Source organism: Streptopelia decaocto (genome assembly GCF_964273445.1).
Source record: "Streptopelia decaocto genome assembly, chromosome: 5".
In the NCBI taxonomy this organism is placed as follows: domain Eukaryota; kingdom Metazoa; phylum Chordata; class Aves; order Columbiformes; family Columbidae; genus Streptopelia; species Streptopelia decaocto.
In genome coordinates, this window is record NC_138659.1 from 52,364,915 (window position 1) to 52,437,003 (window position 72,089).

At 38.9% G+C, this 72,089-nt stretch overlaps 2 protein-coding genes across 2 annotated transcripts; one reads left to right on the forward strand and one right to left on the reverse strand.

Moving 5' to 3' along the window:
- Nucleotides 1–2,477: 2,477 nt before the first annotated feature.
- TNKS2 (tankyrase 2) lies at nucleotides 2,478–32,673 on the reverse strand. Its single transcript, XM_082052598.1, has 27 exons — nucleotides 32,358–32,673; nucleotides 25,802–26,026; nucleotides 24,727–24,822; nucleotides 24,368–24,404; nucleotides 23,964–24,039; nucleotides 22,797–22,891; nucleotides 21,527–21,593; nucleotides 19,734–19,920; nucleotides 18,694–18,815; nucleotides 18,096–18,187; nucleotides 17,926–18,004; nucleotides 17,085–17,256; nucleotides 16,296–16,375; nucleotides 15,720–15,865; nucleotides 15,134–15,299; nucleotides 14,620–14,839; nucleotides 14,088–14,197; nucleotides 13,184–13,372; nucleotides 12,174–12,426; nucleotides 11,475–11,557; nucleotides 10,770–10,890; nucleotides 8,571–8,668; nucleotides 7,864–7,938; nucleotides 6,700–6,805; nucleotides 5,382–5,568; nucleotides 5,045–5,201; nucleotides 2,478–4,716 (listed from the first exon to the last, which is right to left on the reverse strand). The coding sequence occupies exons 1-27, from the start codon at nucleotides 32,557–32,559 to the stop codon at nucleotides 4,654–4,656; spliced, it is 3,504 nt and encodes a 1,167-aa protein (XP_081908724.1). The 5' UTR covers nucleotides 32,560–32,673; the 3' UTR covers nucleotides 2,478–4,653.
- A 24,485-nt stretch (nucleotides 32,674–57,158) lies between these two features.
- On the forward strand, nucleotides 57,159–61,606 carry PPP1R3C (protein phosphatase 1 regulatory subunit 3C). The gene is made up of 2 exons (XM_082053804.1): nucleotides 57,159–57,284; nucleotides 59,031–61,606. The coding sequence occupies exons 1-2, from the start codon at nucleotides 57,271–57,273 to the stop codon at nucleotides 59,974–59,976; spliced, it is 960 nt and encodes a 319-aa protein (XP_081909930.1). The 5' UTR covers nucleotides 57,159–57,270; the 3' UTR covers nucleotides 59,977–61,606.
- The last annotated feature ends 10,483 nt before the right edge of the window (nucleotides 61,607–72,089 follow it).

Below are 72,089 nucleotides of genomic sequence, written 5' to 3' on the forward strand. Positions count from 1 at the left end.
AAGCTCCTTTCCCAACTATAAAAAGCGTCAGTCATACATTCCTAGGCTCTAGTGCATATTCTTTTGCTCCTTAAACAATTTAAATCTATTTTAAATATTAAGCTTTGCAAATACTACTACAATCTTTTGAAAACTCTGGAATGCCTTAACTTAAAAACTTTGCATGTAAGTGTTCCCCTAGCTGTGCTGCTGCACACTCGCTGTGCAGTGGTATCGCATACCATATCTTGTACCAAGACACCACCCCAGTCCTTGTCTCTGCCACCTGTGAAGATCCCAGCTGAAACATACTTGAGTTGCAAAGGAATAAATTCAGCAGTTATCAAGATTACAGATGGAGCGATGGATCTGACCTCCACCTCCTCCTTTGAATTCCCTAGCTGCATTAAAATTCCAAACCACACACCCTCCATATATATCCTGCCACTAGACAGAATACAGGTAGATAATTTGATGTGACATACTTTACTCATATGCTATCTGCTGTCATTTTTCAGCTTGTCTCTGATAATTGATGCTTTAAAACCAATGTTTTTAAGGGCTATTGTATAGGACATTTGCCTTCAGTTTTTAAATTTTTTCTTTTTCTTGCACACATTATTTCACAGGTCTAATGTTGATGTTTTGAATTGGCTGCAAATTTCTCCTCCGAAACACCGTGTTCCTCTCAAGAGGAGATATTCTGAAATCCCTGTAATGTCTACACATCAGCACTTGTTTGCTGTTTTAACTCAAATATAATTTGGGAAGCTGATGTATGATTATTTTGGCCGCTCCTAATAATTATATTACTTATTCCTACCATAATTTCTCAGTGTCTGTAGAACTTGCCTTTATTTCTTTACAGGCTATTCTTAGTTCTATTATTATCTCTCCCTTCCTGTCTGTCTTCTCTCAGTTACCAACATTGTCCCTGTTTAGGGCAGAACATGTTAACTCCAAACCAGTGATCTACATGCTTTTTCCTTTTTCTTGCATTCTGTTCTGTCTGCCTGCAGCTTTTTCTGATCTACTGAGCCACAGGCAGAGGGAAGAAAGCCCTTGCTACTCTCAGAAGTACCATTGCTTATGCTTGCTGGAGAGGGGCAAAAAGGGGCACATGCCTCCCTCCACACCCTCATCTCTTGCTGACACCGACTCCACTTCCGACTGCACCTTCAGTGGGTGCACAAGCCCAGCTCCAAGAACCCCTGAGGGACAGACCTCAGGGGATCCGTTTTCCAGTTCACTGGAGGTGAGAAAGCAGTCTTTGCTGTGTTGTTGCACTAGATGGGTACAAATAAAGCCTTTATACTTTCTTGACTGGCAGGCAGAAGGCAAGCTGCTCACGGGATTCCATTGTTTCCAGCAAAAACTGTTCTACTATATTAAGTTCAGGAGATGGGCAGAAGAAGGGGAAATGGCTGCAGCACCCTCACTGACAGTGCTGACCTGCTGGAGAAATCACTTTTTAGACTTTTTCTCAGCTTCTTGGTGAATGAAGTGAGAGAATGAGCAAGTGTATGTGTGTACTCATATACACATGCATATGGATACACACACACAGAGCATTATGTTTATTGAGCAAATTCATGGAGAAAAGACAGTGGGAACTCCTTTTATATGGACTTATTTCTGTTCAAATTTTGTGCCAACATACTTCTTGAACATGCATTATGGGGATAATCCTAAGTGTTTCAGTTACATACAACAGAAGAGTCTGGCTAAATTATGTTTTAATTTCTAAGAAATAAGGTTTAAGTTATGAGTAAAGTTTTTAAGAAAAAATCCTAACATTTTCAATTTGCTTAGTTTCAGCACTTGTTTTTATACTAATTACTTAGTTTAAAAAACTAATGCAGAATGGAAAGTTAATTTTAATTTTTTACAGCCTAGATAGGTGGAATTTTCAGAAGCATTTTTATCAGAAGTTGTATGCCTAGGATACTTTAAAGATTTTCTTTACTCTTGATCTTAAACATTTGATTTCCTGCCCTCTAGTGCTCATTTCTATTCAAATCTTCTACACAAGGCTGGCTTTGGAAACCTCCTACCATGTAAGAGAGCCTACTGAAATAAAATTACTTACATATTGCAATACTACAAGTTATCTAGGCAGTACTTGTGCTGCTGCTCACGTATGTATCATACTGCTTGCTCTGCAGTCATCTGAAAGGTAAGACTTTCCAGGTTACTTCTCATTTTACAAAACTAATGCAAGTCAGTCTTCTTTTTCAGTTTCAGACCGTAAAACGGAGTTTTAAATGCACAAATTGAAGCTTACTTTTGGATTTATTATTAAAACATTTTCAACAGCAGCTAAAGATGTTAGTTAGCCATATACCAAACTACAAGTTTCCACATTATTTACAGATTTTTATCCACATTAAAAGCTTTGCTATTTAATGCAATTATTTTTGCCTCTAATTATGTAGTTTGTTATAGTACTGTACACACATTTAAAACAATGGGTTGACATACTATAATTACTCCCATGCTACCAAAAAAACAGTGAATGAAATTTATTTAGTGTTAAATGGATATGGAATGTTATACAGTACATGTAAAGACACTTCAAAATGAGTAAAGCAGAACTAATTGCACAAGAGATTAAAGGTACACCTCAATAGTCAGTATTATCAAATCATTACAGCTTCCATCTTCAGAGTGCAAGGTATGTCATGCAAAAAAAAGAAGTTTAAAAAATCCCCAGACAGACAAAACCAACATTGTGGTACCCCTTAAAATGCTATTATACCACAATATTTTACAAGACATTAAGTGATCATTCAAAGAGAATGAAGCATTTTAGCAGTAACAAAAAAAAGTTTTAAACATACTTAACAGATTTTGCATGAACACCAATTCCAGCATTACTATACCTAAGGAACAGGCAGCATGCTGGGAGAAAGTACCTAAAAATCAAAGCCTTTTTTATTCATAGCCAATATCACTTTCTGCAAGAATTATACAATCTTATTATTCAGATTCCCCACATACCTGGGTAATGTTCGATACATTTTTACATAGAGCATAATCACATAACCACCACATCAGCAAGACAATTTCATTATCTTGACCAGTTACTACATTTAAAAGCATGGTATGATAACATGCCCTGCAAACAAATTGTCTTCTGGGACAGTGTAGGAATATAAAACAACTAAAATACTCTCCTAACCACTTTAACCCCAAATTAACTATAATTTGTATTTACATATTTTTGAAATATGTAGGTAAAAACTGCAGATGGAAGAGAAGGAGAATACACGAGAGCTACGATAGAGCTGACTGAACTGGTTGGTGCATTCAGTAACCTCAAATGAGACTTGAACAGGGGACTGTACCTTTTGGACTCTTCCTCCACCCAAGTGGTCTTACCAGAGCTGCCAAAGGCAGCTGCTGCCATGGAAGAGTCGCTCATCCCACCTGCAGCCTACCTGCCAGCCAGCCGAGCGCAGGGAGCAGAACCTTGCACCGACCAGTACCACGTGGCCAAAAGCACTGCAGACAAACACACGGCTGTGCATCTGCTTCAACTACAGCTTGAACGTTAACATGGGAGAAACACAGGAGATGACAGGATGGTTTTTAACATTTCCACCTCGCAATAATTGTATCCCGAGGGCACCAACAGGTAGATTAATTTACCAAAAGAAGCATACAAAAAAGACCAAGATGTTTGCCCTCATGTTAGGAATAAACTATTTAATTTCCTGGCTTAAATGTAAGCAAGAGGAACTCAAGAAAGACCTCCTTGAGGTTAATTTGCCAACTACATTCAAAGAAAATAATTTACTAAAACTGTAACTTGCCTGGTCTACTAGCCTTCAAGTGAGGATACAGGTCAACTATACCTAAATAAAAAACTTCAGAAGACATTTTTCAGAAATAAAATACGCAACTCAAAGCAGGAGGTGGAAAAGCACTTCAGTATTCAGCTGGAACACTCTATTTTCATAGCCCATCGTTCTCAGGAATGTATATTTCATAAATAAAAATACAGAACAAAAATTTGCATATTCAATCTAAAGTTGGATATTTCTAAACATCTTCAGATAAAATTTGCTGTCTCCCTCACAAATAAGTGATAAACCCTGAAAAAAAATTGGCGTTTCGAATCTATTGTGCATGAGAAAACACAGATGAATAAACTAATATCTGGAAAAAACATTTTGTACAAGGTTGTAGTTCTAAAACACTTATATTACAAAGCAATGTAAATAAATACCAGGCTAGTACAAAAGCTCTTATTTACAGTTTTACAAATGAAAATGTTTTCAGTGTAAATGCAGTGTTTTAAAGAACACAATATAGTAAAATGATTTCCTGTATAGAGCATTACAGTTTCTGCTAAATTTCAATGCAGTATTGTATAAAACCATTGTTTCAAGTTATTTTTTTTTTTTTATATAATTTAGTATAGCCAAACCCCAGTTTATGCCTGGAATGGTATCTGTTAAAGTGCTGAAAAAGAGGACATCTCTGAAATTTTAGAAAAACATACTGTACATTATTAAAGCTTTATCAAGTCAAAAATGGTATATTTTGTTCACATTTGCTACCGCACCACCTGTGGATGAAAGTTTTCCAACAACTCATTGTAATTAACAGGAGAACAGCCATTGGTATCTTTGCATCCAAAGTCTGATGGTTTCCCACAAATAATCTGTCTTAAGCTTCAGTGGTGGCTTCAGGTTTCATAATCTGGTAGGTAATCAAGTATTCTGGATAAGCCTGAAAGAGTGACATGCACATTCTTTATTATTATTTCATTTTCTGGACAAATTCAGTATGTTTGCTAGAGAGGGGGAAAAAAGTATTTATGCCAAAGAACAAAAGGCAAAACGTCAAAGGTCAAACGCCTGGAGCATTCAGGAAGCACAGTTCCTTTCATCTGCAACCACATCTGGAGTTTGTTTTAAGACAAAAGCAAGTCCTAGACCTTCGAAAGTAAGAAAAAACCCCAACACATTATATGCCTTAAAAAATAAACAAAACAACAAAACAACAAAATAAAAACAAAACCCAACAGCCTGAAAAACCCAAACAAAAAGCTATTTACCTGCTCCCCTCTGTAAATGACATATTCTGCCAATGCCAATCCATTTACACTGGGTCGTCCAGTAACTGAGTGATGTCCTGGGGGAGAATGAGCCATTTTCATAGCACTGAACTGCAGAAAAGACTTGCCCAGTGTTACACGGCAAAACAGCAATTGCCTGTGTTAAAAGGGAAAAAGAACCATGAATACAAAATGTTTGTGAAACTCCAGAAAGACTCTCTTAATAATTTGAATCTTTCACTTGAGAACAGTGGAACTTTAAAGCCACTTTAGTCACTCCTTGTATGATAGTTCACAAAATTCTGAAGGCAAAACCAGATTCTTTTGAAGGACTTACCTGTGGCAAACATAACAAGACCGGTCTTTGTGTATTGGACATCCAGTGCCACCTCCGATTCCATACACATACTGATTGCTTTTGGAAGAATTTTCAGCAAAATAAATCCCAGCTCCAAACATGCCGCCTATATATGCGTGTCTCTCATCAAAGCCTTTGTGAATGATCGCGTTTACAAATGGCGAGCCTGAGAGAAAGGAAGTAAAATATTGGAAATACAGTACATAAGAGACTTTTGTCACAATTCAGTCATCTATTTCCAACTCTTTTTTGGGTACAGTTCTTCTACACATACAAGGAAATCTGTCTCCAGAAATTCTGACCTCAGATTTACACAGCCAATTTGCTAGAAGTATTATACAAAGGACAGTAGCAAATAAATGTATATTTTTAACAAAGACCTACAAAGGATAATATTTGAGACAATTGCTTTTCATCTTCTGCAAGTGGTATACATGGTTTAAGACATATATCAATGCTTAAAAAAATTATATAAACAAAAGACTTAAAAACAAAACAAAACCAAACCAACCCAGAACGCTCATAAAACATTAATTGCTTTGTTCCAGGGATAATTTTGTTATGATCTAATTTAAGACTTTCCTTTAAAGACAGGTCTTTCCATTAAGAGGCTATTTCCTCTTACAGGGTTACAGACCACAGTGAAAAGACAGGATTTAGATATCTACAAGTTTGGGCAAGCAGTTAATTACTGTGTTATTGCTGCTTCCAACAGTAATGTACTATGTTGGGAACTACGTTGCTTTCATTGTAAGGATGTACTGTGAACTTACTTAAGTTGCTTATCAGGATAAACTACATATTTGTGTACAGGAGAGCTTTCCATTGGCTTTAATTTGCCAATTACAAGCTCTCTTTTCTGGAATGATGAACAAGAACTAAATTACCAAACTATAAAGACAAGAAAACAAAAATTCCCATCCCAAACCCCAAAACAACCCATAGCAGAATAAAGTTTGACACTTAATCATTTTGGTCATACAGCTGATAAAACAGACTTAGTAACTTAACCAAGAAGAAGGCACGCTCTTCAGCCTCCACTCATAATTGCTAAAATGTTTTCACTTAGATCTTTGAAGCCTCCTTTGGGGAGAGACAAGGAGATGCTTATTTCAGAAAGATGCAGTGCATGATATGTCCCCATTGTGATACATACAAACACTTGCTCGTTTACAACTCAGGCAAAATCTAGAACCTATTTCCACTGAGAAAATTTACTTCGTATGAGCCAGTAGAAACCCTCTAACAAAAAACTGTTGACAGTAATGAATTCATAAGGTGCATTTCAATATCTCACCATGAAACAGCATCCTTTCATTAGCATGGTTATGATTCTCTTCAGAGACCTCTTTCCTTCTGTGGGTATATCTTTCCCATAGTTTTTTGTTGCACACTTTCTGAATCTGAAACAGTCAAAGTGTAAGTTCCTCCCTGAAACTGAAAAATTCTGTTTGCTTTGACAGATGTTTAATATATAGCAGCTACACCACAGTACGCAACGTGGCCACTTAAAGAAGAATATTTTCCTTAGAACTCAATGAAACACAAACTCTTTAATTTATCCTGCAGAAGTTGACGGTTGTAGTATAACTTAAGTAAATGATAATTATACATTTAATTAAGAATCAACTAATTTTAAATATCTGTTGAGCAATACTCCTTAATTTAAATTTAGCAGGCTTAATCACAAGTCCACTTGAGTATGACTCCAAACACAGCTTGATGCCAAACCACTAGGTAAAAATATCATCTAGTAACTTAAGAAGTGTCTTCCATGAAGACTTCTAAAACACTTCTAAAAGAAAGTAAATGATGCACCCTCTGCAGAGGTATGCTGGACATTGGCAAAGCCCTATGTGTGTAGATATAACATTCTACTGGGGAAACTGAAACATCAGTTCAGAGTAAAACTTAGTACTACTTACCAGCAAATCAAAATCTTTGTCATTTTAGTGAAAATGACAGTTTATTCAGAGGAAAAAACTATGAATACAAACCAGAATTCCCTTAAATTATTTAAATAAAGGTTGTCTACTGCCTGGTGTCTTAAGATTCTTTGGTGTTGAATCAAACCAGGTACTCCTTACTTCCATGCTTCAGAAGTTTTGCTTTCGCTTCTTGCTGTTTTTTCGCCTGCCATTCCCTCAACAGAAACCTTCTTTTGTTTCCTATAAAGCCTTCTGTCTCTTTCTTCAAACATTCTGCAGTTTTCTGTGAGTACCTTGTATGTCAATTTCTCACAAATCTTTTTAAAGACTATTAACCCATAAGCAGTTTTGCTGTATAATCTTACTCTTTGAATTTCCCTGGAAGACGATATTTTTCCTGTGCATGTTTTAAAACAAGACATCTTATCACATTATGGAACTCAACAAACAAATCTTACAACAGTTCATGGACATTTTATTTTCAACCAAAACTCTAAAGGTGTAATCATAGACCACAAAAATGCAACAGCTACCTTTAAGATGTTGTATCTGTTGAAGACTCCGCCAGCATGTCCTCCATCTCTGTGCTCTCGGACCGTACTCTGCATCTGAAGAATGAGAATTTTAAGGAAGATCACTTTGTTTTAGAAGACATTCAAAACACATATCCTTCAAACAGTCAATCCAAAGAACTAATTCTATCTTGCAAAAATATAAAAACCATACAGGAAATTTTTAGGCAATGATATGTTAAGTAATGCCAGATGTTGTGGATGCACATGCACAGGTTTAATGTTTCGTTTTTTTTTTTAAAACATATCTTGAATAGTCTATGGTCGAGTTTTCAAATTGAAAAAGATTGTCACTCATCTATATAGAATATCGCTTCTTCAGAATTTTGTCCTGTGTGATTATGACACTTTGGAAGGAAGTGACTTAAAACTGTGTATAACAGACAGGCAATCGGTAGTATAGAATTTTTGTGTTACATCAAAGTGCTTTTCTGTATAGTAGAGGTTTTAAAAACGCTACAAGCAGTAATAACATAAGGAAAAAGTTACAGATGTAATGAGCACAGATTATAAAGGGTGCAGTCAAAGTTGGAAATTCAAAGTATCCTTATGCAAGTTCTTCTTAGCTTAGGAATGTTTACTGCACTGTTAAAGGTATTACTAGACAACTTACCTACATCTTTAGTAAAAATAACAAAAATACCAAGAGACTACAAAGAAAGGCATACCTCTTCTTCTACTGATTGAAATTCCTTATCTTCAGTGGAAAGATCTATGAGAATAGTTCCACTACCAGAAGTATTTAGAGTCAGGTATGGATTAAGTCCTGTGAATATAACAAAACACAATAGTTTCAGAAACTGCTTTAAGACCGCCAATTTGGAATGATAACCAGCAAGAGGTTTTTCTTTTTAAAGGGACCGTTCTCTCAAAACTCAGTTTACAAGATGAAGAGCTACATACATTTTTGCGAATGTCAAAGCACAATCTCCCAAACCCTTCCATTAGTTTCAAACAAACTTCTACAGCATTTCTGTTTATAACCTCTATATACATTACCATGCATACACCACAAATGCCATGAGAAGCACAGCACTTGAAGTGTTAATTCAGTAGGAATATTCTTCCCATGGATCGTGCAGAAAGAGTTGAGGAAAGAACTAAGATACTCTGTGAACATAAAAGGCCCGAGCCTGATATTGAATGCTTAAAGGAAACTTCTCTATCATTCCAAATACAGGAAAACAAAAACAAAAAAAGGAGTTTTATGCAGAATCCAGAATCCATTGTCGATTTAAATACAGACTTCAATCATAACTGGCAAGTAGTGAGAATGCAATTACTGCGCATAAGTATGATGCTGGGTCTGTCATAACCTCTGTAGAAATAAATAACGTGGGGAAAAGGGAAATTACAGATTCATGCACAGTCAGGAGCCTCATGTTGGCAGTGTACAACTGGAATAGTGTGTTCAGGGGCAACAAACTCTGGCAAGAAAGAAATAAAAAAAAGCTCCTCCACAAAAGCCCTACCCAACTGAGAATAATGGCTATACTGTCTCCAGGAAGAGATGGCAAAACACCAGGGCAAACATACTTGAGTGCAAGAGCCCAAGGGCAAGATAAACTGATGGAACAACTGAACAAGAATAATCCTCCTCACTCTATAAAGACAGCCTAGAAAAACAAAAAAAAAATCAAGAGCTGTTGAAATATTCAGTTGAAGTACTTGTGCCTGTGGTTAATGTTACAAAGGAAAATGTCAGTCCTTTTATGGCAAGACAGCAAGACCCTAGAAAGAACAGGGGCAGGAGCGGTGAAGGATTTAGGTGTTTGACATTCTGTTTATGTACAGACAAATTAAAATATGTACAAATATATTTATGTTAAAAAATAAATCAGGCCTACTTGGAAAACAAAACCAGTATATAAGTCTTTGGTTTTGTAAATTCAGAACTCAAACAGGACATGAGGCTGAAATGACACCTTAAAAGTAACTTCTATCCAAAATACTCAATAAATCTATCAAAAACAACTGACAATTGAGAGGAAAACTATGAAGATTTCCATTACTAGGAAAAAGGATTATCTTAAGGGTTGTTTAACACTGTTTTAAGAAGTGCACAGAATGAGAATTTATAGCTGGTATCTCAACAATGGAAAAATTCCTACTAATTTCAACTAATTTATCCAATTTCTTCGAAACACAGCAAACCAACAGTAAGTGATATTTCAGTGAGACAAGCAGGGAAAAAAGGTTTGTGTGTTTTGTTGGTTTGTTTTTCTCTGTCTTATGCAGCCATAGTTAAAAGAAGCATGCTGTTCCCAAGACTGTCTTGGTATCAACAGTGCTGCACAAATAAAGAGGCTTTAGCAAAATCTTCAATACAAGCTGAAGCTGTTAAACAAAGCAATAATGTTAAATTTGGTTCACTGGATGCACACTGACTGTATTTTTAAAGAAAAGTATATATAAGAATTTCAGCTGACTTTATGAGAGAGCAAACACAATATTATTCTGCAGAACCCAATGGAACAGTATGTAACAGGCCCTAACCCATCAATAGAGAATGTGCTCTGCTGTTCAGAGTGTGCTCTGATGAAGATAAGAAGATATAGATCCTATATCTCAAAACGGTTACAATCATTTTGAACTAGGTGTAACTTTACCTAAGCAAACACAAAACAGTGATCATGAAGAAAAAAAAATAGAGAACTGAAAGGCAAGATTCACAGTAATCCACAGCACAAATAAAAGCACTCAGGTTTCAAGTCAGAACACATTCTTATAATTTGAAGTTCCATTTGCTAGGACAAGTTCTACTATCAATTCTTTGTAAGGAGATACAATTTGGAATAATCTAAAGAATTTATAAAAACGGGTTCTGTAAAGGCAGCGTTACATAGTAATTTGAAACAAGTATATACCTTGCTGTCCAGAAATGAGTCTTTCAACTCCTTTAATGATTTTATGCCTATGACCATAAGCATTAATTCCAATTTCCTTCAATTCTTTGTGTCCCATTTCCACCAATACATCCAGTGTTATCTATAATGAAAGCAACACTACTTTTTAGTACAACACAATAAACAGACTAGAACAGCTGCCAATGACAGTGAAAATGTACCTCACAATAGTAGAGATAAAAAGCAAGTGTGAAAAGAACATGAACACTGAAGACTTCAGTGTATTTGTTTTACTCAACTGTGTTCTCCAAATTTTTGTATTTAAATAAATAAGCTACAAACTCCAATTGTGTAACTCGTATTTCTAGCAAGGATCATGTGTCTGATTGAGAAATACATTTTTCTAGATGTAATCAACTTAACAGAAACAAAACCAGAAATCACTAATCAACACTGACTACTTACATCATTTACACCACATGAAAAGAAACATGCCTACACTCTCTCACTGATACAGACATTATTGCCCCAGACATTATATATACATATATTTTAATATATATATTATATAACAATTTAAAAACCCCATAGTTGCACTCCTTTCCTTCATTTCACTCATTTTGACATTCCCTCATTTTAAGTCTGTCTCATTATGTTATTCTAAACAGCTAGTATTTATTCCCTTGCTTTCTAGCTGAGTATCTGGAAATAAATACAGCTACTCACCTGTTCTCTCTCAAATATGTCAATCAGATGTTCAAGGCCAAGGTTCCGCACAAACTGATTTATGCTAAAATCTACACCCGAAACTGCGTTAAAAAGAAAAACTCACAATGAACATTCATACATGTATTGCAAAATATACACATCTCACTGTCTCTGGCAACAATGAGAGAGACAGAAATTCCCAGTCTTCTGAAGATGGGGAATAAATATCTGTATCATTAACCAGTGGCAACCATTAATCAAACCTAGTACTCTAAGATTTCCGCCCCCTCTCCCCCAAGAGCTGTGCTTCCACAAAATAAGCAACTAACCAGCTACCAGAAATGCATATTCAAACTGAACATGTTTTGAGAACCAAAACGTAATAGAAATAGAAACCTATAGAAATAGCCTCTTTGCAACTAGATAAAATTTGTAGTAAAATACTGCTTGGTATAGAGCCAAATTTCATTTGATTTCTCTTTTAGAACACAATTCTGTACAGCAAAAAGGGAACATTTTAAAGATTCTGCAGGGGGAAAGTACTAAAATCTTATACTACTAGACTAAGACTTTTGTTCCTCATTAGTGACACCCTAAGGAATAGGGATACTGCATATGTCATAGTAACTGTGTGAATGTGTAGGAAACTTTACACTTGTGTACTCTTTTTACCATACGGTAGAAAATGTTACTCATTCCTAACTGAGAAAGCCTCACCTTCTTTTTTCTCCAGCACAGTAGCTCCCTCTGCACTGTTTGTACCAACAACAGAAGGAAGTTCAGAAAAACTACCAGACAAGTTGTCAAGACTACTTGCAGCAGACAGACTGGATGGACTGGATGGAACAGATGACAGAGAATCAGCTGTAGAAGCCGTAGTCTGAGACATGCTTATAACCTGAGGTTTGTAGCAAGTCGGTAAGGCGGAAGGAGGCATTGCCGCTGTCAATAATGCACTGACATCATCTGCCTAAATAGCAGAAAACAACTTATTAAAACAGATGAACACTTCTACACAACATTGTTGCCTAGAATGCATTATCATTATTCCAGACTTCTTAAGTATACTGCAAAATAAATAAATGCATATCAGAAAAATATGCAGTTCACAATGCAGTTTACAAATGGCCTCTTGTGCCAACTGCATACATGAAACTGTAAAATGCTTATCAACAAAAACTGTAATAAAGTAAAAACTTCCATATTTTTAAAAAACTTAAAGGACAGTTAAACAGAATTCATTTGCTTGGAAAAATGAACAGAGGCTTCTACGGGCAAGCAGAATTTATGAAACAAAACACTTCTCAGTGTAGCTTTGAATTGTATTATATTACTTAGACAAAAAACCCACCCAAAAACTTAGCAGTCAGAGAGTTTCTTAAATTTCTGTTGCTACAAAGTCTGCTTACATTTTATTTCTGCAATACTAGTCAAACTATAGGTACTGAATTAAAAACATCGAATTATAAGCATGAACTCCTTTTGTTGGTGCCTTTTTTCTTTTTTTACTCCATCTTGAAATAGAAGTCTTGAGCAAGAAAGTATTTAAAGAAGGTTTATAAAGGCTCTACTACTTTCCTTACAGGCACATATAAACACCAGAGAAACCACAGTATTCTAAATTTTGCATTAGTTGCTATATTACTATTCTTTTTAAAAAGGATAGTTTTTAGATGAGCTGCCACAAATAGCAGTACAGATTTCCCAAGAAGAGCCCCATCACTTACAGTGACAAGGTCCAATGGTGTTTGTCCTTCTTGGTTTTTCAGAGTAGGATCAGCCCCATGTGCCAGTAACAAGGCACAAAGCTGTGTCCTTCCTTTCTGCGCTGCTTCATGCAGGGGTGTGAAAGCCCATTTGTCTGTAGCATTCACACATGCATTATACTTTATAAGTAAAGCTGCTACATCGACATGCTGGAAAATAAAAACACCCATTAAATTCCAAGGTACCACAGTATATTAAACTATTACTGGTACTTCTCTGTAATTATCATTCTGAATTTTCTTAGAATACATTTACTTCTACATTGTGATTTTAAAAAGGTATTAAAACATGGTGTTTTCTACCTCACCTATAACATACCAATAAAAAGTCAAGATTTCTTCTCTTGTGAAAAAGGGACAGACTACAACAGAATCCCAAATCCAGGGGTATCTAAAGGAAAAAAACCTGAATTTGAACTTTCAGTTTGTAAAGTACTCCAACTGTTTCGATTAAAGAGTTGATCTAAGCACAGAGATCCAGGAAGTCCACAAATACAATTAATGTCTCAATACCAGCGAAATAAGTGAAAAACAGATCTTGCTGATAAAATTTGCCTGGCATAAGTAAGGAAATGCATTTTAGGGAACACCATTCAGGCTGCTGGCATTCTAAGCATTCGTGTTCAGGAAAATCAATTCTGTAAACTCCAATCATGATTTTACAAATGTAAGAGTCTTCACCTATAAAATGAGCTGACAAAAATTGATCTGTGTGTGTGTGTGTGTTTCACAAATAAGATAACATTACATCTCAAAGGCAAAGGTGTTCTGGGGAGTACTGGCTCACAGTGCAGACAATGAAATGTATCAGTTTATTTACTTATTTTAAAAACAAATAAAGCCTCAGAAAGTTTGAGATATTTACCCCATAAGATGCTGCATTATGCAGAGGAATCAAACCTCCTTTATCCTGTGCATTCACATCTGCTCCATGTTGTAACAGGTATTCTGCAACCTCCAAATTGTTGTAACCAGCTGGAAGGTTGCAAAAAGACAGAATAAATAGAACTTACTAAAAAAAAAAAAAATCCTCAAACAAACTGTAGAGAAGTAATAATTCACTTCAATTACTTGAAAGTTAAGATGTTAATCCCAGTGAAGACAGTGTGTTATCTCTTAGTGAAGACAGCTTTAGCCTTTGTAAAAGGATTTTGTTTTAAAACCTCTGTTGATAAACAATAAAAGATCCTCTTTGGCTAGTGAGAATAGAAAATTAAAGTAATTAAATAGTTTAGAAGAGGAACATAAAATGAATATGTGCAAAATACTTTTTTTTTAAAAAAAGAAAAAATACGGAATCCTCTAACTTGAGGCTACACTTTACAGTTGCTTAGACATAGAAAGTTCGGCCACAGTAACTAATAACTCTGATCAAAACAGTTTATTAAAACACTGACCTGCTAAATGTAGTGGTGTTGAATGCCGTCCTTGTGTGTCCCGACAGTTGACATTGTCAGGTGAACACAGCTTTTTTACTCGGGCCAAACAACCTTTCTTTGCAGCATCTAGCAGAGCTGCATCTCCTCTCAGTAGGTCTTGAATATCAGTATCGCCATCTTTAACAAGGTCTAGAGGAGTATTTCCATCTCTGTTTTTCTTTGTAGGGTCAGCTCCGTGCTGTGCACATCAAAAACAGGTGTTAAGTACATAAGTAGAAAAAACATGTTGCACCTTTGGCATCTTATGCCTTATTGAGCAAATATTCTGACACATATTTGAACCCTTCAGACAGACAGTTCCATCTACTGTGTGAGAAAGGATAACATAGTTGCTAACAGTATCCCATGTACTGAAAACATATATTTAACTACAAGTTAGAAACCAGAAAACACAAATCAATTTCTCAGAGAGGTCTAATCATATTTCAGACTGAACAAGAAAGGAAAGAAATTTCTCTAGCACATGTGATACCTGTAACAGGAGTTTGCAAATCTCGTATTTTCCTTTCGCTGCAGCTTCATGCAAGGGAGTGAATTTCCACAAGTCAGCTACATTGACAACTGCACCGTGTTTAACCAGCAATTCTGCAACTTCATAGTGACCATATGAGCAAGCATTATGTAAAGGAACAAGACCTCTGGAAACAATTAAAAAAGAGAAAAAAATATATTTTGAAATAGGGTCTTATTTCACAAAATGATATAAACTTAAAACATAATGCACCTTCAATAATTAAACCATAACTTTTTAAATTTTTTTTTCCACAATAGTCTAATGTAGTAGGAATATCTACTGTCAAAACGGTAAAAATGCCATCAGCAGTGGCACTTAAGAGATCAAAAAATACAGGGCAAGAGAAATTCTTGATGATCTAGTCTCAAGTACTGCAAATGCTTTTGTATATACTCTGAACATCCTCATTCTAACAGAACTTGCCATGAAAACAAAAAAATGAATGTCTGAATAAAGATGGGATAGTTATCAGCTAGAAATATTCAAGAGCCTGACAGGTACCAGCAACTACAATTGCCATGAAAATGTACATTTGAGTATTTACCCCTTATCTTTCGCATGCACATCAGCTCCATGCTGGAGAAGATATTCAACAACAGACACCCTATTATATCCAGCTGCAAAATGAAGTGGTGTAGACTGACGTCCTTCAATATCTCTGCAGTTCACGCTTTGAACTGTACAAAGTTTCTGTGAAATCCCCAAAACAAAACACACATCACTATATACAGTGTTGGCACAGTTTCAGTTTAGTCATAAAATGTTGTTACACACCTAATTTTGAAAAGCTGCTTTCATTTAAAAGAGGGGTTATTTCTTCATTTATTTTTACATAAAACCTTTACTTTTCACAGATTGTGTCCTCCCAAAAAAATTAAATACTCCTTCCTCCCAAATCCACACCTTTGACTTCTTATTTACTCTTTTATAAAATACAGGTTTCTGTAGGGAGTGAACATGAATTACATTTTGTCATCTATAATATTTGTGCAAAACAAAGGTTTCAGGACACAGATCACAACTCTAAAGCAGACAGTGAAGGGCTGTTTGATTGCTTGTTTTGAGAAATTACAGTTTGGGGTATAATTCCCTCTTATTTTTAGGACAGGTTTAAGCTTACTTTTACAGTATCCACATCTCCAGCCTTTGCAGCCTCCAGCAACTGTCGATCTGCATCAGAATTACCTAATGGGATACCTTCTGCAAAATAAAGGAGATCGCATGATAGGTAAGTGTATGTAGTTGAAGGCTTTTGTTAAGACAGGAAATCATTTAGTTATTTCAAGGATTTCCCTTCAAAAAAAAAAAAAAGTTAACCAGTCACAGACAAGTTTTGTCTTTTCTTACTATCTACAGCTGTAGCTATTTGCTCTAACAGTATTTGCAAAGTTGCCTTCAGCAATGTGCTTCCTATCTATTTTGAAGTAGTGCAGTATGCACTAAACATTCTTATCTCAGTTTCAGAATTAGACTATATCAAGAAGCTTATCTATCTGTATGGTGTCCAAACCTTACTCTTGAAAATCCATGTACCCTGTTGCCGCTGCTCACAAATACAAAGCAGCCATTTTTTTTGCTTTGGAAACTAATTTTCTGCTTACAAGATTCCCCCCTCCCTACATCAGGATTTTTCCAAAATTACCCCACGTGGCTATACCATGAAATACTCTGAGGATTTCTGACAATCTATGTAGCTGAATACTAGAGAGTAAATTATATTGTTAACCACACCTGAGCAGGCACCCTCCCTGTGTACGTGGTTATGGAGTAAGAACTGCACAACCCAGTATTGTCTTTTACAGAAAGTACTTTTTTGTGTTTACTATTATTTCTTGACAGCACTTGAAATGGCAAGTAAAATGAAGCACCACATTACTTCAGAAGTGCATCCTGAATAAATCAGCTGTACCTTGTAGTAGCTGTTGCACACTTTCAGTCCCCATTTGTAAGGCTGTAAAGCCCTGCAGAGACACAATGGAAGGATCACATCCAGAACTCAACAGCAGCCTGCAGGTCTGAAGATGACCACAATATGCTGCTCTATGAAGAGAGGTCTGGCCAAGATTATCTAATGCATTAACCTAAAAGTAATACAGACAAGAAATATGACCATCAAAACTTAATATTAAAGCTGTTTTCATTACTTACTGGGAGAGTTTTACAAGTATTCTTCTTACTTTAATTAAAAGAACATATTCAGTGTATTTCCAAAGGTCATGACATTTAGAAAGATAAAACTGAAACAAAAGCAGTTCATAAAGTTATAACTATTAATACATTTACTGAGAAAGAACAGCCCCCTTTTAGAGCCATGTGAATAATCCAGTAGAAACAAACAGTTACAGCAGTTTTACCACATACAGAAGTAGGCCATTGTTTTGCTCATGACAACACAAATCCTCAGTGCTAACTTGTAGAATACCTTCTACCTGCATTGGCTTATTGAGGTCTTTCAAATTGAGGACTTCCTGTGTGTTTCAGTCAAGGTGTATTTAACAGCTTAAAACTCTGCACCCAAATGTTACTTGTATGTTCTACTGTTCCTCTGATTTTGATCACTGCTTTGGAAACTTGACAGCAGTCAGGCTGTACTGATGGACTGATGGCCTATGCCTTCAGTGTATAGATCTACAACCTTCCAAAATGAATTATTTCAGAAAAGTCTGTCTACTCAGCTGTCCATTCTCGTGCCATGAAAATCTATATAGTAAGCAAACCTCAACACAAAAAGTATGAATAATAACTCATACCTTAGCTTCATGTTTCACAACCACTTCGACAACATCATTATGAGCCTTTTCTGATGCCACATGCAGAGGAGTCAAGAAGCTTTAAAACAAACAAACAAAGAATAATTCAGAATGTATTTTGCAACATTTTCTAAACAAATACTTAGCAGTATACATTTGTAAGCACTCACTCTTTCGTTTTTTCATTGATGTTGGCTCCTTTCCTCAGCAGCAATTCGCATACTTGTTTTCTCTTAGGGTATGGAGATGCAGCAGCACAGTGCTGAGAACATTGAAAATTGTAGCATTAACAACTAGCTAGCAATATACGGGTTTTACTGCTTACTGATCAGCTGGCAGTTAAGAGCTGGTTTTGTGCAAAGATAACAGAAAAAAACCCCAAGCATGTAAAAGCTTATTAATTTGGGAGATCCACATGGGCTTTTGGATTTACTCTGGTATTTTCCAGAGCTCCGTCTCCACTAACTGCTGGAAACCTTCAAGCTTTACAAATAAAGCTAATGTACGTAGCTTGTTGTTGCTTAAAACTAGACTATTGTACAGAAAAAGAGTAATTTAGACAACCTCAAATAAACGGGAAATTTGGATCAGTCTTATCATTAAGAACAAAATATTAATCAATGTTACCTGTTTAAGCAGACACTGGATATTCCAGGTTGGTCTGAATTACACTGTTTGATGCTGAAATTTTTAGTCCTAAGCTATTACCTAGTATGTTTAGGTCAGCCACAACACATGCAAAATAATTAAGAAATCTTGTGGTATTACCAGTGCTGTCTCATGTGTTTGAGGATGTTTGAAGTTCACTGTCTCCAAAGAAAGATGTTTCTTTATACGAGCTACATCTGATTCTCTTGCAGCCTGTAGCAGTGAGTGACCTTTGAATTCATCTTTAAGAGAAACAAAAACACACCAGAAAGTTACACTCTTAACTCAAGAAGGATCAAGAGGATTGTTTCTTTCAGATAAAAATGCTCATTTTATTCAGCAGACCATGGTACAGGTATTTCCAACTCAGACTTAAGCTTTTACATGACTAGACAGAACTTGCTAGCTAATTCGAAACACTACAGGAATTTGCTTTGTTTCTAAAGCAAAGCCAGAGACATCCAAACTGGCTGAACAAGATTTGTTTCACTCACCACTGTTCTAGGTTCCACTCTTTGCACACATAAATCCCTACTCCTGACCTGTTTTTGCAAAAACGTTTCTAGATGCTCTATGAAGTCTAATGTAGTATTTACTGATAATTTTTCTACGTATCCCAGAAAATTGTTGTTTGATCGCTCAAGGACAGAATTTGAGGGCATTCTTTTCAACTCTTTAAGTTTGATGGACAAAAATCAATGCCTTCCATAAATTTCTTTGATCTTTCAGCAATTGTGGTATACTCAAACACATTCACCGTTTTGAACTGTTATGTTTTCTTTTCTTCAAACAAAAGAGAGTGGAAGAAAAAACCTAATATTTCAACAGCATTGATGCAATGACAGGAGCAAGCATGGAAAATGAAAGTGTGAAAGTGCACTGGCAAGGTTGTGAGGGAAAGTATATATTCAGGAAAGAAAAGCCACAAACCCATCACAACCACATGACTATAAAACTGACAATAAAATTATTTTAAATGCCTACATCTGTAAAATCTAGCAATCTCAATTTGTAAACAGTGAAATGTACTGTCCAGCATTGCACAACTGCTTGGAAAGTGTAAACATCTTCCAAATCTGACTTCTGGCAGGTCACTGTCTAGGGAACCTAAGTATACATTACAGTCTATAACCATAAAACTGATCTCACGTTATACTCACATGCTAATCGTTCTTTTAACTGAGGTGTTGGAGCCAAATCAATGGTGCTCTTGTTATGACAGTTCAACAGTGTTGGGTCAGCACCATAACTTAACAAAAGAGAACACACTTCCACCCTGTTCTTAGAAGCTGCTTCATGCAGAGGGGTGAACTGCCACAGATCCATCGCATTGACACATGCTCCATGCTTGAAAAGAAAAGGAGTATAAAAGACACAATATCAGCAACAGGTAATTAGAAAGACTTCTATCATTAGTTTCAATCCAGTAGACTGTTAAAATAAAAATCAATGTTTGTATGCAAACTGTATGCATTCTCCAGACATTAATTTTCAGTATAAAACAACATTTCAGCACATTGCGGTTTTTAATTCTTTATTGTCTCACAGGTTCATCCAAAGAAGCTAAAGGCAGACTAGTCTTTCCAGACTTTTTCCAGCATCTCTAAAAGGAGAGTAGCTCTGCTATAGGTCAAATCTGAGAAAGAGCCTAAAATTCATATACTCCCAATCACCTTTGAACAAGCATTTCTTACTGCTCTAGAAAAAGTCTAGAGTGAACAGCTGCACTAAAAATAAATACATGTTTTGTGAATAATCCCCAAGACATGAATGCCAAGATATCTAGGAGACAGGTAAAACTGAGTTCAATTCAAAACTTTTAAGTACAAAGTTATGCAAATAATACTCTTGGATGTTTAATATTTGTGTAATTCTTCTCCAATAACATTTTGTGTGCACCTTGAGTCCTGCCTGCAAGCAAGTCTGATAGGATATGCTCTTTCCGCGTTGCAAAAAATAAGTCAAAACTCACTGGAACAGAAATCCAACAGGGAATACAACTCTAGCTTAACAGTTAAGATATACAGTGATGTCTAGGCAAGCCGTTTTTCTTTGTCTAGTACCACAACTGTAAAGATTCACTTTGCAATTGGCCTCTGAAGTAAAAAAAAAAAAAAATCTGGACTATTTATACTTACTATAAGCTTATTTCAATATCTTTTGCATAATTTTTGCTAAGTAAATAGAAAGACACACGGAATTATTGGGGACTGAGACACATAGGACAGAGTAACAACAGCTATTCCCTGAGCATCCAAACATCTAGAGCATTCCCAGCTGTTACAATGATCACAATTTGCTGCAGCAGCTGAACATGGGCACAGTTGGGTGGACAATACTCTCAGATTTTTGCAGGCCACATATTTGAGCCACTAGTTTGACAAGAATCATACTTTATCTTCAAGACTAACATAATCCAGATAAGTCACTTCAGTTCTGAGAGAAAAAGTGACATATTTTTCTTTCTTTGGGGTGAAGGCCAGAACTGATGTAAAGTTCATTCCCTCAAGAGACTGATTACTCTCTAATGTTAAAACATTTATGATCTTTACTAGTATTCCATTCAAAAACCTCTTAATACCTTGCCTTCTGAAACAGTCTTCTATTGTCAAACTCATAATATTGCTCAGTTTTTGTGAGGTTTTTTGGTGGGTTTTTTGGGTGAGGGTGGGAAGGTTGAGATAAGAATTACTTACTTGGTGGTACAAAACCATTCAACTTTTGAGCAGAGAGAGTTAAAAGCAGAAAGCACACTTATAAGGAAAAAGCTTCCTTGCAAGCAGAAGATTCTATAGCTCCAGGTTTATAATCACTAACATGTAGAGCAAAAGCAATCTATCACTCTTTAAGTTTTGTAAATCTAAGTACAAAATAAAAAAAATACAACTTGTATGTGTCTATTATAAATAGTTCTTATTTAATAATGTGCAATTTAAGCTCTTCAAAGACCAACCTTTACTAGAAGCTCTGTTACTTCATAATGACCATAGGAACAGGCATTGTGAAGTGGCACCAAATCTCTATATAGGAGAGAAAGGGGAAGGATTATTATCTTAGTGTGCATATTTCAATTCCAAATGCATCTATAACATTACAGATTATGGTACTATATTATACCTTAATAATTTTACAAAAATAGTACATATAGTACAATAGTTCAAATGAAGTCGAGGGGAAATAAGAAACTGGAGAACAATCCAGAAAATCCCATCAGCATTTTTCAGAACAACAAACTTTTAAAACAATCAGAAGATGAGAAATTAATTGCACTGTTTTACTGCAAATGAAATTGTTCTGCTCAGAATCAGAAGCCTAAGCAGGAAGAACTATCTGCAGGGGGTTTTCAGGAGAGACAGTAATCATTTCCTCTTCCACAACAATATTGCTGTAAGATTATCTTCTCCCTTGGAAACTAAAGAAGTTTTACTGGCTAATGTTTAAGTAACTGTACATATTCTACACTAATGGTAGAGTTAGAGGTTTTAAAGCCAGCTCTCTCAAACTCAGTGGTCTTAAGAGCAAATGAGAAATTGCCCAAAGCGACTACTTGCACTGTGGGCTAGTAAGGGAGAAATGACAAAAGAGAATTCCAAGCCCCAAGGGACAGTTAAAGCTGTCTGATCAGGCAGCTCTTTATGTAGCTGTGAAGTAATCCTAGGAAAAACGAGGAATAAGAGTTTGCTTTCTATGATCTTTAATGTACATAAATACACAATTTAAAAATAGGGTTTTTGTTATATTTTATGTAACTAAATTAACTTAGCATGTCCATATTTCACTACTTTTCCTGACATAACAACCAAATGCTTGAAAATGTAGTCCAAATAAAACCTCTGGGCAACAGATCTTATATTTTATCACATTATTTGCAAAAAGAAGTGTAGAAACTTAAATAGTAGAAAGAAAATTAGGATTGATTAAGTTATTAAAATATTTGCTGACTTCACAGAGGTGTATTAATGTATTTCATTAAACAAAAGATCATCATTTGGCTAATGATACCTAAAAGGCAGAATGATGTATGGTCAGCTTAATTTGGATTCTACTGATTCACAAAACTTAACCCTATACACTTTGTGTTTTTGTCATAATATAAAGGTTAAAGATTGCATACCGGTCTCAAGCTAGAAATTCTTTATGTTTAAAATAGTATTACTGGGTTTTATATCATCTCAACTTTTAACAAATTCTGTTTATTCTGAACAAAGGAAAAATGAACCTACCCTTTATCCTTAGCATGTACATCAGCCCCATGTTGCAATAAGAGCTGTACTATTTTTACACGATTATACCCAGCCGCTAAATGTAAAGGAGTAGACTGAAATGACAGAATGTAAAAGCAATCAGTAACACAAAATCAAGGGTTCATTTTATATTTATTTTTTTCAAAACTTGTTAACAGTGCTAATTACTGAAGTCATAAAAATATCTGCAACATAGGAAAAAGGAAAAAAAGAGTGCTTGAAATCAGACATTTGATAACTGTGTTAATTGTTTACTGACTACTCTTAGAGTCACCATGAACACACATCCTGATTAAGTTTAGACATTATCAACAGAGATTCTTGTTAATGTCAGTGAGTGCAGTATGTTCATGGGGTGAGGGGAAAACTTAGTCTTCTCTTCTAAATTCTCATTCTCCACAGAGCAGTCAAATAACTGCTCTATGATCTTCCCTAGCAAACCCACTCAAGCATACCCATCAGCAGCACCAAGGTCAAAGCTACAAATTAGTGAAATCTTACCCTCTTCATTTACAAACTGGGTTTGTACAGTTCCTAGAAGAGGAGTCTTATAACTAGAAGATGTGAAAATAGAGATGCAAAGGCATTTTGGAGATCCCAACATCTTACCACAAAGCCTTAAATAGGAAAATTAATTCAAGCAAAACCTAAATGAATGAGTACACACAGTTAATGAAAATGTGGATGCCAAAAATTGATTCTCAGTGATCTGAAGCTCTGGTAGGCTAGGGGCTGAACCCAGGAGACTATAAAGATTTTTTTAAATGGAGATTTTGAACATTTTTCATGTAGTTCTTTACCAATACTTATATCTATGAACGGCGTGTTCCCGAAAGAGCAGTGACAACCTGCCTAGCGTGTATGGCAAATAAGGGGCCTGTGTGTCTCTAGGAAAGTGACAAGAATCTATGAGAAGGCTTCTCTATTACTGCAGACATGAAGGTCAAACAGAAGTTCCAATTGAAAAGATACTTGTTTATCACTTATAGATGGTAATACCTACATTGTCCTTTTAAGGCTGAACAAAGAAAAAGAATCAGCTAGCTGCTAGAGAGGTACAATCTTATTTTCCCACATATATTAAAGAAAATAACTGGGAAACACATAACAGTGAACTAATTCTACAACAGGTTTAAACAAAAATACCTTTCTGCCATCACTTGCATGACAGTTAACGTTTAACGGTGTAAGAAGAGACATCATCTTTTCTTCATTTCCAGTCCTGGAAAACAAGATATGAAATGGACAGAATCCTTTTTATTCCAGTTTTTAGTAGCTTATTATGTTTTTATATTTTTGCTTGCTATAATGTTCAGCAGATCTGTTCAGAAGTCATACATTACTTCTGTACTGTCAGCATTAAAGGAAAGGCAAAAGGCATTTACAGTATTATTTTTGTGGCTTTATTCACAGATAACAGCCCAAGTTCAGCATCTAGATGGAATGCCAGCTGAAAAGTTATATATATATACACACACATTCATTACACACAAACCCCAGACAATTCTGAAAATATAACTAAATTCCTGATATCTTCCAAACATGCATACCTGGCGCTTTCTAAGAGTTCATCTTTCTTGTATTCACCTGGAAGACAAAAGTGAGATTCTTTAGTTGTTAAATAAATTATCTGTACTTGTGAAGTTCACTACTTATCCTCCTCTTTCAAATTTTAGAGAACATAAGTGCTAAAAATCTGACAGTTGATGACTGAGCTAGCACAATAAACTGTTTATGCAGAACACATTCCATGACTGAAATGATGAAGGCCATATGGGAACTTCTATTTAGAACTACAAAACAGTGAGAAGTTAAAGTAACATCAGAAAGAAAAAAAAAACCTTAAAATACTGTATTACATTCATTTGACTGTTATTAGTCATAATGTAATCTAAAGATTATCACTTACCAGTCAGCACTGCTTTCGCAGACGGATCTGCTAAATCCAAAGCTGTTCTTCCATCTGTGTTCCGGATGGTTGGTTCAGCACCATGCTGCAGCAGTACTACAAAATGCCAAAGTTTTCCATGACAAAACAATTCTACAAGACAAGGCTTATGAGATGTATCATTACTGTAAGCAACAAGCAACAAAAGAAAGATCCAGTTACTGATTCTAACTTTCCCTTGCAAATTTTTGATGATAGAATTCCTTAACATCAGCTGTGAACAGTTTAACTAGTGAAACATGCCTGTACATATTTTATGAGAAAAGAGCAGAGCAGAAGTGGGACAATTACAGATTGGCAGGAGGCAATCTCAACTGAAAGACACTGACTGACGTACCACACAAAATGTAGCAGTAGCTACATTTTATCAGCTCCAGAGCACTCTGCCTCAAATCCACAAGTGCTTGTGCCTGCCCTACACTGTATGCAGCCATAGCAGGCCATGCATCTTGCACTGATATTGGGGACAAACAGGCAATGTTATATATGCAAGTCTCCATATGTTCTCCTTAATAAAGTAAATGGGAGCAAACCACACAATCACAAAATTAGTTTCTTGACCTCATACGTAATTTTCTACCTCTTCCTAACTCTTAAGAACTGTGTAGGAAAAACAAGTGGTCAATAATTGAAGCTTAGCTCCTACCCTTAACTAATTTAATATGGTTGCTACATACAGAGCCAGAATGAATCCACTATTAAAACAAGTTTTGTTCTTTCCACCACACTGCGAGCAGCAGCAGAAGACAGCATAAGAGTCTGGGCTGGAGTAGAAGAGAATCTAGCTCCATAATGTCACTCTAAAGCTCTTTTCCCATTATGTCAATGTGAACCTCTATACTTAGGTGATTATCAAAAACATCTAAAAACTTGTTTCTTATAAAACTAGCATATACATTTAGGTTTATACAAGATTTTTAGTTTTAATCCTTATACCAACCACAGCTTCAGAGAGTAAAAATGGTCTTTAAAAGGTTCTTGATTTTTCACAGTGAAAAGAAATGAGTCAGTCACAGAAAAAGTGGGAGAATATTACCAATGCAGACATCTGTCTTGCCCTTAATGGCAGCTTCATGAAGGGGAGTGTAATTCCAATTATCCCGAGCATTAGGATCTGCACCATGCCGCAACAGAAGATTGACAACTTCGGCATGACCAAAAGAGCAAGCATTGTGAAGAGGAATAAGGCCTCCATCATCTCGTGCATGGACATTGGCACCACTTTGAAGTAAATATTCAACTACATCCTTCCGACCAAACCCTGGAAGACATAAAGGGAAGAAAGGTATCAGTGTGGGTTAAGAGAGTTCGTTGTCCCACACGCACAGGTTAAACCAACTAACAGTAACCACTCTAACTAACAATCGCAACTGGCATTCTTTACTAAAAGAACATTTACGCACTAAGGCTATTTTTGAAAACCCTAAAAATTACATTAAAACCAGCAGAAAAGTAACATTCAAGATTATCGGAACAATTGATATCTTGATAGGGCTCTCATGAGTCATCAGCTTATTGCAAACATAACAAAAAGAACAAAAAACTGACAACAAAACCTCTTTTTAAGTAATTTTATATGGCTATTAAGCCAACTACATTTTGCATGATACTCTGCCCACTCAAAGCCAGTTTGTGGAAGGATCAATACTGAGCCCGGGGAGCAGTAAGATGAGACTGGCTACAAGCCAATGCACATACAGTTAATATTCTAAGCTTTTAAAAAAAGGTTCCTATAACATGACAAGTATTTTACAGAAACACGTTGCTTGTTGTGTTTTTTTTTTGTTTGGTTGTTTTTTTCAAGCACATAAGCAGCACTGCTTTCAGGTTAAAACTAGAAGTATGAATGGCTATTTGCTTTCTAAGGAATAATTAAGATAATGTGCACACGGCTTCCATCTTTGAAACGATCACTTAAGAAAACCCCTATGGACATATAAAGTTTATCTGAGACCATTCTCTATTGAAGAAATTTATGAGAGTATGCGTAAGCATAATTTAAAGATATTAATAATATCTATTTTCAGTGATGCCTAAAATGATTATAAATATTTGATCATGACTGAAGCACAGAAATAGTCTTACACATTCTGAGGCACTTTTTCACAATCGTGCGATTCAATTTCGTAGACAGCAAAAAAATAAGTCCACTTTCACATTTGGGGTTAGAAACATACCATAAATAAGGTAATTACTCTTATAAGCGCATTCTATAGTTACTATTGCTTAATTTCAGCTGTATCTTGCACATTAATATAACAGCAAATAAATCGGGACATCAAACTTACCAACTGCATCCATGTTTTCTCTAATATCTTCACAGGAGGACAGAATAACTTAGGACTTCTGACTGTAGTCATTATACCCATCTGGTCACATTCCAAAGGCCACTGCCTACAGAAATCCCCCAAAGGTTTCACACAGGTCTCTTTGGGTCTCAGGATTATTACGGCAGGTAAGAGCCATGTTTTCACCATGTATCAGACTTGTGCCAAGTACCTTCTGGGAAATAACCTGCATCTGCAGGACTTGGCATTCCTTGCTTTAAATGTAAGTTGCAAACTGTTTTCCTGAAGAGGTGCAGAACTGGGTGGGGACAAGTCTTGGGCTTTTCCCTCAGCCTGAATCATGACACAGTTGCCAACACCAGTGATACAAAGACCGTAGCAAATTTGAACTGTGTTACAACTCATCCATGGAACAATAGGTAGGTATTAAGTCCATGCAATCCTAACCTAGAAATTTCAGTGACATTTCAGTGACAAAGTTACAGAAATGTATGAGAAGTGCCAGCACCTTAGTTACAACTGAATGTCTTTGTTTAGTTGCAACTCAACTTTTTCATAGCGCATTAACTAAACCTGACTATTCAGTAAATCCTTCTCCCAGACTGACAGCAACCGGAATTTCAAAGCAAAAAGCACTTTTACTTTTGCTACTCAGAGTTTGAGAAACACACACTGCCATTATTAAGCAATTTCTGGATCCTGCTTTCTGAGTGATCTCGTATACAAGCTGTATAAGCAAAAACCAAAAAGGCTAGAAAAGGTATTCAGAAAAGCCTTCATTAAATTTTATTTTTCTCCCTCTTCCCTCAGAAGTCTGGTAAGAAAACCCATTTCCCACAGATTTCTGATTATTATAAAAATAATTTTATGTGAAACTTTTTAACCCCAGAATGAACTCCAAGGTATTTTCAAGTAAGAGCCACAAGACTAGACTGACGATGTGCTTCAATTTTTTAAAATACATTACTAATAATACAAATCTTGGTTTGCTAGCACCTTGACTTCAACAGAACCACATACTGCACAGCAAATTCACTTCTGAGTCTCAACATTACAGTTATCCATCTCATAACTAACAGAAGGCACCCTGCCTGTCATAACAGCAAACAGGAGCTCAGCACACTTCACATGAGAACTGGATCAGACCCATGGTCCATGCAAAAACAATTTACCTGCACAAGAAGTCATATTCAATGCACAGGCATGCATATTTCTGCTGCCAAAAAAATCAGTACCTATTAACATATACCCATGCAGCCATATTGTCTATAAATTACATGCAGCATATTTCTAATTATTAAATATATTTAGCTTTCATAACTAGATATTATAAATATTGTTGCCTTAAATGTGTCCACCTGAATTCTCATCTTCAAAATTTCAATAAATTGTTTCTAGTCTGAATGTATTTTCTAAATTTGCTAAATTCTTCAACAATCTACTCAGATGAGACTTTTTACAAGTCCTACAAACACATCAAAGCTGTTACTTGATGACAGACTGCTTGGTATCATCTTCTTCTTCCCGTACCAAAAAGGTTTTCCAGAACTGCTTTAGTTATGTTAGAAAAGCCTCTGATCAAATTCTCTGTCCAGAAGCTACACTTCTGGTAGCTAAACATTGCTCTTTATTGTGGTTTAACCTGGCAGGCAGCTAAACACCACTGACAACCATTCGCTCACTGCTTCCCCACCAGAGGGATGAGGGAGAGAATCAGAAAAAAGGTAAACCTCATGCATTAAGATAAAGACAGTTTAATAGAACAGGAAGGGAAAATACTAATAGTAATAATAATAGAATATATAAAACAAGTGATGCACAATGGAATTGCTCACAACCTGTTGACAGACACCTAGCCAGTTACCGAGCAGCAGACGCAGCCCCCTGGCCAACTCCCCAGGTTTATACACTGAGCACGATGTCATTTGTTATGGAACATCCCTTTGGTCAGCCTGGGTCAGCTGTCCTGGCTGTGTCACCTCCCTGTTTCTTGTTCACCTGCAACCTTCTGGCTGAAAACTCCTTGACTTGGTATAAAACCTGCTTAGCAACAACCAAAACATCAGCGTATTACCAACATTCTTCTCATATTAAATCAAAAACACAGCACTGTACCAGCTACTAGGAAGAATATTAACTCTATCCCAACCAAAACTAGGGCATTTGTACAGAAGAGATTCCTGACCCTCAAAGCTTTGAGGTATAGCCATGTTTTTGAATGGAAAATACCCACCTTAGCAGGAATCAATACCATAATTGAAAATCAACTGTAGTGAACCTCATGATAGGTGTAGAGAATTCCCCTGAATGTCCTCTATTTAGTATATAGGTTCAATCAGATACAGTTCACGAGCAACCCATAGCTTCTCTCAGTGCAGATCCTGCAACCATTCAAAAATAACCTAAGTAGTCTAGCAACACCCCTAAATTACTTAAAATTATTTTAAGGTTGAGACAGGCTCATTTACATCATATCAATTTTTGCAACTTGTCTTCAGCACTGACTGCACAGCAGGCATTCCTTACTTCCTTGTGGAAGCATCTGTACGAGAGGGCACCATATACGGAAAGAGAAATACTTCCTCATTATTTTCTAAAGGATGTATATGTACAGAGGAAGTGGCCAAACTCTGTATGATGGTCTCCTTCCTCTCTCTTGTTTTCACTGAGAATGGAAAGAGGGGACAAACTTTGCCGACATAGGGAAGGGAGCCACTACCTACTGTAACAGTTCCTCTTTGCTATTAGTCCACTGCTGCAAAAAACATTTCACTTTTTTTTTTTTAAATACATTGTCATTTTTAAGGGGTGGATTTTTTTTTTTCGCTCTTGAGCTTCTATCAAAAGACCAATTATATGGTATCACAGCTTGCAACTGTGCAAGATAACTGTCTCTTCATCATGATCACTTTATTTCCTATTGCAAAGTAGAAGGGCTACCCATGGCCTCCAGCTGTCAACTCTTCTACCATCTATGACAGCCAAGCAGCTCACTGCACTTATTCCTCCCTGAAAAGTTACCAACTTTTTAGCTGATAAATCCTGAATGTTAATCACAACAGAAACTCGTAACTGTATAGATATATATATAATTTACTTATTTACAGTTGCTGTCATGTCATAATTGATATTCACCTAATTTTGATGGGACAAAAAGCTAACACAAACAACTGAGTGCCAGTTCTTCTCCTCTGCCCCAGGTGTTCTACTTTTAAACGAATTTTAGTTTGCAGGAAGGGCATTTTGGTTCCTGCTGAGTCCCTGAAACCTTGTGATACTTTCAAGTTTAACATCCACTGTGATGGAAAGGATTGACTTGAAGAAGTACATGTAGCATATAGTGAGAGAGGACTGAGTCTATTATGTTGCAAAGGGTGGTGGGCTCTTGACTTAAGCTTCAGTACAACTTATCTACCACCCACACAATTGTGTACTACAAAATCCAAAAAGCAACCTTCACTAGGATCCCAATATATATTGCTTCTAATAATGATGCACACCTAGGGAAAGCTTGTAATATTTAAAAAATATATTTAAAAATCCACCTTTACAAAATAATATATGGAAAAAATAACAATTTGGTTTATTTCTTTAAATTGTTAGCTAAAATCTGCGAAAAGACTTAAAAAATGGAACGCGAGTTCAGAGTCCAGAATGCCACTGCATTAAGAAAAAAGGGCAATACAAAACCTGCCTTCATATTTCAGCTCCCCCTCTTCCATAAAATAAGTCTTGAAACTGCATGAAACTAACTATAGAGTTTTGTTATGTATTTTCTAAGAACACACATCAAGAATAAATAAAGCAAGAACACAGCAGACTTTTGCTTTACTTCCTGGAATGTAATTTCCTTTAGAGACAGAAGACAAAATAAGGTGTATTATTCCAACTGTGAATAATGGGGGAAAAGCAAAACAAAAACAATAACCCCCAAATCCAGGAGTTACTTATGTCCATCTTTCACACTGAGTCTACTACAAGTAGGCTGACAGCAGCAGAGTTCTACCTGAAGCAGTGCAAGAGTGTTAATTCAAGCAGTTACACAAGTATTTTATGTCATGTGTTAACCAGAAACTTTTGGCATCTCTTACAGTCTTGTGAGAGGAGCATTTAACTTCTGTATATCAAGTCTGAAGTGGGCATAAGCATGGCAATGGCCTCTCCCATTCACACACCAACTTGTTTAACATTAGAAGTTTAACAACTACATTAAATGATTGCTACACATTTTTTAAAGAAAAAGCTTTCTATAGATCAGGAATTCTGTTTTTTAAGTCACTTTTTCAAAATGCAGAAAATATACTAATTTGTTTAGTAGTTCACAGTTTAGTAGTGAACACGCAGGACTGTTGCATATAAAAAAAAGAGCTGCAAAAATGTTTTCCTCTGACAGGATATTTTGTCTCCTGGGCTCTCTTATCAATCCAGTTTCTTAAATCTGTGAAATGCAGCTCTTGACGAGGCTTTCAAGAACTTAGACCTCTTAAGTCTACTGAACACAAGGAAAGGACACCTTAAGTAGAAACCTTCTCCAAAACAATTCAGTGAAGAAACAAACATCTTTATTACTATCCGTGTTGTTTAGGTGAAAACAGGCTGCTGTCTTCTGCAGCTTGCCAGCCTTGGGGTCCCAAATCTAACACTGTAATCAAATCAAAACAAACATGAAAACAACAGTCACAGTCAGGTCTTTGTCTGAAAAGGTGGGATGCAATCTTCTGGCCTGTTGCCAGTGAAAGCAGTTGTTCTGTGATGTCAGCTGTTTGCATATTTAAGTCCCAAATTAACAAAGCCTATTTGGTAAAGAGAAGAATACAAAAAGCTTATGAACAGCATTATCTGACAGGCACCCTTCATGGGTGAAATTACAAAAATAAGCGGGCTTACTGAAATCAATGGGAGCAGTACCCAGGACATATGTCACCTGTCAGAGCTCACACACAACACCACGAACAGTCAGAACCTCAGTCCAGGTGTCCCCAACAGAAGAAACAAGACGCCACCTGTACCACGCAGCAAACAGTGGGTGACACCTCAGCAGCGAGGGTCGCGCCCAGGGCCGGTCACAGCCGCAGGACGGGCGCCGGATGCACACAGGGCCGCTGTGCCCACCCTCCCCCCCCTGCTGCGGGGCCTGCGCGGAGCCTTCGCACCCAGCGCTTCCCCGCGGCCCGGCCCTGCCCAGGCCCCGCGTCGAGAGGGAAGCGGAGCAGCGCGGCCCGGCAGCGGGCCTGGCACCCGGCGGGGCTGTCCCCTGGGCTCCCCTTCCCCACAGAGGCGGTACCGGCGGCCTGAGGCCCGTACCTGCGGCGAAGTGCAGCGGGCTGGACTTCCTGCCTGCCGTGTCGCGGCTGTTCACGTTCTCGGGCCGCACCAGACGCTTGACCCGCTCCACGTCCCCGTTCCGGCAGGCCTCGAAGAGCTCCCGGGCCGGCTCCCCCCCGGCGCCGCAGCCCGGCGCCTCGGCCAAGGCGGCCGCACCGCCTGCGCACCGCCGCGCCGCCATGCCGGGCCGGGCCCGCTGGAGGCGGCCGAGCAGCCCCCGCCGTCCCGCTCACAGGCCGCGGCCCTGCGCGGCGGCAGCTCCACACACGCGCCGCTGGGCGGGGCGCTCGGCCCGGCGCTGCGCGGCGGAGGGATCCGGGCGGAGCAGCGGCGGCGCAGCTGCCGGCCTCCCTGCGCAGGCGCGCTCCGACAGGCTTGGCACGCGCGGGGCGTGCACGCGTGGGCGGTCGCACTGAGCACGCGCAGTGGCGCGGCTGCCCGCGGGGACGGTGGGTGGTGCCGGGCAGTGCCGGGCGCGCTGGGACGCGGCTCCTGCGGCCTGCGGGCGGCTCGGAGCGGAGTCCGGGGGCCGCGGGTCCACGGCGCTGCTCGACCCTTACCTCGGCGGCGGGTGTTGCCCTTGCGCTCTGGAGGCGCTGCCGGGGCGGACGCCCATCGCTGCGGCCCAGAGCCGGGAATGCGCTGCGGCGGCTGCTGGGACCCAAGGGGCGCCCAGGGCTGAGGGGGTTCCCGGCCTACCAGCCGCTTCCACTGCACGGAACTCGTGTGTCAAAGTGCTGTCTCGTCTCTGCTTCCCCGCGAAGGCCCTTACTGCTGCGAAAACGATCTGAAGCTGGGATTTCTGCTAGTGCAAAACAGAAACAGTTTTTCTGTCCACTTCTTTCAAACTTAGGGAGGAAGCAAGATAAAAGACACCACTGATGCACATTGTCTTTAACCTGCTGCCTGCTTCTTTTTAAGAGAAGATTGTGGTGCAAGAAATCAAATGCAGAGCTAGTAATTTGTCCTAGAAGAACAAATGTCCTTTTGCTGCCTGCCTGCAGTAATTAAATGTAGATTTGGAGGTGACAGCTATTGAGGGATGTATTTTTTTGGTCCTAATAACTTCGTGATTTGATCAAAAGCCTTACACAGTTATTTACATAGCAAAATATGTTGCTCAAAAGGTAATTAACTATAAAATGGAATTTATACAATATAAATTACACAGGTTTTTTTCTAATCTCAGAAAGCAGCTATTAGAAAATACAGTTGCTTGGCTTTGCCAATTGAAGGCTTTAGAAAGGAAAAGAGAGCATCTTTCTCCTTCTTGTAAGCTTAATAAGCTTGGTGGGGATGCTAGGGACTAACTGGAGGATTCATTCAATAATTTTGAAAAGTCTTTTTCCACTCATGCCATAATAGAACACTTTTAAAAATGCAGTTGAATCAGGTCAGCAGTTTCCTGTTCTAAAGTCAGGAAAGATAAGTGCCTCCAAACTCAATTGAAGTTGTAGACTATTTTTGTACTTGTAAATTAAAGTGTGTAAGAACTAGGAAAGAGATCGGCTGCTAATTTGCACAGTTTAGTCACTTCCATTCTGTTACATATCCTTGTCTCTTGATCAAGGCAGTTACACCAAGTTGTCTCTCCCTGGTCCATGTAAATGCCTAAACTGTGCCCAGGAATATTTTTTTTGCGGAAATTACTAGTTGTCCCAGGCCAAACCGATGCTACAGTGACAGGTCAAGGTCCAATGCTTCTGTGTCCTGGCACTGTTTAGTTTAGTGGTTTAAACATAGTCACAGTAGAAGTGTAACAGAAAAATATAGCCAGCGCCGGGATGGAAAGCCTGTGCTTTGACAAATGTGATGCCTTTGTCAGGTGTATTTTGTCATCCCACTGGCTTTTCTCCCCATCACCACTTACCTCATAAGCTGTGTTCAGCAGGCAAGGAAAAGTCAGGCTATGACCAGGGTGCCTCTATCAGCTGCGTCATATACATAATTCTTCTGCTGCTTTGCATGTAGCCATAATGTTCTGGCATAATCTGTCTCATAGGCCTGTAGCCACCTCAGACCTTTCCATCATCTCCCAAGTACGTGTGATTAAAACTGCCCTTCTACACACAGGCTCCACAGACTGACACCAAGAGCTTCAGTGCTGCAGCTTGTGTCTTTTATTAGCCCCTCTAGCATAGCTGGAGAAAAATCCTTCTTCAGGCCTAGAGCAGGAGGAGCAAATGCATTAATTTGAAGTTGGCTGCTTTCAAAACTGAAGAAGGGGCTGTGTATCTGAAAGTGTGTGGAAGTGTAAATACCTGTGTACACAGAAACACATCCTGTTCCCAAGGTCTTCTAAAGAAGTTTAAAACTAGAATGATTTTTCACTAGTTCTGTTTAAACTCTATGTTTCTTTCCTTGGCAAAAGCTATTATCAAATGCTAATGGAAAACCATTGAAGTGAATTAGAAGAAGAGTATATTATAAAATATGTTACTGTTATATATCTTAAGTAGATAAATTCCTCACTCTTTCCACATCATTACACCAAAAAGATACTATTCTCAATTGCCTGTATCCTGACGTCCTTTTCCAGTATGGCTTCCTGATAGCTTGAGTGTAAAACTATTGCAAGTGTCTGTGAGCAGAAAATAATTTTTGAATATGTGATGCTGTAAGAGCAGGATTCAATTAGACTTGAATTTAGTGAGTCAAAGACTCAGCATATTTTAGGACTGGTGTATTAATAGCCCTTACACTGACATTTGAGATTCACATTATGTAAAATAAATTTATTTTATTTTATTTTATTTTATTTTATTTTATTTTATTTTATTTTATTTTATTTTATTTTATTTTATTTTATTTTATTTTATTTTATTTTCTCTATTTATTCTATGGGAAAATAATACATAAAATTCAGTGTTTTTTCTCCAGTCTTCTGTACAGTAGTATGGTTAGAAAACCAAAGCTGAAACATATGCCAAATCTCACCCAGTGTATGTAGTGTTTTTTTTTTTTTTTTCTAGAGAAAGTGGGGCTTGTATCTTGCCTATCATTAGCACCACCCAAAAGAACTCATTAACAGCTTGGAAACATTTAACTGCTGTTTTATTTTTCAGTATAATTTGTGATACACCGATAACCTCTACCTTTGCAGCACATTTATATTAGTGGCATGAGCTGGCCTGATAGAGACACAAAAGTATTTTTAGAGAGCATAAACAGTTTGTTTAGAAACATGGTCGCTAGAGGGCAGAAGATAAAAATTAAAAATACAAAGAAAAATAAAGAAGAAAAGGGGACTGTTTGGTATGGATAGACTAAGGCAGCCTTAAAAATAAACCCTTTTTCCTTGTGTCTGGGAGATTAAAGTTTACTTCTGGGCAGAGACATCATCCCTGCCAATCTGCAAGGCAGGCCATCAGATCATCATCTTGTGAGGATTTCTCAGCTCTTTCTAATTGGTCACTGCAGTAGTTTGCTTTGCTCTTGGAAGCAAGGTAAAATGCTAGAATTAATATCACTAGGACATTTCAAATGTTCAGAAGTTTAGCTTATTCCAAAAGAAGAATGATTTAAAATTTATTCCATTTGAAGTATTTCCAGATGAGACTTGGAAAGAAACCTCTAACCAACAATAATTAATGCTGTACACCAGGAAATAATAAAACATACCTATAAACGAAAGAGGTGAATCTGGACAGAAACAGAAACGGTGTTAGTTACTTAGTTACAAACTAAGTTAGTTAGTTAGTTAGTTAGTTAGTTACAAACAGAACAGCTTAGTTACTACCTTTTTAAAACAATAAATAGAAACTTTCTCAGTGTACGTCTTTTTTTTTTTCCTAAATGAAAAGACAGGCTGATCGATTTAAGAAATAAGAGCTCACTGCAAAATCAAAGCCAAACAGCTTGTGCAGCAGTGAATGTTTGTACAACCAGATCTTTAAAGGCACTTACTTTCTCCCTTCCCCTTCTCATCCCATCTACCAAGTATTTTGACTACTTATCTTAAACAAGCAGGAGTACGTTCCTTTTCTCTGCCAGTCACTCATCTGCAGTTAGTGACATGTTATATGTGCCGGCCCTGTTGTACCAGCAGATGGGGATAAAGTGAAAAAAATATAAAATGGAGACGTGGAGATGGGGAAGCACTGAGAGAACGAGCATTGCAGAGGAGCAAACACAGAGCCAAGCGGTCCCTCTAGGAGATGGGTTTACACTGTGAGATGTTGACAAGCTGTAACAGTAGGTGATTTAGTTATCAAAATACTGTATCCATGTATGCAGCAGCCAAGAGAACTGTTCAGCAGCTTGCTGACCAGCTGTGGAGATGGCAGTTCACATGATAGAATTAGAGAAGATTCTTTTTAGTGGTAGGGAAAAGCTTGTGATCCTCACACCAGAAGTACAGATAAGTGTATGAGAGTTCATGGAAACTACATCACACAGGAAAAAGGGCCTTTTGTCCAGGACCCTAGTGATTTCCTTAAAATGATTCCAGTTTTGCTGTCAAAGATGACTAGACAGACATGTGTCTAGAGGGCTTAAAGGGAGATTTTGTGTGTTTTTCTCTAGTGCCTGGAACATGTCTGGGAGGACAAAGAGCTTGTTTAAAAGCATAGATTCCACTCATGCAAACCAGAATTACTTGGGCTGCCAGAATGTGAAGATGGCAGAGACCTGGGAAATTGTTATTTGTTTTTCAGAAGAAAGCCACAAGTAGCAGAGGAGCAGTAGGGCCAAAGATGAGCATTGACTGGGGATGCCAGCAAAATGGACTCATATCTCAAATAGTTACAATAATAGGTAAAAGCTAAAAACAAATAAAGGCAAACTAGAAAAACTACCCAACCATGTCATTTGCAGCTATTCTGAAGCTGTACAAAAGGGAAAAAAAAATAGTGGGCTACTTAAGTTATAATCTGTCTAGAACTGACTGAGGTGGGAAGTAGTAATTGGCTCGTAAAAACCATCTTAGAGTGAGAAAATTTCAGAGGAGCAAGAACTAGTGAGAGATTATCCATGCATTTAAATTGCAGTTCAAGCATTATTTTAACAGATTTCAATATTTGTTTCCCGTCCCAACTGAAACAAACAAACAAACAAGCAAAAGGCTTTGGGAAGGTTCAGGCATCTTCACAATCTATCCTGCACACTTAACGCAAGTGTCCAAGTCTTCCGAGTAATTAACAAAGCAGGTAGGTTTCTCACTCATGTACTCTTAATTGCCCTCTGAAGCACTTCACCTCTTTCTGTTGATGGCATAAGAAACCTATACTTTTAATTTGGATACCTAAATTGCTTGTGTATAGTATGTAATTTAAATACCATGCAGAGTATGCAGCGTGAAGGAAAGCAAAGCACCAACTAAAGGTAAAAGTTTTTTTAAAAGTGGTAGTGTACTGCTCCAACTACTGGCACATAGGTTGGCAAAATGTTATTTCAGGACAAATCTTTGAGAGGCAATTTCTCAACAATTCAAATGATGGCTTCTTGGAACAGCTCGTTCCACAGTCTGGGGAAAAAAAAAAGAAAAAAGAAAAAAGAAAAAAGGCAGCTATTCTTGACTTAAGCCCAAGCAACACAGTTACTTGGTTCAAGAAGTAACCGTAATTCCACCATGAAGTAATAAAGATCAAATCCAAATAATTTCAGCATTTCTAATGGAAGGCTCCTACTGAAAAGTAGTCCACGGCACTGATTCAGAAGGAATCATGAGGAAAAGAAGGAATGTCATGACAGTGGTATTAAAATCAGATAAGAAAACATTAAAATCTTAAGATTTACTGTGAATAATGTGTAATGCACATAATTTATTAATTAATCCATTAATTAATTAATTAATGCACATTATTAATAATGCACAATAATGAATAATTGCGCAGATTTTTAACCAAGTGACAGAAAGTAGGAAACGGGTCAAAAAAGTTATTGGAATCAAACTCTAATGTTCATAAATTGTCCGTAAAAAACATTAAAAATAGTCATTTTTTTTTCTTTAAAAAAGGAGGATTCTTAAAAATGAACACAATTGTCTATATGTCCTGCTAAGCACAAGCTATCATGGAGCTAAACCAACACATGACAACTACAAACTTCTCCTTTGGGATGATTTTTCCAACATCATATCACTTATTGTAATGTGTAATAATGTCTCAAGAAGGGTAGAATACATTTGGCCAGGAGTATTCTTGCAGAAAAAAATTTTGTGATCCATTAAAACAATTCTTCTGCTCCTGCAAGTAAGGTTTAAAATCTGCGTCCAAATATATTTTTGCCTGTAACAAATAAATCTCAGAAGATTAAGACATTTACCTGGTAAATATATTGGTATTCCTACCTGAATGCATGGTAGGCAGCCACCCTGCATTGAAGGCACTAATTCCCACTTAAGAGACCTCTATTTCATTTATTTGTTCCATGAGTAAACTGAAGACTGAATCTGTTTACTAGACCTCTCAGACTGAAACAAAGTTATACAAGAGCTGGTTATACCTTAAATTCAATGTAGAATTTGGCCTAACAAAACTAAGAAAACCCTGAGTGGTCAAAAAGTTCTAAAATATTTCTATCTTTTAACTTTTCTAAGGGCCAAACAAGTTTCAAAACTAAATTAAAATTCATCAGTTTGGTTTTATTTTCAGATTCTGCCATGTAGGTCTCTATTTTTTTATGTATTGCCTGGCTAAGTGTGTGTGAGAAAAAACATCTTTGAACATTTTCACTGATGCTATACAAAAGGTTTGTTGGATTTTTACACTACAGTATACTACTACAAAGATTCAGTGAGTATTTAGCACAAGGATGGGCTCCGAAACATGGTAGTAATCTAACTCATCTGTAGCAGGTTTTCTTGTATTATGTCTACATAGGCTGCAAGAAAAGAATAATTCTTATTTTCAATTTGTTCATTGACATTATTAGTGGTATGTTGGAAGAGACCTTAGCAGCTACATATGCTGATACATTATCAAAGTATAAACTATATAATTGCAATTTTTATATTTTCACTTGGATTACCTTTTACATGCAGGTTCACAGAATTATCAAGTAGATAAGTGAATTACTTCCCTTTCAACTGTCTACTAAAAATAGGTGTTAAGACATGTTAAAAGTAAAGTATCTTGAGCGTCAGTGCCACACACACAAAACCAATGTGTAAAGCAATTTTAAAATTTATTTTTTAATTGAAAGAAAAGTTAGTATGTTGGTAGGCTTTATTTATTGCCAGTATTATACATTTAAAGGATGCGAAAATATTAGCAAATTAAGTATTGTATTCTGTCACAGTTGAGTGCTGTACATGAATGGCAACATACCATTCATTTATATACATATAAAGTCTTTTTCAGGGTTTTGTATTTTATAGCAAGAGAGGGAAAACTTTGAGGACTTTATTCAAATAGTTTATTCTAGGATTATTTCTGTTACATACTTTCTCTAATTCCTTATAAGCAGCTGAGACATTTCTTCTGCACATTCTATAGAAAGCCTTGTAACAGTAACTTATGTCTTTATTGATCCATGGAAAATAATTTTTCCATTAATACCAGAAAACTACCGTTTTTTCCTTGGATCGAACATACCTTGATTGTTGAAAGTTCGCCTTATGGTCATGCTCAAGATCATGGTTACACTTTGCCTAAAAATAGTAAACAGTAGTGCTTGTATTTCACCTGAGACTGTGATTAGTTTGCAGAACATGTACCCACTATGTACTTGGCCAGTACAGCCAGTGCCTAACACCTGATAAATTCCTCTTTAGATGGCAACATTTTTGAGTGTATAAGGTAATCCTAAATGTCATGGGTTATTTAGTTGTCTGGGAAATATATTTAAAAGTTATCCTTTTTGTGTTTTAAAGGTGAGTGAATGTATTTCTATAAAAATAAAAAATAGGCCCTTTTACTTAACAGACTTATATAAATGCAAACTATTGCTGTTAAGATGAAGTTACACAGGATGTCATTTCAACAGCAAGGTTACTTGGGGTTGAAACTAAATATATCTCAGGCTTTATCACTCTGGAATCCCTCCAGGAGAGTGAGTGGTCATCCTTCTCTCTTTCCTTTTCACTTATTTTCCCCATCTGGCCAGGGTCTTTCACCTTCAAGATGGGATCTCCAGTACGTGCCCAGTGGGAGCCTATTTTACTTTTCAGATCTAACTCATAACTCAAACAATTTCAAAACTGGAAACAGAACAACTGAATGGAAAATTAGATTGGTGGGAGGTAGTGGGCATGATTAAGATCTTAAAACCTTGAGGACATCTGAAATGCTCTCTCTGCACACAATGTATGTGACACAAACTAAATGGCACATAGGCATGTGACAGTGAAATAGCTTTCTCCCAGTAAGTTAGTAACTGTTTTTCTTCAGAAACAGTTACACTGAAGATCCTTTTTTTTTTTGTTGTCTGCACAGCTCATGCAGCAGAGCTACTGCTGTCTTTCTTGATATTGTCCATGTATGGAAACTCTTCAGTGTGGACCAGAACAGCCCTTGCAATGTAGATGAGGACATGGCACCCAGCCGTTTTTGTGGCACTTTTAGCTTGTAAACAAAAATCCTATGCAGCAGATAAGCACTGGACAGAAGTTGGCCTCATTTGTATTTGGCCCAAAATAAATTACATCTCTTGAAAAAAAATATATGGAATACAAGCTAGCTACTAGGGATATTTAATTGTAGGCAAACAAATAATTTTTATAATTTGAGTTAGTCTGAAACAACCAGCAAAGTGCCTAATGTCAGCCATGTATTCAGAGCGGTGCCAAGCACTGTAGGACCTATGAACGCACACGCAGCAGAGTACACAAATGACTCAGGGACTTTCTTCTCTGTTCAGACACTTCAGACTATAACAGTATCTAATAATTTTATTAGGAATATCAGTTTCCCATTTTATAGCTAGATTGAGTGATCTGAAAGAAGCCTACTTGCTCTAGCAAAGATTTGGGTGACGGAAGTGCAGACTGTTCTTAGAACAACTGGTACGTGCCTGGCCTCATGTTACTAACATTTTATCTGAGATACAATGATGACAGTAATGAAACGTCAGGTCTGGGGAGTCCTCCATTTTAGCCAAAATAGCTTTTAGTAAACTGAACTTGGAACCAAATAAAATAATATATTTTTCTGAGCTATTCTGACTTGGCAGCTAATCAGGTAGCACAGAGAGGGCAGCTCTGGAAAGGTGGGCTCACCTTGTGGAGAGTAGGAAGTAGAAACTGTCCCTTGCATCCAACAGCACAGCAACACCAGCTTCTGGAAGAGAACTGCTTTGCCTTTAGTAGAGATTTCATGGAGTTCTGTAGGTGTGGCCCACCTTAGCTAAGAGCTATATCAGTGTTTTTTCACCCAGATGGCTAAGCTCTGGCTAGCAAAGAATTATGGTGTTTTCAATAGTCATGTTGACTTACATAGAGATACCTGTGTATGGGAAGGTCAGAAACATACCTACATGTTTTGCTAAATAAGCCAGCCAACTGCTGGTCCCTTTAGGGCAGGAAAGGAAACCAAGGGCTTTGCTTCTGGGCCAGGTAGTTCTGCTGGGGGAGGCCTGAAATCCTGCACTGGCAGAAGAGACAGAGAAATGAATGAATCAGTCTTACTATAGATTCCCTTAGCTGAGATTCCTCCATCCTGTTTTATTTATCTATGGACAGACTTATAATGTACTTCGATGATGAGCTCATGACATTCTTGAAAGGCATACTTAATAAGCCCCCGAAGAAAAGAACCAGTTCTTCTATGAAATTGGAGACATTATGCTTCAGAAGAGTAAGAAATTAAACAAGTATTCATGCTACTTACATTGCTGACAAAAGCTGTGGGAAACCATACTGGCTACACCTCAGTTATGCATTGATGGCAGCCCTGAGACCATGCTCTAAAGTGACAATCTTGTCATTCAGATGCCAACTTGGAAGCAGTGACTAAGAGATGGTGTGAGCTGCTCCCTCACAGTGCTGAGTCCAGCACCTGGGGCCACAAAGGCTGCAGGCAACTTGTGAGGCAGCAAGATGGATTGCAGATGGACAGGCAGTATGGCACTGCTCAAAGCAGCACATATACAGCTGTTTTGTCTTTTTTATGGAGGCAATTCACCTGTAGAGATGGTAGAAGAGTTCACTGTAGAGGTGGTAAAAGAGTTAACTCAAGAACGAAAGAAGAGTTAAAGTTGATGTGCTGCAAAGTGATATTAGAACCACCCAAGTAGCTATATTGGCAGAAAGGAGTAGTCATAACATTGCTATTACTATTGGTCTGAGCATCAGAAATGCATGAACTCCAAGCTATGCTCCCACACAAGCCAACCTCATAGTGTTACTCAAGCTAGAGATCTGTATGTATGGACAGAAGTCAGCTTGGGACAGCACTGAAACTCATCCTTTAGGAAAGAGAAGCCTAAGGAACCAGATGTGACCTTTAGTTACTGAACTACTTCAGAATTATATTTATTCTTTATGAAGAAACAAGGAATCCAAGATTGTCTATGTTTGTATTTTGAAATTGCCTGGTTACAGATTTCTTTAATTTCTCAGTTATGCTTTGTCCAAATACTTTAGACAGAGGATTTATTAGCAGTTATTTTTTTCATAGGCAGAGTGCCAGTGTCCTCTTTTAAACCCCTTCTTTTGCTCCAGATGATCCCAGCACAAATGTGAAGGCTTAAGTGATTTCATACTCCCTAGACAGAGCTTCCAAACTTACATTGTGTTGAAGCTTGATATAGCACCCCTGTATCTATATTGGGAGAAGCTGTGTAAAACAGCTAGATATGTGAGTACTGGCAAATCAGCTGCTTTTTTTACTTCTGATGCCAAGCACTCTGATATATCTTGGAACACAGTCTGTGCCATTTGGAAATCCTGCCTTATGCCCACTGCTCAGGGAATAAGAAGTTGAGTGAAGAGAAACCAATACAAACATGATGTGTATGATTGGTCAAAAAGTTTCAAAACAAAAATTTTAAATCAGTGAAAGACCTTGATTTTTCATGCCGAAATGGTGCCTTCGTTTTGATATCAGCTGCCTTAGAAATATGGCTCAGAAATTACCTTGTAATACTGAATGCAGGCAATTTTTTACCTTGATCTTTTGCAAAACACTGGGGCACTTGAAATTAATGGATGGAAACATTAGCATAGTTGTTAACTAAGAACAACAAAAACCAGCAAATATATTAAAAATGTCATGTAATTTCAAGGTGGGGTAGGGGGAATATTTTCACCAGTGTGTGTTAATGATCTGCATTTTGTGTCTGCCTCGTAGGAAAATTTACATAGCTTCTCTTATAGGAAAAAGTATGTTTGTGAGAAGACAAACAGGAACACCCTTCCCTGGGTTTGATCACAAAAGATGGAAAGACCTTTCACAGTTTCTTTGTATCTTGACTAGTGCCCATTTCACACCTTGCCTTTCAATCCAGGGATCTCGAAACAGCTTACTAACTCACAGTTTTTCCATCGGCGATCAGAAAACTTTAAACCATCAAGTGATTAACAAGGAAAAATATGACAGAGATAGAGGAGCTGGTTTTTAGCTTTGCGGCTTAGCATGGGCAGGTTGTGTTGCACTGTGTTGAAACAGTGACTTGACATGCCAGGCTAAATTCAGAAAAAATTCAAAGCAAGGCCACGGTGACCTGCAGGGACTTATTAGTATGTTCTTTTCCTTTGGTATGTGCCTTTTACTGCCTTATATCACTCATACATTTATACATATGAAACCAACACCCTCCTATTTTTACATTGCTGCTGAATTTGATCTAGACCCTTTCCTTCAGAAGACATGTTCACAGTTGTGCATTTGAGCTGCTGTATTTGAGCTTACTTGCAGTAGACCCAGTGACATGCAAACCTTGTTTTTGCATCTGATGTGTTAGCATGTGATACAACTAATAGCACCCTGAGAGCAAGACACCACTTTGGAGCTGACAGGCTGCTAACTTTTTAAGCTGACACTCAGCTGTAGTGAAGAACATGACTGTTCCTAGTCATTTTTCAGGGCAAAGTAGTTCATCTGAAGTCCTGCTGTGGCTTCAGCGAACCTCAAATGAATTTAGAAACCATAATGAATTTAGAAAAGCTCACTGAGTCAGTACAGGTAACAGGAGGCGAGGATGGATTTGATCCCTTCCCTCACATCCCCAGGGCAAGAACAGCAGGTTGAGTCCCCTGTTCTGTTCCCTCCAGCACCCTGCTTTGTCACAATTCAGTGATGAGTTTTCAACTGGGGAGTGTTTGTTGTGTGGATGTGTGAGCCCAGCCCCGAGGCTGGCACACACAGCAGCTACACGTGCTCGGGACTGGCACAGCTCCTCTAACTGCAGGGACAAAAAAAGAGCAGCGGCAGGAGGAACGGGATGGCAGGAAAATGTGCCTCTTAAAATGTCACGCACCATTTTAGCTCTCACCTTCTAACACTTGTGTTACATCACTTGAGGCACAAGGCAAAGAGAACAGAGCAAAGGCCATCATCAACTCTGAGTTAGGGCCCTTGTGCTTAGCACTGCTCAAGGACCCTGAAAGTTGTTTTTAAAATAAAATCAAAGAGGAAGTTTCTGCCAGAGTTTGGATAAAATCAAATGCACCTGCAAAACAGTTAATTGCAGTGAAAATACAGGATTTATAAAGATTTAGAATTTCCCTTCATATTTAGACAATGTATCTAAATAAAAAGACTTCTGTTTAGTCCTTTCTTGGCACATATTACTTTTAAATTATGACATATGTGATGGGACAAAATGACCAACAAGAACTGGTAATGCTTTCTTCTGGTTCTCCTTTGAGGAAAGCATAGGACACCATAGCAAAGTGCTGTGCCAGTACCCATTGTGGGACACTGCTCAGAGGCAGAACAAAGCCTCTGAGAAAAGGAGCCTTCAGCTTAACTTATTTCCTAGCCTGGCATCCATTTTTTGTTATCACCATTTCCTCCTGCTCTCCACCTCCAAGTTAGACCCAATTCTAGACATTCCTACTCAACACTGTCCCCTGGCAGGAAATGAGTGCCTCATTTTTCAGATTAAAAAAAAGGCAAACTAAGCATTTTCTCAGAATGTATGCTCATTGCTCTCTTACCCACTTTGAATCCATGCATACACTTGTATCAGCTGTCCTATCACCTGCCTTCTGAGCCAGGCTACCAAAGACAAATTTAAGGTGGACGAGTAGTCAATTTATCTGCAAGAATGAAGTCTCAGTGGGTAATTGAACTCATCTACTCATAAGACTTAAAAAGGAAGAAAACTGGTTTTACATATGATGCTATGTATCAGCAATAGACTCATAATAAGTTTCAGTAGTCTTACCATGCCAAAAGTATTCTGACTAAACAGTAAAAATATTGTACGACATAACAATGGCTCAGAGAATTCTACAGTAGTTGGGCTATAGGTTGTTGGAGTGTACATAGTGTGGTATATCTGTAAGTCTCCTTTCCCTCCTGCTAGTAAGTCTTGCTCTAGGTTCCTTGTTTTAGATCTTTGACCATATGAATCTTCTAATAAGGCACAAAAACATCATCATTCAGCTGTGAAGCTTATACCAGTATTAATCTGCAGGGAAAGTAGCAGATTTTCTCAGCTGGTCTGCTGAACCACTTCTTCCTCCATAAGCGATACACATAGATAAAATAAATATTAGGCAACACTTCTTGAAACTGTCACAGGTTTTTTATGGTGTTTCTTTTTAGCATTGCAACAGATTGGTGTTGGTTATCGCCATGCAAGCTGATTGAATTGTATTGGCACTGAAGTACAGAAACCCACGTATTCAATAGAACCTCATGCTCCGTTAAATTTGTGTGAACTATTATGGCTGTGGGGATGATGCACAGTGAAAATAGAAAGTGAGCACATCCCACTGAATGGCTTTCTAAGGATCTCCTTGCCCCATCAAGAAAAGACTGGTAGTAGGAGTTTCAAGTGGGAGTTTCTACCCTTGTTATTACTTGCATTGTAAGGGTTACACACTGACTGTGGTAACATTGTTCAGGGAAAGATCTTCAGGAGTATAATTACTCTTTCAGTTTCATATGGATAAAGAAAGGAAATGATCCTAAAAATACAAGACCTCAAAGACCCATGAAAAGCAAGAGGAATATCTCAGTTAACTTAGCTGAGAACCTATCATTAGAAATGTCAGCTGGCAAATCATGGCAGGGACCTTCTATATTTATATGGTAACAAGTTATTAATCACTTCACACTAGTTCAATGTGCTTACACTGGAGTAGGTCTCATGTTTTTTTTCAGAAAACCTGCAGTTTCACTAGGCATGGTTGTTTATAATCAACATTGCATCCAACTCTAATAGGCTTACACAGTTTAAACAAAATAGAGATTCATGCCTTATTTTGTTAAAAATGTTATTAAGACGGTTTTGCTAATTTCAACAAACTGATGTAGAAAATTAAAAAAAAAAAAAAAAAAAAAAGGAAAAGCTGTCTGAGTTCAGGAAGCTCCCTGCCTTGGACAGAACAATCTTTACCTGCAAGAGAGATTCATTTGCCTTCATTTTTGTATATGGCTATCATAAAAAAACAGGGCACAAGCATGAGCCTGGAATGCAATTTACAAAAGCTATAGCATGGTATAGACTATATTATGTATTTTTAAAGTTCTACATGCCATTAAAAAAAAAGGGGGACAAAACTAATGCTATACTACCTGTAAAGCTTATAACAAGGAAGGCTAGAAGTAGGACATACTAGAACAGACCTCACCTACCTATGAGTCTAGGGCTGATCTAGACCCATTGATTTAGAACAAGATCAATGACAGAACACATGGGCACGCTCCTGTGCACAGCATCTTTTTATAGAGATTTGACAGTAGTCAAGAGTACGTTTAGACTTGTGAAGCTTTAGGATGTAGCATATGAATCAGCAATCTTGGTTTTGGATGAACAGATAATGAATCATCACTTCCTCTATCTGTACTTCCGTTGTGTTACATAAAAGGGACAGGTATAACATTTTATTTTCTGGTATTATATCTGCAGGGCACTCATAACCTGATTTTGGACCTAGCAGCCCTGATAATAAGGTGTCATTTCTAAACCAGAGACATTCCATTGACCAACACCCCATCACGCTTTCAACATTACGGTGCTATGACTAGCAGAGAAGTTTCTGCTTAAATACCTTCTTCGTGGGATGTTCAAATAAAGTCTGTATGAATTATGAGTATTGCTATTATCTAGAGAAGACAAATGTGTAATGCATGATGGCATTAATAAAATGGATACATCATTTCTATGCTACCATTTTTACACATAGCCAGAATTTATTTTCTCTCATGCTCACTGTCTTTATGACTACCCTGAGAAAAAAGCTACAAATGGAGCAACTTTCCTTTCCTTTGGGAGATGGAGAGTTTAAGAAAGTTAGCATTCTGGGTTGGATGGAAACGGATTTATTAAGCTTTGTTTTGTAAATAGTTTTCTTCCCTCCCTTTCCTCCCTTACTCCCAAAGGACAGAATCAAAACTTCCTCTACCATTACAGTGAGTTGAAATCACCAGGCAGTTGCTGGCCCAGGAGAAAGCCTGCTGCTGCCCTGTCGACAGCCTGAAAACTGCCTTGACTGGAATCCTCTCTCAGTCTCACTTGTCAGAGCTATGCAGTTTTGCATATGTAAATATACTGCAGAGAAATATATAAGCATATGAAAAAGGATCAGGAACTTTAGAAAGGGTTTCCCTACCCCAGGAAAAGGACATGAATGGCATGCCACCCATGCCTTGTGCTATTTTCTGTCTAATCTCATTCTCTGGGAAGGGATCCCTGGTAGAACTCCTTGCTAAAGGCAAAGAGAAAGGGTTTTTGTTGTTGTGTGGTACTATTATTAAGTTATGTTTCCAAGAAAAACACTGATGAACATTTATTCCTTTAAACATTCCAATTTTGTAACAAAGAAAAATTTCTAACTACTTATGGTTAAGAGAAGTTTTTTCCTTTGCACTAATCTGCGAATAAAACCATATTTCCTTTTCCTATCCGACACATTTGGTGCTTTCTCCTTCAGACATAAGTCCTCAAATAACTCCTCATACCCTTAAATAGTACCTTATGACTAGCAAATATCTGTTTGTGTCACTGTCGTGAGATCTACACTTTTGCAGTAGAGCGCAAGTTAGATGAAGTTAATGCACGAACTGTGTTTTGCTTCATGAACAAGGTCCATCCAGTTGCCTGGTTAACAACATGTGGCTAAAAAGAACTAGCCAGCAAGGGCACGTGTGCCTTAGATTAGCATTTGAGTTTAAAGCAAATTTTTGTGGGTACGGTATAGGAACAGCATGGTGAAAGAGCAGCTGTGATTTTTCTGCATTAGATGCCTTTTTAATGGGCTTCAGAAAGAAAAACTGAAAGGTTGTCAGCCTGAATACTTAAATGAAATGAGGTAAAGTAGTAAAAGAAATCTTAGTGCTTTTGCTAAGCTAACAGGGCAATAAGCCTTGGGTAAAAGATTAAGAAAGTGGAAGTGTGGTGAACCAGTTTAATAGACTTGGAGCCAGAAGAGATGAGAAGGTAAAATATAAATGGACAGTATCAGAAGTCACACAACCAAAATGAATTAAAAGAAGAGATAGGAAGATGGAAGCAGCAACATGTGTGGAAATAAAGATGTGGAAGATCTTAAGATGTAGTATTGGAGCAAAAGCCTCCAAAGAGGTTTGAAGTTGGCCTATCTGTGGCAGCAAGCAAAGCAAATGGTTTATGTATCAGCATTTTGGGGAAAACTTTTTTTTTTTAATTTTACAGATAAATGTCAACAGGTGTCATTTGGAAATGAAGGCAGATGTTAAAAGTCCTGAAGGCCTAAGAGAAAGATTGCAATAGTCTGTGTACAGAAGTGCAATATCCCTTCCATAGATGACTGTAATAAAATATGAGAGAATTATCTCCAAAACTACCAGATTTTGCACAAACAGTGATAAAAAGAGAATCCTGCAACCGACAAATAAAAAGTAACTTAATTGTATGCCAAAATACTGGTAACTGCTGTTTCCCAAACAAGCCAAGCAGTCCTGAAGAAATTGCACAAATTTCTCTATATCAACCTATAGAGAGGCTTTCTTTGCTACAGCAGTCTTGTGTTGCAGCAAAGGAATTCCAGATAGATAAATGGAAAAAATTACATGAGTGGTTAAGCACAGGCACAGGTTGCCTAGAGAAGCTGAGGACTCTCTGTCCTTGGAGGTATTAAAAGCTCAGCTGGACAAGCAACCCGAACAGCCAGATCTAACTTTGCAGCTAGTCCTGTTTTGAGGAGGAGACTGGTCCCTTGCAACCTCTGTTATTCTATGACTGTAATTCTCCATGATGCAAGATTTTTCTCATTGATTAAAACCATTTTAAAGATTGCAAAACTTATTGTAAGCATTATTACATCTATGGAGAAAGCACACTTTGACAGTAAGCTCTCTGTGTTCCAGGAAGCAGCATCCAAGAATAACCAAAGGAAATCAATTTATTGCAAATATGTTATTTAGGCCACAGATCCTTCTACACTCAGAGGCCCTAACTACTTCCCCTCCCATTGCAGGGTGAAACAAGACTGATGCTGTTACAGCACTTGGATTTAAGAGCTTAATTCTTTCCAGCAAATATAAAAATGAAATAAAACTCTGCATGAAATTTGACTTCTGTGAAACTGGGGAATCATACATATATCTGTTGTGCATTGATCCTGGGAGACTCTAATGTTATGGCTGAAGTGATTAGAAATCAGGCTAAATCTGAAAGAGAAAAGGTTCATTCATCTCTTAGACGTATGCCATAGGGGAGATTTTTCCCCCATATAGCAAATCCAAGAAAAACTTGACACAGAATTTCAGTGGACTGATTTCCAAGCCCTGTTCTTCCCTTGTGATACGTAAGAAAAAAAAAAGAACCTTCTAAGAGAACCAGAAGTACAGGAATGGATCATGTCTCTTGGGTGGCAGAAGAAGAAAATGAGCATTATTCAGACCCTTCAAAGGCTTCTAAAAACTCTGGGTGAACATACTGCAGATGTTAGCTAGGCTGCTGTCAGATATAGCAATGCTCATTCAGGACAAAGGTTTTCATTCATTCTCCCTCTCTGGAGACATTCAAAACCCACCTCGACACATTCCTGTGTAGCCTCATCTAGGTGTTCCTGCTCTGGCAGGGGGATTGGACTGGATGATCTTTCGAGGTCCCTTCCAATCCCTGACATTCCGAGATTCTGTGATTCAAGCCTTAGGGGAGTAGTAATCATATTGAAAAATCATGTGGCTCCTGCAAGGCTGTAAGGAATTGTTCACATGTGGATAAAGAAATCACATTTTTGCTTGAAAGATTGCAAAGAACTAGAATACTTCCCACGCAGCTCATGGAAGTGTCTACTCAACCAACATTCGCTTGTTCACACAGGATTAAACATAAACCCAATTGCACAAAGCAGCATTTCACTTAATATTTCCCTTAGAAAAGACTACCGATCAGCAGAGGTACTTCCTCCACCTAGGCCTAGGAAAAAGACTAAACACCCATTACATATACATAACAAAATGCTTTATATTTATGAAATATCTGGCCACAGAATCTCAAGATTCAACTTTCCTGGGTGTGTGGTTAAAAAAACCCCCACAAACAACCAAACAAGAAAAACAACCACTGAACAGAAAAATAATGCAAAAAGCAATGCAGTTGCAAAAAATACTGAAATATTGCATTTCTTTCAGACATCTAGGAGGGCCTTTGCATTATCAAAAAACTGGTCTGCATTCATAAGCCAGATTTATACTCATGCATAAAACATATGTATGTGTTTTGTTTTGGGTTTTTTTTTCCCCAGCACTTTTGTAAATCCTTCATTGATAATTCAGGTGATTCCAAGAATGAATACATAGATTCATGTTGTTCTTTCAGTTTTTCTTTCCCTTTTTACTCTAAGTAGCAGTAATTTATAAGTAACAAGGTATTGTCTTTATTTTCTTTTGCTTACTACAAACAACTGAAGAAATCACACTTTTAAAAGGCTGCATTTTGCAAAAAAAAGCTGTTTAGGGGAATCTTGTTCAAAATATCCTGAATTTAATATAATGACATTATACAAAACATTTGAACAACCTGAGACACATTTTCTTGCCTTTTCTATGTCAGTTGTTTCAGAGAGCAATGCACTTCTCTTGCACTATATATTTCCAAAGTGATGACTCATCTACCATTGACTAATCTGTCATTAATCAGTCTTAATAAGATTAGACATTTAAAATCAATTTCTATCTTCTAAATCAGTACAAAGCTTTCAGTTTCTAGGAATTTAAATGCCTTTCAATTTAAATGTCTTTGAATTTAACCTTACAAAGTTCTGAGATCCAGTTCCGGCAAGAACTTTTGTTATTGACTTTAAAAGAACCAGACCCAGACCTCCTGCCAGTGCTTAAAGAATTAGGGCTACATTGTCTCCTGGTGAGTCTGATTATCTTTATAATTGCTGCAAAAGAGCATCAACCCATCCATCTTTGCATAATCTCTCTGTGAGTTTGGCTGCATGCCTCTTGCCCCTTTCTCTAGGGGATGGGTGTATTCTGCTGGGCAGATCTGCAAAAAGGCCCAATTTCTACAAGCAAGCTGCAAGTGGGCAGGAAAGGGATTTACTGTCCTGTAAAAGTCTGAGTTTTCCAACATCGGCTAACAGTTAAGTACCTGCAAAATTAAACATTTCTGAAAACTTACTATTCTCATCTCCAACACTACGTCATTTTGCCTTTTCAAAATGTTTCATTTTACCTGCTTTCCTTCAGAGTTAAAAGTTTATTCCAAAAGCAACATATCCCAAATAAACATGGTTTAACAGCAATTTCATCCTGAATGACACCAACAAAAAGTGATCTCAGAGATTTCCGAAACAGTATCATCCGGATAAATAAGAGTTTTGGGGGCACTGGAATACTTTTTTTTTCCCCAGACCTTCTGTGATTTGTCTCTTAACAAATGGTCACATGTGACTGATGTCCTCTTGGTGAGGAGATTCCAAAGGCTGGAGCATGTTAGGCCTGGTTGAACCACAAGGAACGGCGTAATAAAAATTCTAAAAATATCAAAAACTTATTTGTTCCTCATATGGAATGTGTCAGTGCTGAAGAAACCCCTGAAACAACAATGGAGTTTCCCAGGATAAGTTTCCTCAGTATATATCCATAAACATCAGGAATTTCTAAAGTTTATCAAAGGGCTCTGAGAAGCAAGTAAATATAATAACCTTCTGCTAAGACTAAATAAGACTTCTGCTCACTGTATTTCATCAGATAAATCACTGATTTTATTTTTTCTAAGGCTCACAGGCTCAACTTGGTTTGGACTTCACTATCCTTGCTGTGTACCTGAGTAATTACTATTTGCATCATAGTCACATTTATATAAACCTGCTGTCCAACTTCATAGATAATACACACAAAGATTAGTTTTAGTAGCAGAGAATGAATATTGAACAGAAGAGCTCCATTCCAGAAAAAAAAAAAAAAAAAGGCTGGTGTAAACCTTGTGTGACAGCACTGTCCTCTGACCTAAAGGGCCACGTCTCTCTATTATCACAGATAATCTTTCACTAAAGCTCTGCTTCATTCACAGAACTTGAGTGATGCTGCAGGAACCAAAATGTGCCAGCCAAAAGGAGGAGGATGCTTTCTGTTTTCTAGTAACCCCAGCATTTTGCCTTTGGCCTAGTAATTGATTTAGTCTCAAGCCCAAAATAAAATAAAATACTTCCCTGTTAAATGGCATGCTGCAACTGCATTGAGCTATAATAGCATTGCTCTCCCACTCTGCAAACAGCACCAGTTTTTCAAGGGATGCATTACTATGCAAGTGAAATGGAGACATATTTTTTTCTCTCTGGAGAAAACCACCTGTAAATGTGGTTGTGACTTAACTTTGCTCTGAGAGCATGCTTGCTTATCTTTGCTTCAAAGGGCTTCAGTTAAATGCCAAAGGCTGTTAAATTATTTCTATATCATCAACTGCAACATATCTCCTTTCTTCCCTCCTGGAGCTGTGGAGGAGAACTGCAAAGAACGACAGCAACCTGAAAGTAATAAAGTCCAAGTAAACCACAAAAACCTTGTTTAATTACTCAATTTCAGAACACAGTCTGAAAAAAATCAGCTCTTTCATTCTACTCTGCCATAAAATGACCAGAGCCAACAAATGACCAAAGCAGTGCATTGCTGCTCGACAGCTGACAGAAAGGCACAATCACTCATTATCTGCACTCAGAGCTGCCGATTGAAAAGTGTTGGTTAATTTAGACAGGTGAAGAACAGCGAGACCTGCAGGGCTGTCCACATATAAAAGCATTCACTGTGGAGCTAATAGTATATATTTGTCTTTGAACAGAACAGTGTGAACCCAAATGCCTGCTTGTCACTGAGCAACCTCAGCGAACTCCTTGCAAAGTGAGCCTGTGCTTCACATTGCCTCTGGATCATAATCTAGGCTGCAAACTATTTTTAAAAACATACCTTTAAAGTTTGCCAAAACTATGGTGAATATACTAAAACTATATTTACTGTAGCTGACTTGTTGCAATTAGCTTCTTCCATTTCAGCTTCAATGATTTCAGAAAAGGACAAAGAATTAGTCTAGGTGGTCAGTCTGTGTTTCCCTGTTACAGAAGCAGTTAGAGGTACAACCCCCTATGATGTGGCTTGATTTTATAAACAACACTGCCTCTTCGTATATGTGTATATATCTATTACTGCCATTGCTTCTATGTGCACCTACAAATGTCAGGAAAGTTGATATGGCACAAGGTGCTATCAAATGCACAGTAAGACAATGATTTTTTTCCTCTGGTGGTCCCCTTTTAGCAGCCCTATTTGAAAGGTAAGACAGATGGATCTACATTTTTAAGCTGCCGATGACAGGAGAGCTGCTGAACCAAAATAACTGGAAACCTGAGTCCTCTATAAAAAGCGCAACTAGGGAGCCATCATTGACAGTGCAAACTGGTGTGCTACCTCAGGTAACCCCATCAGTTTGCCTCGATGCAGAGGTGTCTCCTCGGATGAGGAAAGAGTTGCCCTGGCTCTGCACAATGTGCTCTGCTTGTATTGGCAACCGGAAACTGCAACACCACTCTGCGGCCATGAACGTGCTCCAGGTTGCCAAGTAGGCATGAAGCTGCTGTATCTAGTCCATATTTACTGACTTGGGCAATGATTTGCCTGTGAAAGGCTCTGTATCTCACTACTGTTTTTTTGCTAAGTATATCACCTTAAATAATCTTTCATAATGTTTTCAGAGTTGGGCAAAACAGGTATTTTAACACAAGAGGAACAAAATGTTTTACAGCAGCAAACAGTGCAATGAGCTACTACACAGTAGCAGAAGTGTGTGTAGCAAAAGCCTTGGGGTGAGTCCTTTTGTGCAAGCTTCAGGCATGGAATAAAATAATTTCCCAGGTCTTATTTAATGCCTGCCCATAGGCAGTGTGATATAGCAGCCCCAGGTGCTGCACATGCTCCCAAATAACGCAGCAGCCCAGCTAAGTGGTGCTATGGGGAAAGCTGCATGCAGAAAGATTTGAGTAGCACAAGCTCATAAAACTTCTCTAGAGTTATTCACTCATTTTTTTATAACAGGGAAATAGAGGAGATGTGGTAAGTGCCAGCCATGTGCTCAGTCCTCCCTTATGTCCATGGGGGATGTTGGGCCATGCTTACAGCTGCCAGCCAGGCAGCTGGGGCTGGAAGTATTTGTAGCTCTTCCTAAAGAGAAATAAAGCCCTTGCAGCTAGCAAGTTTTCCAAAGCACAGGTACTGTTTTCTAGCACTTTCCCTAGGCAAACAATGAGAATATATCATCTACCTTTCAAGAGGAAGTAGCAGTCATAAGGAAGATGGAGATGGGAAAGGAGAGGAAGAGGATGTGAGAAACGGGATGCGACTGGAGAAGCAGAGGACTGAGGAAGGTCAACCTGAATAACTGGTGCCAGGTAACGGAACAGTACTTTCCAAAACCTTGTCTGCATTGCCAGTTAGTACTTCAGGCTTCATCTGTGTGACACTTAGTGACATATGCTGGCATGAAAGGCAGGAACTTCAGTCACCAAGGGTCTGAGCTAAGAAACTGAAGTCTTACTGTCCCATGAATACTCTCATTATACATACAGAGACAGTGTACTGATCCATGTGCCATGCATCAGTCAGCAGAAATCTTCCCTCTCTAGCCCTTTCATGACTGTTTTTCTCTCTGCTTCTGTGTATCTTGAGTCCAAAATGGAGGTGTCCTTGTTACCACCCTCCATGCTCACACACTATCTCCTAATAAATTCTCACACATTACAGTGGAGCTTTTCTTTTTTGCTAACAAATGAAGAACAGAAAAATAATTTGTGTGGGCCAGAAAAATCCTGTAACATCTGTTCATCACTGTAAGCCCCCTTTGCTTCACGTAGAGCACAAGACTTCCTGCTGTTCATTTGTGCATGGTCCCATCCACTGGTAAAAAATATGATGTCAGAAAAGTACAGTTCACAGACTCCATATCACATCTTATATGGTGACTGCAAGTCATCTGTTGTACTTTGGAAAGAGCAGATGGGCCAGCAAGAATGTGACAGTAAAACTGTTGACCCACAGAAGACCCACAGAGCCAGTCAGCAGTCAGAGCATAGTCTTTGAAGAGTAGTAACTGGGGGATGGACCTTCTCTGGGTGACTCACAGCCTGCAGAAGACAGCGCACTGCCATCCATGGGCTGTCCAGCTCTCCAGCATCTGCAAGGGCTTCTCAGCCTTGTGGATCCTGTGCAAGGGGCCTTCTGGGAGGCAGGACGCAGCAGTAACACAGCATTGCTATGGCTAATGCTGCAGAGGCTGCACTCTACCGATTTTTGTCCCTTCACTCTGGAAACAGGCAACAGAGTGGGAACTACAGCAGGGCCTGTCACATCTTCAGACAGTGCACAGATTACCGTGTGTGGGAGGTGAAAAGCCATCAGCACTGTTCAAATTAAATGTCCAAAAGTAGTTTTTCACTGAGGACAAGGACAGTTATATTCCAGAATGACAGATTTCTGGCCCTGACAACATGATCTCACAATGTAGGGCTCCAGCTCCTTTTCAACGAAGCTGACAGTCTAAAATTTCACCTGGGTATTACTTTTGTTCCATTAGGTAACATCCTTTAGCAGCGACTTGAAGTAGCCTTAGTTTGACAGGTGAAACAATATCCATTTCACATGGGAATCCCACGTAGCAAACCCCTGTTTGCTTTCCAGTTGCTTGAAAAGGCAGGTGTTTGAGAAAACCCACTTTGAATCTCCTGCCTGTTGAGGCCTTATCTCCTGCCTTTCCGAAGGAAGACAAGAGGGTAAAGCATAGTGTTGGCTCAAGTTCCTGCAGTGCTGTAGCTCCCTGCTCCCTCTGGCCCAGGTCAGGCAGACCAATACCTGACAGGGAAGGGTCTGCTGGGCTACCCCTTCAAAACACTTGCAAGTAAGACATGAGAACCCTGAAAACACCACGAGTAAGTTCCTTTGGCCATAAGTAGGCAACATAGTAGGGCACTGAGCCTCGGCCCGGGGTGGGGAAAGAGAGAAAAAAAGAAGGGAAAAAAAAAGGAGAAAAGAAAATAAGAAAAAATAACAAAATGGGAAAAGGAAAAGAAGGAGAAAATGGGAAAGGAGAAAAAGAGATTTAAAAGGAGGAAAAAAAAGGAAAAATAAAAAGGCGACGGCGGGTGCCGCTGGGCGGGGGGCGGCACACGGCGCTGCGCAGGCCGCCGCATGACCGAGACACCCGAAGCGGCGGCAGCGCCCCCGGCCGCGCACACCCAGCGCGCCGGGCCCGACCGCACCCCCGCGGGGCCGGGGCCGCCCCTTGGCCGCCCGCCGCGGGAAGGGCCGATAAAAGCGGCGGCGCGGAGCGGCCCCGAGAGTAGCAGCGGCGGCTCGGCCCCATGCACTGCAGCAGGTAAGCGCCGCCCGCCCCGGACAGCGCCCACGGCCGCGCGTTACCCCCTGCCCGCCTTCGCTCTGCCTTTGCAGGTGCGCTCCTGGGGGCCCGCGGAAACAGCTGCCATCGAGCGCCACCCTTAAGCGGAATAAACTCTTAGAACTGGCCGTGCTCTCCTCCTCTCCCCTCTTGCGCTTTTACAGGTCCTGCAAAAAAGCCCTTCTGCTTCTGCAGTGCCTGCTCATACTGCTGAACCGGCCTCCTCTTTTGCTGGCAATTCATGTTTTTTTTAACCTCTTCAACAGCCTGCCTTGTTCAGGTTATGGTTTCGTTGTTTGGTTTTTTTTGTTTGTTTGTTTTTTTTTGTTTTCTTTTTTTTTGTTTTTTTTTTTTTTTGTTTTTTTTTTTTTTTTTTGTGGTTGTTGTTGTTGCTTTGAGCTTTTTTTTTCCTCCCCTCCCTCATTTTTTGATACTATAAAAGCTTAGGAGCAGTTGTCCCAGGAGCTGGTCACACAGGTTGCAGAGTATTTTTGAAGCCTTAGTTCTTTTCCTATTAAAGCAAAGCACAACTTGATTAATTTGATGCTAGTACTCTCCTCATCCTACTTATTATGGCAAATACCATTACAATAAAAAAAGCAAGGAGTTACAAGGCCAGCACAGATTCTGCTTTTTTTTTGGCAGTGCTCTCAAATACCGGTAGAGAACCCTGGGAAGGAGAAAGCCATTTATTTAAGTGACAAAGCAAATGTTCTGTCTTCCCATGACTCAACAAAAATCCACATTTCCAGCAAGGACTGCATCTTTCTCAGAAGAGATGTGCTGCAGTTGAAGCCCCTTACAAATATTCAAGCTAACAGGTTTTGAAGGGGCTGCATTCTTGCATAGTAATTGTGATTTTCATCCCTGAGAGGGAGGGTTATGAAGAAACATTTACAAATAAAGCTGTAGTGTTCTTGTTTAATACTTGCTGTAGGTTTTTGGCATGGACTTGGGGGATTATAAAAAGATTGTTTAAAGACAGTTCTTAAAACACGAAGTGAAAAAAATTAAGTATCATCCCCTCCTCTTTTTTTTTCCTCCTATTCACTCAGCAGTCAATGTTAACAGTGCAAAAGAGCTCAGTTACCTACACCTGGGTTAATAGCTCCTAGAAGGTATTTCTGAAGGTACTTTAGTGTTTTTATTCCTCTGAAATAACCCAAACCAGAGTGCCTAACAAATGTGTTTATGGTTGTTCAGAGCCACACTGTGATGGTTCTGTATCAAGGTACACAGCCTCCCATTTGATGCTGTGATGAGACAGGTGACTTCCTTAATATAGTGCTGTCTCTGCTCAGAGATGAAGCAGCTGATCCAGCTTGCTGGAATTTTAAGACCTGGCTCAGAGGCTCTGAAAGGGAAACTAAAGTGGATGAGTACTTCCACTGGACCTGTTTTACTGGTTAGTTTAATGTTCTTTTCAGTGTTTTCAGGGAAATGTCCTTAATTAGCTGTCACTAAAATCTATTTTTCAGAGGTTCAGAGAAAAAGAAATGACTACATTTGAATTGAAAGAATTAAGAATTAGCAAGAAATGATGGAATGGTCTCACCCTAGTTCCTTAGCTTGAGCTGTCCATTTTAATTTAGGCTGAATTATATAAGGCCATGCAAAGATGAGGCCATTAATAATTGAGACAAGAGATGAAGCAAATATGCGTTTTTAAGAAGCTTCTTACCCAATGTAACAAATAATAACATTCTGTCTTTCTGCTCCTTTCAGAATGATACAGATCTTGGACCCGAGACCCTTGCCAAGCTCCATCATGCCTGTGGACATGGCCATGAGGATTTGCTTAGCCCACTCTCCACCACTGAAGACCTTTCTCAGCCCCCGCGAGGACTGCCAAAGAAACAACTTTGTGAACAGATTCAAACCTCTCAGACCATGTCTTCATGTGAAACGTGATTCCGAAGCTCAGAAGAGTGACTGGAATCACCCAGCAGCCCGAGCCAAGAAGCGAGTTGTGTTTGCAGACTCAAAAGGACTGTCTCTGACAGCAATACACACCTTCTCTGAGTTCCAGGAGCACCCTGGTTGGGATCTTCAGTTTGACCTCTTAGGAATTGAAAACATAACATCTGGCTTAAAGCTACATGAGGAGAAAAACTTGATTCTGGGTTTCCCTCGGCCCTCAGCTGACTACCTGGACTTCAGGAACCGCCTGCAGAAGAACTTGGTCTGCCTGGAGAACTGCACCCTGCAGGAGAAAGTGCTGTCAGGCACTGTGAAAGTAAAAAATGTCAGCTTCGAAAAAAAGGTTCAGGTTCGAATTACCTTTGATACATGGAAGACCTACACAGACATTGAGTGCGTATACATGAACAATGTTTACAGCGATTCTGAAAATGACACGTTCTCATTTAGCATTGACTTGCCTCCTGCCATTTCCTCAGAAGACAAGATAGAATTTTGTGTTTCTTACCAAAGTGGAGATCACACCTTCTGGGACAATAACAAGGGTCAGAATTATAAGATTCTCCATACAGAGTGGAAGCCTGATGGTGTTCAAATACCATCAGCCAAGAAAGACTGTGTAGATCTTCAGACTCCAAGGAGAGGGCAAGACAGAGAGCCTGACCAGCTAGGCAGTCCGAGGCTGTCCAGTGGTCTCTTTCCTCAGTGGCAGAGCTTGGGTCAGATTGAAAATTCGTCACCATATTGGTGATGAATACTAGCAAGGAAGGATCCTTCCATTTGGCAACAGAGCAGTGTTTTCTGGTTCACATACTACACACCAAAACCACCTGGCAGGTTTTGTTGGCTGTCTGAACAAATCCAGATTCACTAGTCTGTGGGCCTCATTAAACCATATTATGCTACTGAAGTTCTTAGCCAAACCTTATCCTTGGAAGGAAAGAAAACCAAGACAAAACCCATGTGTATGCCATCAACTATAGAAATAGCATGCTCGTATCTTAAGTATACGCTGCTTGCTTTCTGCTCTCGACTCTCCTGAGTCACTAGGAAAGAGACTCTTGGGAGGAAGTATGGAAGGCAGCAGTATCATAGCAAGCTGTAGTAACTGCATGTGTGAGAGTATTTATGTGCACAAAGATGTTACATGAACAAAACATCACAATTCACTTTGCATCTACTAGGAGTGCAGTAGAGATGAGGTGATGCTATCAGGACGGAGGCTTGCTATGACCCTCTACGTGCTTGTAGCAGAGGCTGATAAGAATGCATGGCTAGGATTTGCGGCTTCAATACAGGTTAAGAAATTTGGAGAGGGCAATAGAAAGTGGGGAAAGGAAAGACGTAGGATGTGCTGTATAACTTGGAGATGGACAATGTTCTAATTTCTTCCTTCCAAACTTGGACTTCTAAATCCCAGAAAAAGATCTATGGGATGCAGAAGAGAATACAGAAGACGATGCAAAGCGAGTAGTGGAAGTGATGGCTGCTTTGGGAAGACATCACTGGCCTCATTGGCTTTGTAAATAAGTGTCTTGCATTTGAGAACAAGTCTAACCTTGACTTCGTCATCCTACTCACTTAGCAGGCAGATGGTCACCTTTTAATGTTAGAAGAAATATGTGCCTTTAAAAAAATTTTAAAACCACCTTACATGCCAAAAAATAGGGTTAGAGGAGAAAACAGACAAAGTGATCTGTGAACTTCATAGTCTGTGGCAGCATTAGATTATTTGACTCATGACCTGATCTAGTCTTACAGCATCTGATGGTTGAGTATCCTGCTCTCTATTGTAAAGTTGGTGACGACTTTTCACAATGTGTAACATAGGCAAGGTCCTTCATATTGAAGACAGTGAATTCGCTGCCCTTTGTGAAGGCTAATTTCTTTAAAAGAGAAGGGTTGCTACTAGTTTTTTCTAGACTGAATACAGGCTTGCGCATAAATAGAAAACTGCTCTGTTTTATTGTACCTCATTTTCTGAAGTTTTTTTTTAGACTTCAGTAAACTAATGTATATTTTGTATCTTTATGCTTACAATTTGGCTTTCTGAGCTGTCAAACTGTAAAGATGATCTATGTTTCATGAAAGAATAGTATGGGAAATTGTCGAATACATACTCAGCAGGTGTGAATACTGGCACACCTTTTAGCTGTACAGAAATGGTGTTAACATAAAAATATAAATCACATTTTTGCCCATTGCTAAGAGGTATAATATCCCAAGTCTGAAGCTATTTGCAATGCAGTGAGACAAAAAATACTAAGGTGAAATAAGCCTCCTCCCCAATTGCACTTTTTCCCTACATAACCCTTGCTGTTATGTGTAAACTAGCCATTTTAAGAATAAACTGTGTTTTGATACACCTGGTTCTTACTGTATCAGCTCAATCTATTCAATCTCAGTCTATTTTCTCAACTTCTTTAGACAGCTTCAGTTGTGATACAAGGTACAACCAGTTTGCTCTGTGCTATGGGATATCGCTAAATCTGGCTATGGCATGGTAACTAGGTCAGCAGCTGGCATTACCCTGAAGATTAAATCCAAGCTCTTCACTAAATAAGAAGTCCTCGAAAATATTTGCCCTAAGATTTCTGTAGTTTAAAAAAACCCCTGTATCTCACCAATTTTAACTGGAATATTTTGCTTTGACAGATTCTGTTGGGGATCTTGCTGTGCCATGGGCGAGTCTGTCTGGCAGGGGTCTGTCTTAATCCAATGGCCAGACTTCCCTGCCGAGCTATAGCATATGTGATACTTGCATGAGTGCATCAAGACAGCAGCGCTTAATGTCTTCTGGCTCACTTTCATCTGGTACTTAGCTTGTTACAGTGCTGTTTGAGGGACTGGGAGCTTGGATTCTCCTCTCACACCCAGGAACCCAGCTGAACTGCCATCAGTAGCAAACAATACCCTGCAAAATAAAGTGTCTGTCTTTGAGCCAGCCATTCACCTTGATACTGCAGCACGGACCTACCCTTGCAGTTACTTAGAATGGAGAAAATGGTATGCTGTTTCCCAAGGACTCTAGTTCCTGAGGGGCAGAGCGTTTTGTACACCTCTGCTTCTCCTAGGTGGCAATTTAGATGAGCACAGAGTAAAAACAGATTAGCCAGCACCAGTTGCACACCAGATACTTTATATGGGATTTCTTAATACATCAGCTCAGTGACAAGACACAGTTCAGTTCAATCTGTTGCGCACCAAGTCAAAGGTTTCCCAGCAAGAAATCTAGTTTTAATTATGAAAAAGCAATTCCTGAAAGGCAAATGACAACGCAGCACTGACAGCACGTTTCTGATCTGTGGAATGAATTTAGAGCTTCCACAATGCAAAACCTGCACAGAGCTCTCCTTTCTCCAACACCATCTACCAATCTCAAACTCTACCAAGTACTACACTGTATCTTACTGCACAGGAGTTCTAATGATATATACTGCATCACCATCTCCCTGCTCCAGGGAGAACAAAAAAACCAAAAGTGAACTGAAGAGAGATTTGTAACTTAAGTGGACTGAAGGCTCCTCTGTCCCAAGGTGGGACTTTGCTTTGGCAAACCAGACAGAAGGCTACTGTGTAGAGCAGAAGCCTCCTAACATGAGGAAAAGTATCATCTCATATCCTCCAGCCAAGTTTTGTAACCAGCCATCACAACAGAAAATGCTTACTTGTCCACCTCTTGATCAAGGCATAAATCACTTAAAAACACAAGAAGACAAGTTCCTTTGACCAAGCTTTGGCTTTAAGCCAGTTTCTTTGCAAAGTTGCCTTACAAGATCTTATTTGCCCAGCAGAGAGATGATGCGGTGCTGCAGTGTCGCTCTGCAGCTTTAAAGCCCTTCTTCAGTCGAGAGAGAAAGGATTTGTCCTTTCTCCACTCCTTACCAAAGCTATACAGTTTCACTCTCTCCTCTTTTAAAACACAACTTGTGTTTAACACTAAACCTCACATCCATCAAAAATGTCACAGGCTCCTAGAGGAAGGTATTAGCAACACTAATATATTAACTGAAGAAAAAAAAAAATTAGCCTTACGAATGTGTTGATCAGACATTGAAAAAAGCGGTTACTCCCTTGGGAAACTGTCTTAGCCCACGGAATTCAAACATACACCCCGCTCAAAACCTGAAAGTATAAAGCAGATGCAGTCCTAGGAACAGAGCTTGCAAACCTCTAGCATAGTATCATTCCCATAGGAAGTCATTTTTCCAGCTGCATTGCGGATTTGTATTTCCACCACTAAGGTGACAGAGTGGGTGACTAGATTCACTTGTGTAGCTCTGTAGGTCTGAGGTGTCTAACTTTCATTATAGCCTATGGGTGACACAGTTCTTAAAGACTTTATTCTTCAAACATAAGTGTTTCAAGTGGGTTCCTGATAACTGTGCTCCATTTTGTAACACTAGGCCTAGCTTCACTATGCAAAATTAAATTGAAATTTGATGGTGTTTCATATTAATGAAGATCTGTCACCCTGGAAAGTCAGCATCCTATTTCCTGAGAACATAATTAGAATTTTCACAGGCAATTAGTGAATGGCTTTTTCTGTAAAAATATATATCTAAAGAAATTATCACAATTTATATGGCAAATCTGATAAATTAGTGCTAATATGGTAGATGTTATAGTATCTACATATACAAAAAACAGCAACTCCCATCCCCCTTAACACTTCAGAGCTTTAAAATGAAATGTAAACAGGAATGAAATGTTTCAGCGAGGCCAAAATAAAAGAGAGGCTTCCCTAAATCCTCTTGAGAGGTCTCTACTCTTCTTTCAAGAATCAACCATACTTCAGCCATTTGCTTAACTTGTTCTTACAGCCCTCCAGAGATGGATGCTCCACAAGCTTTCCAAGTTTTTATTTCTTCTACTTACCTTAAAAGAAGCTCCTGAGGTCTTAGCCTAATTAAAATTAAGCTCCTAATTACTTGTTTTATTCTGCATAGAAAAGAAGGCAAAACTACTGCTTTCTTTTTGCAATAGGCTGTAAGTGCTTAGGAACAAAGAACAGCTTTCCTTCCTTTCCTCACATCCCTTCTCTGTTTTCATTTCATGAGAAATGGCTATTTTGGTTTTTCAGCCTTGTTTGTGGAGGAACCTGTTAGACCTCTGGATTTTCCTTAAGGCAGAAATACCACTCTCAGCTAGATCCAGTAAAAGCTTTGTGGTGTGGTCCTCAGCTTCACCAATGCAAACTTAACACAGGTCACTACCCATCTTTCATTGCTCAACTGACTTCATCTGACTCATACAATAAGGCCTCAGGAATGTATGTATCAATTCTGCAGTGCTCAATAGACTGTCTGTGAAGCTTATGACAGCCGGGCAGATTAAATCAGTGATGCGCTTCACTGACTATTTATTCTAAGGATGGCATTTCCTCCATTAAAAACATTCATCTTTTTCCCTGCTCCTCCTCCCTATATTGCAAACTGCTTCTAACACTCCAGCCTTTGTTTATCTCCTTCCTGGACTAGTCATTAAGTTGGTCAGCTTTCATTTCTTCCATGTGGAGAACAGTGTTTTCTGCTTCGGTGACACAATTTGTGCAAGCTTGATAGGATTCGTGCAAAAAAGGCAGACTGACTTTTGTTTTTGCAGTGTTCCCTGCAGGTGGCCCAGTGTTGATCTTGGTAAGTGCATCTTTCAAACAGTAAGGTAGAAAATACCAGAGTTAATTGTGTTGAGGCAAATGCAGCACTGTGGACCTACTCAGTTGCTGATAATTTTGTAAGACACTCTAGGCATTTCAGTGCACTGAACGTATAGCAGTTGTGTACATTCCTTACATCTGCACAGGGGAAAAAAAATAAGGCTGCTAAACAGCTAAAGACAGGGCTTTCTGACAGGAGTGACTGTCAGTAACATTGTGGTTATGATAAGGTAGCAACCAGAACTGATTCAGGGGAAGGGAGTAAGCACTGAACAAGCAATCAAACATAGTATACCAGAAACTGGAAGCCTGCAAGAGAAGAAACTGGTCTACAGTTTACTATAATGTAAAAGAAATAAATTGGGAAAAATAAAAAATTATTTGCATCAAATGTGGTATTGGAGAAATACCTCTGCTATTTCTTAATATTTCAGATCATTGTAATATGCAAGATGCTTTTGGACTTGCAGCATCTTGCACCTTGCTTTTAGGAACAAAATGAAAGTGGCTGCTGCTATACACTTGACTGGGCAGCAATGGTACTGGTATGGCAATGCCCCTCTCTAGCAGAAACAGTAAAATAAAAAACCGAAAAGCTTCATACATCACAACTCCTGCCCTAAATAGCCCCTTCTTCCCCCAGTCGCACATACAACTGTAGTTAACCATGAACTGTAAAGTCAAAAGCAACTAGCTGAATTTCTTTTTTGAAAGAACGTGTCTCACTGATATTCCTTTGATAAAATATTGTTTTAACAGACGGATTCATAGCATGCAGCAAGTATCATTAACTGAAATCAGGGAAAGCTCAGGGTGAGGTGGTTTTGTGTGCATGTTTGAGTTCTGGGGGGTTTTAAAGGCTTTTCTTTGCAAGGCGTAGCTTTTGTCTCCTGCCTTCCTACTCACAATCTCCCTACAGTTTCCCATACCCAGAGCTAATTCAACATCTAACCAGGAGACAGATAGGTTCTGAAAGCATCCAGCTGCCTTACTTTAACCCAGCAGTTACAACAGAATTTACAGAGATTTACAAAAAAACCCCAAACCTCAAGCACAAAACCACAACACACCAAACAAACAAGCCTAGTTCTATTCTTCAATTTAATTACATACTGCAGGTCCATCCAGCCAGGTCAGGTCAAGAATATTATGGTACAGCACAGACCTCTCTGACTTGGCTCTGAGCACCATAACGGATCCACTGACCCCAGAAAAACAGATGCATCCATGAACTCAGAATACATCCACAACCATTAACTATTCTCATCTCCTCTACCCATAAAAAGCTCAGGCCACACACTGATGCAGTGCAGAAACATGCAGGAGTTGAGGAGTTTGACAGGTGCAGTTAAAGATAATTTTTTCTGTTTAGGTGACAATCATGTATCAAATATCAATACATTCAAACTCTCCATCTAGCAAAGGTGAGTGATGTAAGAGCTCCTAACATTTTTTGCTGCACTTCATTTTTCCCTTCAAAGAATCCTACCCTCCCTTTTGCCCTCAAATGTGCACAGTCAAAACTAACACATGGTCTCTGTGTCTGTAACTATCACCTCGGCAGCTGTACCAGCAAGACCATTTACCCTTTGCTCTGCATTAGAAGTCAGGAAATATTAACTTCCAAGCCATTCTTCCCAGCCTTAGAGCCTTTTTTTTTTTTTTTTTTGGTTTAAATCAGGCTATACAATCCTCCTTTTTTTACCTGACATAATCTTCTGGAAGACCAGGTGTCTCAGTTGCTGGACAGTATCACTTTCAGAGGTCTGACATTGCTTTTGCTCAGGAAGGACATCGGGGCAACATATAATCCCAGTACACAGGAATAGTCTGCTGGTGAAAAGCAGAACCCAGCATTTGGGATGAGAATGGTTAGAAGCACTCACAGATCTCCAGGACAAGATTTAAAATCCACCCCCACGAGCAGGAGATGGCAATGATCCTCTAGTGTTATTGCTGAAGTAAATCTTCTGCAGGCCTGATGTCAGCCTGGGAGTGGTGGGTTAGAGCCGAGTGCTGCATTAGCAGCAGCTGAGAAAATGGGAGCAGCAGATGCAGATTGCAAGGCACACATGGTGGTTATTTGCTAAATAACTGAATGTCATTCATTCCCCTCCAAACAAAACCTTTACCAAGCTAGAAAAAAAACAAAAGGGGCATTTTTCAGGCCCCTGTCTCAGCATCCTAATTGTACTGGAACCAGTTGCCCAGCTTTTTTACGTTGGCTCATGTGAAAGCATAAGGTCAAGGCACCACTGAAGAAATAGTTGGGTCTGTGCTGAATGCAGTGTAGACCCTGAGAGAGTAACAGGGTGGGTACAGGGTGTTTCTGCTCAGTTGGAAGTGAGAGTGATGGGGCAATAGAGTCTGTGATGTGTAAGGGTGAAGGGTCTGCTCCTCTATTTCAAAATCCATGAGCAGCTGAATACTGAAGAACTTGACTCTGATATTCATTCTAGATAGTAATTAGTAAAATATAGTATTTTGATATTTTCAGTGGACTGCAAATGTCAAATATTATATTCTTATTCTCAAGATCAGTTACATAAATAACATTGCATTTTATTCTATCCAGTGAAAAATATGCTGCTTCTTAAGTATAAAATGTCATACAAATGCTACAAGTGTGCATTCTGGGCAAGTGCAGGTTAAGGTGTCATATAGTCATAGCCTCAAGCAGCTAACTAACAGTGGAGGTTGTGCTGGATTTCTCCTCCTGACACTTCGTCATTATTCAGAGAAGGAAAAAAAGAGAGTTGAAGTCTGTTTCTGAGATCCCATCTTGCTAGCTAGTTATTAGAACTCACATCTTACTCCTGCTGTCCCCAGGAGGTTGCCCTGGGCATACACCTGAGCTGAGTCCAGGGTCACAGTGGCTTTGAAGCCGCTTGCCCTGACAAGTGTAAGTCTGTCTTGTCTCTTGCGGTAATATGGTAAAGAATTACTTTCTGTCAGCGTGGCAGTGATGGGAAAAGAAAAGCCTGTGCAAGTAATTTTAAATAATCAGTCACCTTCCATGGGCTAAAAGCTCCTTAGAGAAGGCAAGATTTTACCTTTTAGGATCTATGGTTCACAGGTATGTTCTAATGCCTTCCTCAGCCACTGGTGAACATAGGGCAGCAATACCTTTACAAGGAACAATTAGGCAAAGACATATATTTATAGTTAATTATCATGTTAGGGCAGCAAGAGCAGAGCAAAGTGATTCCAAATGCAAAATACTGCCTTCCTTTCCTTTTCTGTATGGATTATATTATCCCTTCTGGCATTTGCTTATTCCTCTTGGGAGTCTTTTCAAAGCGTTCTCAGCTCTGGGATTTAATGCCTGGCATCACTGACGTGCAGAATTAAAAATGTAAAGCACATTTGCCACCTTCCATTTTTAGAATAGCAACAGAGAAAATAGTCCTTTGCCTGCATGTAAAGCCGGGAGGGCCCAAGGGATAGAGCTGCAGTGCGAGTGGAGGGGCAGGAGGAGAGCCCATGGTGGGGCAGCACAGAGGGAGGGAGGCAAAATCCTCTCTGGAGCTACAGGAGCAACCAGAGGAGAGGGAAGCTGCGGATAAAAGCTCCATCAAATGCTCATTGCTACATGTGATCTGGCACAGAAACCTGTTGAAGTGTTGCTTCAGGAGGCAAGTATTTTTGTCTATAGCCCTTTGGCCAGGAAAAGGACTAGGTTTTAGCTTAATTGATATCTGCAGTTGTTAGCAATCAGAGTGGTTTGACAAAAGATAGTAAAAAGCCTGATTTTCACTGCATGGTCCTGATGTACAAAACTAAAAATCTTTTATTAAAAAAAAAAATACAGAGAATGGGAAGTGTGTTTTCTCCACTCATCATGGAATATTATTAACAGCTCTAGCATTTGCTTTCTGAAGTGGCCTACGGACATTTTCCAGACACCATTCTACCTGTTTTCCAATTTGTCTTGTTTACTGAGTATTTTTTAAACTCTCAAGGCATAGCTATTAAAGTAGTACTTACAAAAATGGTCTCTCATAACACTTTTGAAGGGTCTTCTCAGACAGCAGGTTTACCACTACTGCAGCAAGACTGGAAACCAGTATAAATTTCTAATAATTTGCCTTTATTTTTATACTGTTCCCTTTGTAAATAGAGCAAGGTAATTCATAGGCACATAACCCGTGGTTTATGTGCCACAGGGGCATTTGGCGCAGGTTTAAAATAATCTTGAGACTGTAGTGGGCTTTTTTTTCATCTATGGTTTCAATTTTTGTCAGAGCAACTTCTTGCCTTTCCTGCTCTGAGTCACAAGTTTGTGCAGAACAGCATGGCAGCCCCTGTGGTATTTTACATAAGGGTTTATTTGTGCACCTTTATAGAGACAAATCTGCACAGTGGTTGGTAATGTATTTTTTTCCAAATGATTTTAAATTCTGGCCTCTTGCAACTAACTTTTGGTATTACTATGAGTTTGCTGGTTTTGTGACTACACAACATACTCAGTCTGGCATTGCTGCTGAGACAGAAGTATCTGTAGGGCAATTCCTCTTGAACTAAAGCCAGTCTTGCCAGAGTGACTTTGGTCCGTTATCATACAGCATCTTCTGTTCTCCAAAGGGCATTCCTTTTCAACACTGTGAGCTCACACAGTTTCCCAGACAGCATGGATTTCCCTTCACATAATGGTGCAAAGTAAGCGTCTCCATCCTTCAATAAATTCGGGATGTGTGTGACTACCTTTCAAACTGGCAAGCAGCACAAAAGTGAAATAGGACAGAAGATGGACTGGAGTCCCTGGATATTTTCCACCATCCGGTCCGTAGCACTTGCTGTAGCTGCTCACTTCCCACGCTGGCTGCCAAGCGGAGCCCGGCCAGCTCCAGACACAGGGCTAAGGGGACAGCTGGGTCAATGAGGGCTGAGCTGCAGCTTGGTGCTGCTAAAGGAAATATTCCTTTGCCCTAAGGAGACATGGAAATAGTTGTACTGCCAGCGTCTGCTTCCTCTTAAGCATCTATTTTACTCCTACATTTGACAGATGGACCAGTGATGGGGAGATGAGTGCTGAGAGCCTCAGGCTAATTTCACTGATTTGGAAACATAACTGAGAAATACATATATTTTTATCTCTTTCTATTTTCACAGGGGTTTTACTTCTTTCGTTCAGCAAAGGCCAGAGCTACAAATCAAATTTGAATTTTGTTTATCAAGGAGTGGAGTAGAAGATGGAGGTGTGAAGGTGTGACTGATCTAAACCATTTCACCCATTTTCATGTTTCTGCAGGCTTGCTGAATATTTCAAACAGAATTAACAAATATATTCTTAGTGCAAAGACTGCTTTCAGAGTAGAAGGAGCTATTTTGGATTTCCAGCTGGATTTCCCACCCTACACCGAATGTTCTGCAAATCGTTAAGATTTCTCTCTGATAGCCCTCAGTTTTGTTTGTCAGGTGACACAGTAATTCTGTCATCGTGCTTGCCTCCCTTCCTGGGCTCCCTGTAATTTTTCCTCTCATGCACCCTCAATTCCCAAACTTGCAGCAGGGTTATTCTCACCTTATGCCCTACCTGAAATTCACAGGCTGCATGTGCTAAGTGTAAGTCAGCAGTAATTACACTTCATCTTTAGGAAAGACAGTGGTGAAGGAATTGAAGGTGATTCAGCAGAACACTTCATTAGCAATATCACTCTGGAAGTCATCACACTTGAGTCATCAGGTCCAAGTTTCACAGTCACAGGCGATCGTGTAACAGATAGTTATCCTAAAGGCTTTCTGTAGTAGCCTGAAATAAGCTATCCCATTATACTCACGGACTGCAAATTAAAGCACTACAAAGGGCAGGTATGGCGCCTAAATGCTCTGAGCAACTTCAGATTTGTCTATCCTGTCAAAAGTTCTTCTCTCAGTTCTCACAAAACACAGCACTGTGGTTAGAAATCAGTTTATTCTGATGAGTCAGTGCTCATAGTGCTATCCTGGCACAATTGAGGCACTAGCAATTAAATCTTATTCTCCAGTTGTTCTGCCTTTTAATCACTGCCAGTTCTCATGTGTTTCTAGCTTATTACTTGCTCTGAAGGAGCTGGAGGCAGATGGCTGATCAGGTATCGCAGAAACGTGCCATACTGATGTCCGTCTAACCGCAGAGTTAAAATCTACTGTCTGAACAAAAAAGATTGGATGGGTATAATGAATCCACCATGGGGTCACGTTGCAGCATCCATTAAAACAAGAGCGAAATAGTACTGCATACCAATATCATAAAAGGAACCAGCAGTTAATTGTCTGATTGGCATAGTTAATGTTTGTTATAAATTACAGTAATTAGCAATGTAAACTAAAGTCAAAGGCATTTCTTCCAAAAATTTAAGCATTTCTAATTTCTTTTTAAATCTGTATGGCTGGGGGTAGCTATTTGTGAGGCTGACAGTGAACCACCATGGGACTGTTCTGCAGGACGTGCAAGTCTGCAGGCTTCCTCTACAGCCCTGCCAGTACACTGACCCTGTCAGCATCTTCCCCTCCTGGTCTGCTTTTCCAAACAAAGCCTGCTAATTATGTGATCTTTCGTACAAGACGAATCAGTGAAGGGTCAGCATGAGACCAAGAAACTCCTAGTTTGTGGCTTAAGGAATGCAAAGCTTAACATATTTTGCCTGTAAGTATTTTACAGCAATGACATACTGTCCTCTCAGTGCTTTATAAGGCCAAGTGGATAATCTTTCCTTATCTCCTAAGTATGTTTTGCGTAATACCCTGAACAGCATTTGCAGCTGCTAATAAAAACAGTATTTTTAATGGATGTTCTAATTTCACAAAATGGCATTTCATTATTTGTTTACTTAGTATAAAGATCTTACATTATTCTTCAATCTGACAATATTTTGAAGGTGTGTCAGAATGGAAGTACTGGGTTTTTAGTGTAAGCAGAAGAGACCATCTGAATGCCAAGCAAAGAAAGGTGCGAGTGGAATGGACTGCTGTAGCTGTGCAGGGGAGCTCACATTTGAGAGCAGACATGAAGCCTCCTAAGGCTGTAGCTGGGTCTTGATCATGCAACAACTTTTCCCTGAGTTCAGAACTGGTCTTGTGCTTTTCCTAAGGGGAAACAGGGCATTTCAAAAATATCTCTGTAAAAGCTGTGTGGTTATGAAAGCCATTCAAGTTAGCCAATATGAATGCGTATGTCAAGCCTTGTTCCTCTCAGTAACTTATTTTGCATTTTACTTAATCGTACT

Coding starts and splice junctions, on each gene's coding strand:
- TNKS2 (XM_082052598.1), bottom strand. CDS start 32,559: ATGGCGGCGCGGCGGTGCGCAGGCGGTGCGGCCGCCTTGGCCGAGGCG. Junction 17,257..17,925: donor TTGTGAAACATGAAGCTAAG/GTATGAGTTATT, acceptor TATTACTTTTAG/GTTAATGCATTAGATAATCT. Junction 13,373..14,087: donor ATAATGCAGCATCTTATGGG/GTAAATATCTCA, acceptor TTTATTTTCCAG/CATGTCGATGTAGCAGCTTT.